The following is a 72,089-nucleotide window of genomic DNA, read 5'->3' as shown; positions in this document are numbered from 1 at the left end:
GAAAGTGGTCGTGGAAGAGGGTCAGGGCAAGACTGAGTGTGTGTGTGTGTGTGTGTGTGTGTGTGTGTGTGTGTGTGTATGTTATGTGTGTGTGTGTGCGCGCACACTTGCAGGCCCATGTCCCCATGCGTGCACTAGGTCTGTACCTCAGCTCTGTGCCACAGAGGCTGGTTCTCTTATTGTCTTGGAACTCCCTGCCACTGGCCTGAGATCTCACTTTGTCAAGTCTGTGGGGCAGCTGGTGAGTAATGACTGCACCAGGTTAGAATAATTCGCACACAGGAATCTTTAACTCTTCAGACTGGAGACATCATTGACCCCAATGGACTTTCAACCTTGTTGTGTACCTGCACAGAAAATCATTGATTTCCTTAAACAGAAACAGAAAATGCTGGAAATGCTCAGCAAATCAGGTCCCATCTGTGGGAAGAGAAGCAGAGTTAACGTTTCAGACTGAAGACCGTCCGACAGAATTCAAAAGGAGACAAAAGAAGCTTGTAAAGCTGCAGGGAGGGTGAGGGAAGAGGATGTCTCTGATAGCATGAATCCAGGGTAACCATGGAGATAAACTGTAAACAGGTTTATCTGGTCAGTGAGTGACAGCAACAACTCCTTCTCAACAACTGCCCTTGCAGGCAATATGTGCCATATGTGCACAGAGTGATAGGCCTTGCATTCAAATAACCATTTAGAACTTATCATTCGATGTAATTTGCCTATTTAATATCTAGAAATAATTGTACTTTGCTAACTCCAAGGCTTTCCTAGTTTCAGGCTGTAGAGCAGAGGCTCCAACCATGAAACAAGGGCACATATATGGTTATTTCCATAGATTAGTGGAGACGGATCTCTAGAAGATTTTCAGGTAATGCCACCATTAGTCATTTTCAGGGTGAAAACCTGGAACAAGCATTGGAAAAGAATGAAGTCCTAATCCTTCAATGTCAAGTATTTCCTGCAATCCAGGAAATCTGATTCTTATTTATTAGATGAGGATCCTTGTATAAAAAAGTATGAATGAAGTAAAGTTATTGTCACCTAGATACGCCCAACAGTGACCCCATGTTTGCCTATGATTGCACAACACACTGATTTTGTTACAAAATCTGACCAGGCACATGAAGAACATAACAATGAGTTTGGTCAAGTAATTTACAGGACTTGACAGATAAAGTGCTCCCAGCTTTTGTGCCATTCATTAACCATAAGACCATAATTCATAGGAGCAGAATTAGGCCATTCAGCCCATCGAGTCTTCTCTGTCATTCGATCATGGCTGATTTATTTTTCTCTCTCAACCCCATTTTTCTGCCTTCTCCCCATAACCTTTGATACCCTTACTAATCAAGAACCTATCAACCTCCGCTTTAAATATACCCAATGACTTGGCCTCCACAGCCACCTGTGGCAATGAATTCCACAGATTCACCACTCTCTGGCTAAAGAAATTCCTCCTCATCTCTGTTCTAAAGGGACGTCCTTCAATTCTGAGGCTGAACCCTCTGGTCCTGGACTCTCCCACTACTGGAAACATCCTCTCCACGTCCATTCTGTCCAGGCCTTTCAATATTCAGTAGGTTTCAATGAGATCCCCCTCATCCTTCTAAACTTCAGCGAGTACAGGCCCAGAGCCATCAAACGCTCCTCATATGTTAACCCCTTCATTCCCAGGATCATTCTTGTAAACCTCTCTGGACACTCTCCAACCCCATCCTTAGATATGGGGCCCAAAACTGCTCACAATACAATAACACAATGACATACAGTACAAATTTCACCTACAAGGTAAATTAGGATATCAGTTTAGGGCCATTAATCCTCCCAGGTTATTATGTTTTCAGTTGTGTGGTAACTGGACCTTATGTCAATTAATTACGAAGTGCAGCCAACACGTATTTTCACTATCCTGTTTCAAATAATGCCTTCTAGTGACTGTTTTTCAGAGTCTGAATTTCTTCATCCAACTGCCAGCCATTGTTTGGATTTGGTGGCTACCTCCAACCATCCATGTGAAATGTTAAATTCCAGACTGGCATGCCACATATTGCTTTGAATCCATGATTCCATGTCAGCTGTTGGGGTCACCTTACTCATCTCACCCCCAACCCTTTCTCCAAAACCTACGCACTCACCAGCACAAACTACCGAAAGGTTAATGACAGGCTGGAAACCCCTTTCCATTTGGCACAAAGGATTCTGAGTTCCACAGATGGTCCAAAGGAAGAGCATCCATTGGATGCACAAGAAATATAACAAAAATGCACTGAAAAGTTCATCACAGCAAAGGTTAATCCTCAGTCCACAGTTCATCCAGGTATCTTTTAAATGTGATGAGATTTTCTGCCTTCACAAACCTTTCTGGCAGTTATACGGTGATTACCCCCCCCCCCCTACAATTAGTTATGTCCTCAACTCCCTTCTAATCCTTTTAGCAATTTAATGTAGTTTTATGCACTCCAGTTATTGTCCTCTCTGCCAAGGGAAATAGATCTTTCCTGTTCACCCTGCTTAAATCCATCATAAGTTTGTGCACCCTATCTTCCTTCAGTCTCCTTTGCATCAAAGAAAATAACCCCAGTTTAAACATTAATTCCTGGCAACATCCTTGTGAACCTTCTTTATATTCTTTCTGGTCCTGTCATATCCTTTCTCTGGTGTGGGACCAAAATTGCACAAGGTACTCTAACTAATCTAGCTAGTGCTTTACACAGGTTTGGCATGACCTCTCTTGTATTCTATGCCACATCCAATAAAGGGAAGTATCCTATTTATCTTCAGATATAAATTGTATACCTCAATACACTGTGCTAATTGAAAAACGGTAAATGAAAGACCTATGTTCTCTGAAATTGTAGGAACCCAGAACCTTCGTAATGAAAGCAGGAATTAATTACACTATTTTTAACCACTTCTCAGGTTATGGAAATCAAAACAAATATGAATAGACAGGGGAAAAAAGAATCAGAGGGAACTGAAATTAGGAAACAATAATGCCACAGAGGATGTTTGAAACCACTGAAACTATGAGAAGTAGCACAATGCAAAAGCTGAACAACGAGAAACGGGAAATAAAAGACAGTCATGCCCGACAATGGACTGACGGGTAACCTTTCATATTCACGTAACTACAAACAGAGCATGATTCAGCTACTTTGTAGATTTGGTTGTACAACAGGAGATACAAATGTGTAGAAACCTATGTAATCCCTACATCTGGAAGGATGAGATCAGTCACTTAAAATGACCTTTTATATATAAACATGTAAGAAAACTGAAATAACCAAACTACACCATTGCCGTTCTCCGATTCAAAGCTAAAAGGTTAATGTGTTTTGTTTGAAACTATGAGTTGTTTGTACTAATTGTGATTAATAAAGAAATGTAATTATTAGACAAAGTCATTGTCTGGCGCAATTTGTCATGTGCTGAATCTAATCGGCAACAGGGGCAATCAGGAAGCATTTCATCAAACAAAAGGGATGTGGCAATTTGGAATTCTTTCCACTTACCCCGGATCAACATACAGATGCTCTCATTCCCATAGCCTTGTTGCAGGAGTTAATCAGGACAGTAATTCCCAAAATCAAAGTGTTTTCAAATGTTTCATCAATCATATTCTGCCCACTAAGTGGCCATTTGCTGAGAATTGACAGCACTCAGTTTCCTTCACAACCTCACAGAAACAGTCTGCACCAACATGCAGGAATATGCGGAAACATCCAGGCTTGGGTTAATATGTGGCAAGTGACGGACTACAATCCAAGAAGACAGGTCATACCACGTTAGACTGTTTAGTTTAATAATATTATGGGAGCTTGTTCATATCTACAGGGTGTCCATTAGTCAGACGTACATGGGCGACTTGTATATGGATTCAAACCCAATCTGGGATTCATAAAATAAAACATTTCACACTCTGCTACCAACAACTGTCTTTAAGAAATTGCAATTGCACAATCTCAATCAGTTTCAGTGATCCATTGTACAAAACCACTGCATTGCTGTTTCTAATAATGTAGTCAGAGTGAATTAATTCTTAAGAAGCTAATAGTTAACATATGTGATTCATGATCTATCCAGGAAGCTGATTTACAAATTAGTCTCTCAGGAAGCAGAGATCAGCAACTCCAGAGCTATCAAGTCAATCAAACAGTAACACCATACTAGTTACAAAATGATAAAACTCTAAAGAAGCAACAAGGAACCAGGAAATAGCTACACAAGTCAAGAGTAGCTACAGAAGTCATTATTCTCTTGAAATAATGTTTACTCTTTGATTAATAACATAACTTTTCAAATTAATTCATTCTTTAAATGCTGACTAAACATTCACTTGGAGGCTTTCTGTTTGCAAATAAAATCCAAAGGTTCCTGGTCTTTACTTCTTTGGTGAAGTTGTCATGCTAATGTTTAACATTAGTTGACGTGAATAAATAGATTTAGAAAATTAACATATTCCCCACTGATACAAGCTTTATTATTTGTGGAGAGAAGAGGTTGCATAGAAACCATTGGTAATAAAAAGTTGTGATGACCAAAGTTCTGGGAATGGGGGAATCCAGCAGTAAAGAAGGAAGCTGTTTGACCTATTGAGGCTGCACCAGCTCATTGTAACACCAGTCTAATTAGTGACATCTTCTGTTTATTCCCATAAGCCCTGCAAAATACCTCTATTTCTAGTGTTTAATCAGTTCCTTTTTGAAAGTTATTACAGAATCTGCTTATGCTGCAAAAACAGAAAATGCTGGAAAAACTCAGTTCTAACAAAGGGTCACAGACCTGAATTGTTGACTGTTTCTCTTTCCACACATGCTGCCTGACCTGCTGAGGTTTTCCAACATGTTTGTTTTTGATTCAGATTTCTGGCATCAGCAGATTTTTTTAATTTTCATCTGTTATGTACTTCATTGGTATGTGTAGCCCTAAATTCTTTCCATAATATCACTGCTGGATCTTTTCCAATCACTTTAAATCCATGTCCTCTGGTTACCAGTCCTTGTATCACTGGAAAGTGTCCTTTGATTTATTCTGCAAGTTTCATGATTTTTCCCCTCTCCATCAAGACTTTTCTTAACTTTCTCTACTTGGAAAAAAATAACCCTAGTTTCTTTAGTAAATTAAGTCTTTCATCACTGGCATCATTCAAATGAATTTCTCTGCATCCTGAGATCTTGACCTCTCCTTTAACTGTTGCCCAGAACTGTACACAATATTCCGGCTAACCCCTGAACACTATTTTATAAGGGATTTGCATTAGTTTTTGTTTTCTACGCTTTGCCTCCATTTGCAAAGCTGGGGGTTTGTGGGATATCTTTCTGGAAACCAAATAAAACTGCAGTTGCTGGAATCTGAAACATAAAAAACAGAAAATGCTGGAAGAACTCAGCCAGTTAAGCGGTATCTGTGGAAAAAGAAACCAGCTTTCTACCTTTCTAACCAATGTATCCTGCCAGCCTCTAAGACTGATGAACATACCCACACCTATCACACTGCCCTGCATACCATTCAAAACTGTTCCAGACAATGACTTTCTCCAACAGGATTGAATCTAACCACTGATCCTGGATGTTCAATAGCATTACTACCATTGTTCCTCACAATGACATCTTGACGGTCGCCACTGACCAGAAACACAATTGGAATAGCCACATCAATACTGTCCAATTGTGATTCTGGTCAGTGACTTCCTGATACCCCAAGCTCTCCACCATCGCTATGGCACTTCCCTGAATTAGTTCAGCTCCAAAACACTCAAGAATCTCAGCACTATCCAGGACAAAGTAGCCCCTTGGTACTTCATCCACAGCCTAAACATTGATTCTATTTACCACTAGCACACAGTAGCTGCAATGTGTACCTTCTACAAAGTGCACTGCAGTTACTCACCAAAGGTACTCTGATGGCATCCCCCAAGCTCACAACCTCCAGCACCAAGCAAGATAAAGGCTTTGCACATATGGAAATGCCATCAGCTGCATGTTGCTCTCCAAGTTTCAGGCCAACTTAAGTTGAACATTTAGTGCCGATGTTTCATCATTTCTGGGTCCAAGTCCTGGAACTCCTTATCCATCAGGTCTGTGGGAGTGCCTTCTGTAGAAGGACTGCAGCCCACTTTCTCAAGGGCAATCAGGGGTCAGCAATAAAGGCTGGCCTCGTCAGAGATGCCAAGATTCCAAAACATGAATAAATTTTTTAAATTACTCTTTTTTATCCAAGTGTCAAATAATTTTATCCCAAATGAATATCCAGTGGCCTAGTTTGTCCCTTTCCTCTACATTCATCATTATTAGTATCCTTATCCAGAATGGCAATCCTGAGGTTAAGTTACTGAAGTGGTGATCCTGAGATTTGGCCTAAAGATCTACAGTGCTCTCGTTTCTCCCTGCATCCCAAAAGATGGGCTGATTGTTAGGTCCTACCACAGCAGCCGAAGAATTTAAATTCACTTTATTTTGCAATCTGGCCATAAAAATGTTGTGATCAGAAATAGTGGCCATGGAATGACAAGATTGTTGTGGTATAGACAGTAGAGCTGGTCACCTCCCAGCTCCAAGGACTCAGGTTCAGTCCCGACCTCCGGTGCTATCTGTATGGAGTTGGCACTTCATGAATTTCATTTGAGTACTCCAGTTTCCTCCCACATCCCAATGACATGTGGGTTACTGGGATAATTGCCTGTTGTGTGTGGATGAGCGGTCGAATCTGAGTGTAGTTGATGGGAAAGTGGGGAGAATAAAATGAGATTAATGCTTGATTAATGTAAATAGGTGCAAGATGATCAGCACAGACTCAAGTGGGCCGAAGGGCTTGTTTCTGGACACTATGACACTAAACCCCACCGAGTTCACTGATGTTTATTAAAAATGTGTTGAATATAATTAACTGCCCTCTCGATTGGTCTAGCAAGGTACTTAGTTGGTAATTGGCTGCCATGGAGCAGATAGAGATTGAAGGGGAAATAGAAAGGACTCCAGATTCACAGAGAGACGTGAAGTACCAGTGAATGAGATACAGTATATGCCAGCGGGTGGGGGGGGGTACATTGTGCTGGGTCACCAGTGCAGTGGCACAGCTGGTAGAGCTGCTGCATGATAGCTCCTGATATCCAATGTTGTCTCTGTGGTGCTTGCACATTCTCCCTTTGACCGCATGGGCTTCCCGAATGCTCTGGTTTCCTCCTACATCCCAAAGGATGTGCTGATTGTTAGGTTGATTGGCCACTCTAAATTGACCCCAGGCTACATGTAAGTGGTAGAATCAGGGGTGACTTGATGCAAATGTCACGAGAATAGGTTACATGGCAAATTAGTTGGGGCAAAAAGCAAACTGGAGGGACTCAACGGGTTGGACAGCATCTGTGGAGGCAGAAGGATGGTCAATGTTTCAAGTCAAGACCCTGCACCAGTACAGAGGGCATCTGGAAATTAGTAAGGAAATGAGGTTCATCTGTAAACCGGCATAGACAAAATGGGCTGAAATTACTACCTTTGATGTCGTAGGGAAATAGAGAAATATGGATGGGGCAAGGAACTCAAGAGACGTTGAAGTACCAGGGAATGAGATATATGCCAGTAAGGAGGGGCATTGTGCAAAATGTACTTTTGCATTAGTCACACAAGAATACCCTGGCAGGAGATCGCAGGGAGCCTCTGTGCCAAGAAGACATGACTTCTGAGGGGAGTTCTTATGTGATGTGAATCCAGTTGATGGTAGCCTGAATGTTGAAGAAGCCAGCGATACGAGCAAATCCCAATGCACATAATTCTACCTCCTCTTCACTGGTTAAGGTATGTGGAGTGGCTCCTCCTTGAGTAAAGAGCTTGGTAAACCTATCTAATGCTACAGTGAGCAGCAAGTTGTGATATGTGATAGAGACCAACAGCAGCCCCCTGGGGTGATCCTGAGGTCAGGAAGTGAAGAGCAACCATGACCTTGACCTCTCAAGTGAGCAGTCCAGTTCTAAGCCTATGTCAGGAGATAGTCCTGAAAAATATATTATTACAACCTTTGAAAACCTGAGGCTTCATGAATGTTGCTTCTCAGAGAGGTCTAGGGTCTTGTTTCTGTGAAAACTCTGTGAGGATGGGGACTTCACACATATGCATTTCAATGCTTCCTGTCCAGGGTCTCCAGTTTCCTCAGAACACCAGCAGCACCTAGCCTGAAGCTTCCAGTAACAAAGTGTGGCCAGCAGTAAGACCATTGAAACTGTTCATTAAAAAAATCCACTGAAGCATCCATTAAAAAAATCTCAGTAGATGAAGCAGTCTAAAAGCACTAGGTACCAGTCTGAGCATAACTTGAACGCCTTGGACAGTGTGTGGGCAGTCTACAGTGTATCTTGATGCTGCCTTTCAAAGTGTCCTGTTGTCAACAGAGTAGCCTTTTAAATGGCATCTGAATGGAGAATGCAGCAGGAGGTGCATCTTACCCTCTTGTGATTGCTGAGTGACAGCCCTTTCCTGGACCTTGGAATTGCAATTTATATCAGGAAGTATCAAAATGGATATTGCATGACAACTGATGTTCATTAGATATGTTTAAGCTCTACCATGGATCCCAAGTGAACCCAGTCCAATATCACAACTGGCACAATTTCAACTGGAATACAAACTTGCGTTGTGCAGTGCTGATAAAACAGTACCAATGAGTTTCTTATATTTTTTCAAACGTTGTTAGTTGTGGCTAAGTATTACAGATATATCCTTGCTTATTCGATAAAGATCCTTTCCATGGTAGCAATTACCAGGATGGGTGCTTAGTGATACAATTTTCTCCAAAAGCTCATTAACCGGCCTGAAATGGATAGATCCATAACAGTCGTAAAACCAATTGCTCTCCCCAGTTTTCGACAAAGGGCTGAAAATAGCTCAGAAAAGAAAAGTGTCCAGGAAAAATGAGACAGCTTATTGCTTCACAGATACAATCAGATAGGATGTCATTTACGACTTGATCACGATCATTTCCGTAACAGTTTCAAATCTGGAGTTGTGGAAAGCAGAGCACATACTTTCAGGAGAGCAACATATGCAAGGACATAAACAGGAAAGGGAGGTTGATGATGAATTGTTAACACACACTGACTCTGGAGCCAAATGTGGGATTTTTTAGCAACAGGTAATGAATCTCGCTCATGAGACTTCTAGTCCTACTGAAAGTAATGAAAGCTGTTCCCTCTATGATTGTGGTTCACACTTTCTCTGTCTCTACCTGATATGGCATATATTAAGGACAATGTATAAGCACAAGGAATGGTCAGTTTTGTTAAAATGATGACTTCAGTTCACCATTGTGCTCTGCCAGTTTTAAAAGCATCTCCTTCATCAATACTATTAAGTAGCAGTGAGGATTAGTTTACTTTGTGATTTAACTAAACTCAGCTAAACAATCATTTTGGCAACACTGATATGTTTAATTTACCACACAGGAATAATGTACATTTCTGTTTTTAAAAAACAAAACATTTTAGAATAAGTGTATTCAAATTTATCCTGTTACATAATAGATATCTTTAGAAGACTGTCAATGAATGTAATGGCCATTTAATTGGTGGTTTGTTCTTGAATCAGTGATATTCTCATTTGAGGAAGATGCCATTGGCTGAATCTTTAATGCAAGACCTGAGCATGTAATCCTGGCTGACACAATTGTATAGTAAGGAGGGAGTACTACATTGTCTGAGGTGGCATCTTTCAAGTGGTGAGATAGGCAGCTGTCCCAGGTGAATATCAAAGGACTCAAAGCTCTTATTTGAGAATAAGCATTTCTCTGAATGCCCTGGACTAGCAGCAAGATTATTTCTCATTTTACTTTCTGGATGTTCATTGTGGACAGAATTTAGCTGCAGCATTTCTGTTCAAAACAACAATAAATGCACATTGAGATAATTGACTGGCTTTAGGATGTCCTAAAGATGCAAGATATATTATAATGAAAGTAAGTTCTTGTACAGACAAATGTTGTCTCTTTCTGCTTTTATTGCACAACACAATTTTACACCGACAGTCTCAGTCCCTGTCTTCCTGCTACTTACTGTTGTGTGGAGTAGCTCAGTCAAAACTTGGATTCTAAAATTCCAGCTCCAAGCTTACGTTTGCTATATACATTGGCACAACTCACTAATGCTTTAACAACATCTTACAAAGTCACCACCTCTGCCTGCCAGAACAATGTCAGCAGACTCAGAGAACCCCATCACCCATGATCCCTTCCAGGACATATTCTGTCCTCTCCTGAGTATATTTTATTGAGTATAAATCCTGAAACAGAGCATTGTGGGATTACCTTCACAACATGCAACAGGTCAAGGAGGCATATCTTTGTCACCTAAGGACAACAAGGGATGGGGATTTAATGTTTGACCTGCCAGAGATAACTAAATCCAGTGAACAACTAGAAAAAAAATAAAATGGCTTGCTAAAGGAAAGAATATTTGTTAAAAAATAGATTCTGGAATCTATGGGCAATATACCAAGATTAGAATAAATATATTTTATCATTTCATGCATGCATTAACTACCCATGTTAAGAGCCAATGCTTCCTTAATTTTTTTAATCTGAAGTTACAAATGTAGAGAAAAAACAGCAGTAAAAGATTCACCAGTAAAATTTCAGGGATCCAGAATGACTATTACATGGAGGGAAGGAAAAGTCATGGACAGGTTTGTTCCTGTGCCACTCTTACACAATTTTAATGGGAATGCATAATCCACTGCACCCCCCCCCCCCCCCCCCCAAATTCTACAGGATTAGATAACTTACTTTTTGTTAAATCAGTTATTCGAACTGCAGGTGTATGCAAAACTTCAGCAAGGCTGAATAGCTTTGGTGCCAGTGACTGAAATGATCGTTACATTTCAACATTGTTTAAATGTGAAGAAAATTTGTAAGATAATATCAGACAGATATTTCTGATCATGTGACAGAAAACCACAAGTAACTTCCTTCCAGCAAACTAACTTCCTTAATGTGGGAAAATCCCTAAATACAGAATTCCAGAAAAGTGTTTGAAATCATTTAAATTTGAAGCCCATATAGACCTGACTGAGACATCAATGCGGCTTTGAAGGTTTTCCCCTAGTTCCCTTTCATGCTTTTCGGTAGATGATGATTCATGCTGACATAGATTGTAAAAGTTACAGTAATTGTAGACCATTCATGCTTACCCTCAACGTTCACATACATATGACACCCACCCTTTATTTCCCTTTCCTATCCTAAGTTGCTCGGGCTTATATACCTGCTATGACCCTAGATTGGTTAGATAGCATAGATCAAAATTGGGCCCTTTTTGTTCTCCATTGATATATACAGAATGGTCATAAAATTTAACTCCAGAACTTGATTTCTCTGCATTACACATGAGAGATCAGTTCTGATGTGATTGCTGATGTACTCGTCACATTTGTGGTTCAAATCACACCGGAAACTATATTGGTGAAGGTGTTAGTTTCCGTGTAGCTAATACATGCCAGAAGTATGCAGTGTAGGAAGAACATGACATCAATCATAACACATTCTTGTTTTTAATAGCAGGAGTGGCCATTCCAATGTTGACAAACACTTACTTGCCCTTTGGGTCAAAAGTAAATTTTGCCTGCCATTTAGCTGATGTTGATACTGAATATATGCAAAGTGGTTATGAGAGTTGTACCCAATGTTTGGATCAAATGCTTGCCATGGTTGAATAGCTGGGAGCATGGGCAAGCTAAGAGATGATAGTCTGAGGTGATACCAGGAGAAATGTGCCTTGCATGTTACAAACCATAAGTGATAAGTTATAATGCATGGTGCAGCTGGCAGGAAGATTGTTCGAAACTTTTTCATGGAAACAATCAGTCAGAATGAAAGCTGGGTCAAAGACACAGGGTGATAAATAACTTGCTTAAATAATAAACAGTGATGTGGAAGGATAAGATGGGGAAGGGTAAACATGTGGGATAAGGGCGATTTAGAGGATATAAGATAGTGAGTTGTTCTCTTCCATTACTGGATGCTGAATAAGAATATTGCCTCCTGTCCTGGTGGCTGAGTTAATTGGTTATGTTCTCTGATCACCAACGCTTTTCACTGCTATCTAGAAGACTAGCTTTTACGTTCAAAGACCAGCAGTATACATGGATGTGTTTACCACAAGGGTTTCTACACCACACTACACTAGCTACTCCAGCAAAGGACTGGCAAATGGAGTCTAATGTGGGGAAGTATGAGGCCATGCACTACGATAAGAGATATCAAAAGACAGATTTTTATCTAAATGGAGAGAGACTGCAACTGAGTGAAGTAAAAAGTAATCTATGTGTTCTACTGCATGAATCACATAAAACGAGCAGACAAGTTCAATAGGTAGCTAAGAAAGCAAACTGCATTTTAGCCTTCATTGCAAATAGAGAGGTTTTATTGCACTTGCACAGGGTGTTGGTGAGGCCTCATCTGGAATACTGTGCACAGTTTTGGTCCCCTCACCTAAAAAAAATTGAGTAATAATGGAGGCAGTACAAAGGAAAGTCACCAGACTAATTCCTGGGATCAGAGGGTTTTCCTACCAAGTGAGACTTAACAGTTTTTCTTAGAGTTTAGAAGAATGAGGAGTGACCTTATTCAAACATAGAAGTTACTAAAGGGGCTTGACAGGGCAGATGTTGGGATGCTCTCACTAGTGGAAGAGTCTGAAACATGGGGACATAACTACAAGATAAGGAGATAGTAATTTAAATTGGAGGTGTGTAGAACATTCTTATCGCAGAGGATGGTAAATCGCCAAAAACCTCTGTCCTGATAGATGGTTGAAGCTGGATTATTAGAAGTATTTACAGTGGAGATGAATAAATATTTGATAGATCGAGGAATACAAGAGTATGAAGAAATGGCACAGAAGAGAAGCTGAGGCCAGCATAGACCAGCCATGATCAGATTAAATTTGAGAGGTGAAGGGCCTGGAAGCCTATTTCTGCTCCTATGTTCTTGTGTTTCACAATAATCTGTCTATATTTCATCAGTGTGTGGCAGACTAGTCAGTTGTTGCAATTTGTGAATACATCCTTTTATTCACAGAAATGAATGTGGAGCATCGAATGCTCCTTGAGCAACTTCCTAATTAGACTGGGTGCAACAGCACACAATCATAACTAATAACTAATAGAATCAAAGCAAAGAGGAGGGTACTCCATCAGATCAGGCTGTGAGGGTGGAGGGGATAACAGAGGCGGTTCCAGATCTGACAAGATATCATTGGACCAGAGGCAGATTTCTCTGTTCTAACATAGAACAGTACAGCACAGAACAAGTCCTTCAGCCCACAATGTTGCGCTGACATAGCTAATCCCTCCTACCTACAGAATGCCTATATCCCTTCATTTTCCTCTCTCACGTGCCCATCCAAGCCCCCAATGAATTTGCCTCCACCACCCTATCAGGCAACACAAACAAACACTAACAAATTGCTCGAGGAACTCCACTAACAACACACACAAAATGCTGCAGAAACTCAGCAGGTCAGGCAGCATCTATAGAGGGAAGTAAACAGTCAATGTTTCAGGTCGAGACCCTTCATCAGGACTCTTAGCACTAAGCACAGGCCAGCAATTCCCTGTGGGCTCAGTCTGCAAATGGAAGGGGAACTACTGACTTACACTTTGCACTGGAAATACCAGTGCAACAACTGACTGGTCTGTCCTACTGTGTTGGGATTTTTGTTGTTTAACTCAAGTCTAACTTGTAAGGCTTGGGGTGCAGGTTTTACTGAACATATTTTTACGCAAACAGATGAATGTGGAAACAGTAGAGGAGTTTCATCACCATGTAACATGGGTCCAGTATGAAGTTCCAACCTTAACAGAACACCAGGTAAGACAAGTCAAAAGTATCACTACACTTTCTCCATGAAAGGAGATCTCTTAGATGGGATATTGGAATGAACATTGAAATTCATCCATGGATTGAAATCCTGTCATATGGCATTGCTGCTCTGTACATGAGAGTTCATTGTGGAGGCCTGTGTTTAAGAAAAGAAACAGAATATACCAGCAATTTTATTGCCAAGGTGATGGGTATTTACATGGTTAAAAATAGAATTAGCTCACATTTGTGTATCCTTTTCTAAAATAATCTTTCAGTTTATATAATTATAGAAAATAAACTACAGGACACTAAGATGGTCATTGAAAATACAGCTATATAAACTCATTTTTACATAATATTAATAAATCAAAATGGCATTTTAACAAAATTATAATAGATTATAGCATTGCAATTGTTTATCTCCCATTTTCTTGTATCTCAGAGAACTTTGACAGCACTACTTCTTAATGATAGTGAAATGGCCATAAAGTTAGATAAGAGACACAAGAGACTGCAGATGCTGGAATCTGGAGCTACAAACAATCTGCTGGAAGACTGATGCAGTGTTTCCACCAGAAACATTGACATTTCCTTTCCTGCAGCAGATGCCATTCGACCTGCTGAGTTCCTCCAGCAGATTGTTGGTTGCATTAAGTTAGATAAATTCTAAATTCATGTTCTTGCAAATACATCATGTATTTAGCTTCTAATCCAGCCCAGGACAGGAAGGTAAGTACATGACCAACCAGTTTAGCAAGAACATGATAAACTGGATTAAACTGAGCTCTTGTTAAATCAAAATGTCAGGCAGTTTGAGGTGGAATATAGCAGCAAAACCTGCAGGAAAAGTGGCTAACTCTACTTATATTAACAAATTTGGCAGGTGTACATGCAGTTGTAGAGTGATCCACAATTCCAGAAATTGAACAAAAATGTAGAATCTCTGCATGGTTGAGAGAACTAAGGCATTTTGAAACACACAGACTGTGAAGTGGTGTAATGGAGAAAGGGGAGGGTATCCTAGAGTTAGCTGTTACATTAGGATTATGGTAATCTCTTGACCTTGGAACCACAAAATAAGGATCTCTGTTTTTTATTGTCATTTATTAGAAGTCCCTAATCACGATTTCTGCACAACCAGCAGTAATTCAATTAATAGCCTGTTACGAACCTAGGTAGGCAGCGGAATCACCAGTCCTATAAATCATCCACATAGTGAAAGTAAACATCATATCCACCATAAAAAAAGAACAGCTTTTAAGCTTCAAACTGAAAAATTCATATTAACCCAAAGGACATTAGACAAGTGACCAAAAGCATCACAAGAGATGAGTTTGAATGTGGGTCCTGCAGGAGGAAAATGAAGGAGAGGCCATTCCAAAACTTACACCAGTAGGTTGGCCATTAATGGTGGTCTGAAGGAATTCCATTAATAAAATGGGAATGTTAGAAACCAGGGGCTTCTGTAATTTATTGCATGTCCAAATATGGTTAGTCCTTAAAGGAAAACATGGAATCCATTATGATTAAATCACTAGAATTTCTGAACCTCATGTCCTGCATTTACCAAATGTGGACCAACTACATGGTCCTGTATTGAAACTTGTCATTCTCTGGTCATTGGGGTGTAAGTAAATAAAGGAAGAGAAAAACATTCATCAGCTGCATCAAAATAAATATTAACAGTAATACAAAAAATAACTTTCTCTTTTATTTGCTTGTTTTTTGAAAATTATAATGAAGTTCTATTTCACACACTTAACAAATGATATTGTATATTTACATGGTTAAAAAACAATTGAATTTTTGTATTGCTTTCTAAATTCATTTTCAGCTTATAAATACATATATATAATACAGGAGGAACAGAACACTAAGATATTCAATGAAAACACACTTTCATTTTGTTTTATATGTTAATAAATCAAATGGCATTTCTAACAAACTATAACCAATTACCATGATTATAATTTATTATTTCATACCTTCTTGTACCTCAGAGAACTTGTACCAAACCATTTCTTAATGGTAATTAATTCAATGGCTCACACATTAAATTATAAAAGTTCCATGTAAAAAAAACTTCTATCTAGCAGGTGTCTAAAATTTTAAATGGTTGTTCCAAATTGCAGATTCACTATTATTTGTATCACAATATGTTGTAACAGATATAAATCATTCTCACTGAAAGGGAAGGTGTACATTCCAATAAAACACAATTTGTAATACTCAGAAGTATATTTTAAAATACATTTTAAAATACAAATGCCATATTGATATTAACACAACAGCAAATACAAAATGGTTCAACAAATCACCATGTGGAATATTCATTACAATCTTAACTCAATATCAGTCTCACTTAATTTAGAGTTTAAAATATATTTAGTTGGGTATTGTAGTCCGATCATGGAAACATTATTTCCAAATAGGTTGTCACCACAAATCTTTATAAAATTCACATTAATTCAAATATAGATATTTCTAAAAGTTAATTGATAATACATCTCCGTTCAAACTCAGAACTAGTGCTCGAGATATTTTAGTACTGCCATGGGTGTCATTTATTTTGGACAAGGTTAAAAATGAGGTTGTCTTTCTGCAAAACAAAAAATATCTTTTTACTTTTCTGCACCAAGCACTGATGTGTTACCACTGGACAATCTAAATGACTCAGATTTATAGTCAGCCTTTGACAAGGATGGACACACTAAAAAAGTAGGAGGTTTGTTTCTTCATAACTGGTATTTAAGGTACAAGCAAACAGCAAAAGGTGAAAACACGCCTCTAATATATTTTTGCAAACAATAAGTCACATACATTTGACATGGATTATAATGAGTTAAATAGCTATATGTAGTTTTATCCACACATATTAAGACTGAAATGCTTGGTTTATTATCAGGAACAGAACAGCAACATTATCAAGAGTCAAACCTATTAGTCTTGCCATCTTTCTTAACTAAACACTGAACTTTCTCTTTGGAAATCTTTAATCAAATTTGAAGTGCTGCATTTATAATCTTGGTCATCTTCCAGAGGAATAACTATCAAGACATCTGTTGATGGTCCGAAGCATTATTTTCCCCATACAAACAGCTTAGAGTAAACTTCATCCTCATTTCACACCAAGATTCTTTGGTTAGCTCAAAGTGGATAGCAAAACTTTCAAAAGTGAGAAATTTCTTTCACGTCCACGTCGATGCTGAAATATAATAAGAAAGTTTCAGTAATGTAACACACACAAAATGCTGGGGGAACTCAGCAGATCAGGCAGCATCTATGGAGGGAAATAAACAGTCAACTTTTCGGGTTGAGACCCCACATCAGGACTGGAAAGGAAGCGGGCAGAAGCCAGAATAAGAAGGTGGGGGAAGGGGAAGGAGCACAGGCTGGCAGGTGATAGGCAAGTCCAGGTGAGGGGGGAAAGTAGGTGGGTGGAGGAGGGGGGAAGAAAGGGAGTGATGTAAGAAGCTGAGAGCTGATAGGTAGAAGAGGCAAAGGGCTGAAGAAGAAGGAATCCAGTTAGAGAGGACTGTAGAACATGGACGAAAGGGAAGGAGGTGGGGAATAGGAGGGAGGTAGTGACAGGTCATGAGGGCAGGTTAGGGGAAAGAGAAGGGGTGAAGGGGCCACAAGAATGAGGGAAAACAAAGGGGGGCAGGGAAAAACAAAAAGGAAGAGGGGAGGGGTTACCAGAAGTTAGAGAAATCAATGTTGAGGCCGTCAGGTTGGAGACCACCAAGGCGGAATATGAGGTGTTGCTCCTCCAACGTGCGTCTGGCCCTAAGGTGGCAGTGGAGGAGGCAGTGGATAGACATGTCAGTATGGGAGTGGGAAGTGGAATTGAAGTGGATGGCCACTGGGAGATCCTGGCTGTTGTGGGGGACAGAGCGAAGGTGCTCGACGAAGGGGTCACCCAATTGGTCAAGACTTGAGAGTCAGAGGGTTCTTTGGACAGGTTGTGATTTGTATATTTAAAGAAAAAGAAAATTAAGGAATACTGTAGAATGTTACATTTCCATATATTATTGCTTTTGATCTCAAACTGATGTCAATTTCAGATATCATTACCTTTGATCATTGCTTCCATGCTAATTAATAAGAGATTTGAACAATGTCACCCATACATCTATGCCACAAAGATCTTAAGGTATCAATGAACAACAAGAAAAGTCTTGTTTTATTTTAGTGCTTCTACTAGTCACTATTAAAGCTTTCCTACCTTCTGGATAATTGGCTTGAATACAGGAACACTTTCTGGTAAGGCGGTTGAAGCGCTGTATAAATGTTAAGCAACATGAACAAAAACAAGACAACTTTAGCAATAATTACATTTAAAAACAAACTTCGACATGCAACTGTACGATAAACCTTGGCAGCTGATGTTCAACTGTTTACCCTTCAGGACAGCTGAAACTATTCTCATTTTTTTTTACATTGACCTTGAGCAAGGCTTCATTTTGTGGCCCTAGCCATGACCTTGACCTAAACATACTGCATTTTCCAAGTCTCACCCCACAAAAATTGATGGCCAGATTAAATCAGAATCCCTGCCTTGCTCAGGTAAATGATAGCTGGGCTGTAGTAATACAAAATGGTTTTATATTTAAAATATTGATGAAAATCTGAAAAGCATCAGGAAGATGTTAGTTTTCCAGGAACTGATTACGAATATACCTTTAACAAACCATAGAAACTATTGTAAATGTCTTACATTGAATATGTACAATGCTTCCACACCTCAGTATTCAGCTCCCCCAGCTCAGAGTGAGTTATCACTAACCAACAGCCACTTTAATTCATACCAAAAGGACGATACTTGCTTGACTGTTCATGGGACATTATATCAGTTTTTGCTTCCAAATGGTATAATTTGAGTACCTGGTATATCAGGCCATCAAGTGAGAGCTAAACAACCAGACTGGTCTCAATGGCTTTTTCTGGGCCTGCTTTGTGCAGTAAAATGATTCTAAGACTTTATGAATGTAACAAGTTTCCATATTGCCAGTTTTACAATATTGCCAAGAGTACCCCCACCACATGCAAACAATAAAATCAATCAACAAGTTAGTTAGGGAACAGCTGTCTCCTGTAATAGGATACTATCAAATGAAGGGCAAAAGGATAGAGCTGACATCTCAATTGATCAACGAGAAGAAAATGTTCAGTTATATTGCTCTGAGGTCCTGTCTATCAAGGGTCTGAGCTCATTACCAGGGAGGATACACACCCTGGACTGGTATCCTGATGCAACTTGCCAGCTGGGGACTGGCCCCCATCAGGCAACTCCACGGTAAGCGTCACCAAAATGTGAGTCCAGTGGGATCGAATGAAGGTATAATTCATGTGGAAGCCACAGGGTCATTCCCACTCCTATATGCTGCACAGAGAGGACTTACCTCTCACCTTTCATGGGCTTTTCCCTCTCTACTACCTTATTTAACTGGGAAGAGAGTGCAAGGTACATATTATAGTCAATTGTCCCTGAAAGTTGTGTGGGACCTTATTATCACCATCTGGGCTTCTGGCTGATTCAGAAGGTTACCCGGGCTGCTCAATAGTTGCCCCAGCAGTGGCAGGGGAGTTGGTCACCGAGTCCAGCATTTTTAACACTGCTGCTCCTCCCACTCCATCAGGTTACCACAAGCCCCATCATTTCCAGGTTGTAACTAAGCTGATAAAAGGTGAAATCTGCTGCACAAAATAGGGAAGAAACTGAGATCTGCTCATGTAGTAAAACTAACACAAGCTGAACAGAATCTGACCACAGCCAGTCCACCCCCAACCTGAGCCTGAGATGCCTGACCCAACTTACAGAGAGGACCTGTTGGAATGGGAACAGGTAATCAACCACTAGAAAGCACTGCCAAAAGGCCACAGATTCCAGGCTTAGTTGAAGTATCTGAGAGGGGGATAAGTACTGAACCGTGAAGCAAAGGTACTAAGGGATTTCAGGTTTAAAGATCGGGAGATTCGAATTTGTAGTAACTTCAATGACCAATCTGTGAATTTCAAAAGAAGCCTTAAAATGACAAATAAACAAAAATCTATGTAATGAGTTACCATGAAAACTGGACACCTCAGAGGGAATAGGCCTGAGATAAATGACACCTGCTAATTATCACCAAACAATATTTTAATCCATGCAAATAGTGACAGTTTATATATAAATAATGTACTATAGCTTTATGCATTTATACTTCCATTAATTTCTAACCTGTGAATAACATGTATCCAGTAAAAATCACCAGGGTCACTGTAATCAATAAAATAGCAGTGATTGCCATTGGCCAGAGAAATTGTGGGGAAGCCTTAGTGTAGTTTTCTTCTGTAAGAGAAAATAAATGAATTTTAGGTAATATTGTATGTAAGAGTGTGTAAAACATATGGGGAGACATACCACACCAATCTCCGTTTTCATTCCTGCATCCCTAACGTGGAGGTAGCATAGGGGAGGGGCAGGTGGCACCTGGAACTCTATTGCCACTTTCCTTCTGGTGCCCCGGCTGCTGTTACTCCCCAGGATCAGCGGTGATCAAGGTGGTCCTGGGCCTGTGGAGGAGACTAAAAAAATCCTCCGTTCCTTCCATTCTAGCTGCATGCATTTTTTTTTAATGTTTGGGTCTCTTCCATGACTTGCTCCTTGTCATAACCAACACAGATCTCACTCTGTCACGACCTACATTAATCTTATTCTCTGCCTCAAACTAGACAGGTCTCATTCTCTGTCAGAACTTATACAAGTTTTGTTACCTGGTGTGACTTTCTTTGGTTTCGATCATTACCAGAACCTGCTTTGATCCCCATCTCCATGAAGACCAGGTGTAGTCCCTGCCTTCTTCATAGATTTTTTGGCTACTTATAAGTCAATCATGGCCTCTTCTGGTGCTGCAGCACTACATCCATGGTCTCATCAGGTCTGCTGGTGGGCAACCTGTTCATTAGCCAATGATCCTTGACCCAAGAAAATGTGTTATGGTTTTAGACCAGGTCCAATCTGACTATAGCTCATTGGATGAAATGTAAATTTAGACTGTATTACTACAGGTAGCTAGGAAAGGTGTATGGAGATTGATAATGTTGTTTATTATTCCATTCTAACATTAAAGAGAGTTTATTGTTATGAATTATAAATTGTTACTAAATCACTTCAATTAGATTTTTCTCACTACATCAGCAATTTAACTCTTTTAAAAAAGGAAAGCCAACTACTTACTGGACAACATGCCGCAGATCTGTATCCGAACTGAATATTCTATATCTGTCCGCCATCCCTGCCATGACAAATTATTTAGATTTGCATTAAAAATGATTAAAAAATTATTACCTTTAAATAAAATTAGGGTAAACTTCTCAGCCCGATGGGCAAGTGTGCCATGTGAAGATTCAGGATTGAATCCTTGACCTACACATAGTGTGCAACTGGCAGTGAGTGGCTTCCTGGAAATTCTGGTTACAGAATGGTTACAGCACAGAGGAACACCATTTGGCCTCTCCTGTCTACACCACCTCTCTACCAGATAAAGTCTTCAGTTCCATACACCATCCTCTTCTCCGCAGCCTTGCAAATCTTTCCTCACTGTGTAATTATCTGATTCCCTCATGAAGGCCACAGTGGGACCTGCCTCCACAATATCTGCAGGTAGTGCATTCCAAATTCCAAAACTCAGGCTACATAGAGTTATTTTCTCATGTCATCCCTTCATCAGCAGTATCCACACCCTATATCATTTTATATAATTCTATCGGATCTCCCCTCCCTTTCTCCAAGGAAAACAGTCCCAGCATCTCCAAACTATCCTTGTAAGTGTCATCCCTCATCCCAGGTACCATTCTTAAAAATCTCTTTTGTACCCTCCCCAGTACCCTACATCTTTCCCCTTCCTATAATGAAGCCAACACAATTGAACAGAATTGAACACAATACTGCAGCTAAGGCTGGACCAATGTTTTATAAAACTTCAACAGGTTTTCCAATTCTCTATTGATCAAGCTCCAAACTGTGTATGCCTTATTAACCACTTTCTTAACCTGCCCTGCCCTGCTACTTTCAATGATTTGTGCACCCACACCCAAGATTCCTCTGCTCCCAAGAAGAAATAAATATCAGTTCCACACCCTCCCTGAAAGTACTTGCAAGGAACAGGTCACATAGTACAATGGTAAAGTTAAGAGGGAGATACAAGAGACTAATCTGATTCACACCGATCAGCCTAGCTTCTCTTATACATGACTAGGGGGATAAAAGATCACAATTATTCCCAACATTTCATTGCACTAAGAATTTCCAGCTCTGGAACAAAACAAAAATGAATGAGAGGAAGGATAAAATGATACAACTTCGCCCTCACATACCTGCACACAAATGTTGCTGTCACGTTCATCATAAGGAAAGTTGAAAACTTCAGAATAGACACCCATCTATAATGAAATAAGCTGTGTTAATATTTATGGCATTGACACAGAAACTAGTACATAAAAGATTTGAGCATTTCTCAAGCTATTTCAAATCTTTCTCTGTACTAATTGATACCCAATGACATCACAAGAGAACAAAATGCAGTGGTCAAGATATTGTGCTTGAGAATCAGGGCCATGGTAATAACTGGTTAGGCACTGCACTTTCTTTTGTCTGCAAATGTGCTGCCCAGGGAATGGAAAAAGGCCTGGTGTTATACCCCTGTTCAGGCTAATGCTTGGCACAGGCCTGGTGATCAGCAAGGTGTTTGTTTGGGTGAAGAGGTGTGTGTGTGTGTGTGTGTGTGTGTGTGTGTGTGTGTGTGTGTGTGTGTGTGTGTGTGTGTGTGTGTGTGTGTGTGTGTGTCCTTCCTCTCTCTCTCTCGCTCTCTCTCTCTCTCACACACACACACACACACACACACACAAAGGTTGGAAGGATGAACGGTGGAGGTTACCTTAATGTTCCAGTAAAGCACTGTGAAGGCCTAGTTATCCCAGCAGTGCCCAGGACAATGTGGCCTAATTTCCAGTGCAATGCTACATCAAATAGAATGACCCAATTTGCTGCAATTCTGATGCAGAAATCATGTCAGTCACAGAAGCACAACGTGTACTGGGGAGGTCTTAGATAAATTTCCAGACTGATGTAAAACAGCCCAGAAATGGTCCTTACTAAAATTCACTTTGGGCTAGCCATTCTCAGATGTGCAGTATTGAAATAATATACAACTTAATTTCTAAGTTGTTTTTATTTTCTGAAAGTGTTCAGTAAATTAGAATGGATATAACTTCCCATCCTACAGTTCTATTGTTGCATTATACTTATGATATCATTCCACAAACTGAACAAACAGGGGAACAGGGGGAGGCCATTCAGTCATTCAAGTCAGATCCTCCGTTCAATGATATCATGTCTGATTTGTGACACAACTTCTTGCCCAAATCCCTGAGTACCCTTGCTGAACAAAAATCACCATCTTAAATCTGAAATTAACATTTGAGCAAGTATGAAGTGTAGTTTGTAGAAAACTACAAACTTCTACCATCGTCTCCACAGTGAAGTGTTTCTAATCTCAGTACTGAGAAGGTAGCTCTAGTTCCAAACTGCCCAACCAATAGAAATTGTTTCTCTTGATCTTAATTTCTTGAATTCCATTTCCAGAGTTGCTTAATCTGTCAAATTCCCTTTGTAATCTCCACAGACAATTACCTTTGACTTTCATACATGATATTCTATCAAGTTATCCCTAGTTTATAAATCTGGTGAATGGTTGCAGGTCTAACACACATCCTGGAGGGCACCAATACCTACCCACTTTCCCATCTCTCCCAATGTCCCTTCTCTCTGCCTCCTGCTGTTTCTAATACAATGCCTTCAGTTCTATGAACTTGAACATCACATGACAGGTATTTTATTATGTGCCTTCTGATAGTGCTTGTAAACAACAACTATTGATATTTGCTTGTCCATTTGTTAATGCTTCAGAAAAAAATTAAAAACAAGTTTGTCAGCCATTGCATGGACACAAGAACACACAAAAAGGAACAGGAGTCATCCACTCTGAACCTCAAATTTGCCTTGCCATTGAAAATAATCATAGTTGATCTGCCCTAGGCCTTGCCTCCTCCTTTGTGCCGCTTCCCCACAGCCCTCATAGTACAATCTTTTAAAAATTTACATTCTTCCACTTTAAATATCTCCAATAATTTAGCCTTGACAACCCTCTGGGATACAGAATTCCAGACATTCATCACCTTCTGTGAGATGAAATTCCTAAATCTCTGTTTTAAACGATCACCCCCTTATCTTATAACTATGTCCCTTTGTTTGAGATTCTACCTTGTTAAACCCCTTTAGGGCCTTATATGTTTCAATAAAATTACCTTAATTTTTTTCCAAAATTTACAAATACATGCAAACTAAAAATTTTCAAGTCAATATGAACTCACTGTTCCTGCAGTAATATACAGCTCCTTTATTGGTTCACACTTGTTGGCTGCAGTCCTATTGCACAGAGCCATCTTGAATTCTGCTTTGTCTTGAGTCACAAAAGTAAGCTGCAGTTTGTTCAGCTGCTCAGTGATACTCATGTTCCAAGCTGTAAATAACCACGGTTATTCATGAGTTACAATTGTGTTAGAGTAGCTCTGAAAATTATATACATGGCTTTCGGCCAGGCTTTACCTCATCTGCGACCAAGGATCTTGCATTCTGAATCAACTCCCCAGTCCTTACTTAAAAGACTTTTTGGTGGATGTTGTGATTGTGGGATAGCATAAGTGCAAAACATCATTCTCGGTGAAGTCAACAAAAATAGAAACATGGAGAGAAGTAAAATTGGCTGAAAGTTCACTGTCACCCAATTACACTCTCACGCAAGGCCAAGTTATATGTCATTTGCACACACTTTAAATGGAACAGGTTTTATCATGCATAACACAGTATGGATGCAATAGAGTGAATTACACTCTTCTGCGTGGAAATGATTCCAAAAGACCTTTGCATCCTTACTGGGAAGCTGTTGCCACTTGCCAGAGCTCCTTGCAAATGAATCATAATCAGATTTATTATCACAGACACATGTCATAAAATTTGTTGTTTTGCGGCAGCAGTACAGTGCAAGACATAAAGACATAAAAATTACTATAAGTTACAAAAATAAATAAATAGTGCAAAAGAGGAATAATGAGGTAGTGTTCATGGGTTCATGGACTATTCAGAAATCTGGTGGCAGAGGGGAAGAAGCTGTTCCTGAAACATTGAGTGTGGGTCTTCAGGCTCCTGTACCTCCTCCTTGATGGCAGTAACATGAAGGTGGTGTGTCCCGGGTGGTGAGGGTCCTTAATGATGGATGCCACCGATGGAGCTGGCTGAGTCTACAACCCTCTGCAGCCTCTTTACATCCTGCACATTGGAGCCTCCATACCAGGCGGTGATACAACCAGTCAGAATGCTCTCCATCATACATCGATAGAAATTTGCAAGTGACTTTGGTGACATACCAAATCTCCTCAAACTCCTAACGAAGTAGAGCCGCTGGCGTGCCTTTTTCGTGATTGCATCAATGTGTTGGGCCCGAGATAGATCCTCTGAGATGTTGACACCCAGGAACTTGAAGCAGCTCACCCTTTCCAATGCTGACCCCTCAATGTGTGTTCTCCCAACTTTCCCTCAGTGCACTGAGGTGCTCCAGTGTGATCAGCAACATTGAAAAATGTTCCAGAAAGAAAGTTACAACCACCAGTTTGCCAACATGATATTCCACCCACCAAATAAGAGGAAAATGAAAGGACCCAATGGTGATCATTAACTCACTGCAGAACAAGTTCTCGTGACTAGACAGCCCTCACATAAACAAGTGTATACCTTTTAGGTTTTTGGTCCATTTCCATTTTATAAATTAATGGACACAGGAGTCATGTGACAGACATGCCCTTTGAACCATCCCATCATTTTCTCACTCAAACCATGTTTACAACACCCACAGTCATCCATTAATGAGCTGCATATTTTGAATAGTGCATCCTGGATATGTTTTCTTTTGTTAATTGTTCTCTTTTTGCACAGCATGGTCTACAACATACAGATGCTTTGTTTGTGGGGAGATTCCCTTGCCTCGGGTCTAAGCAAGAAACTAATTACTGGCAGCTTTCCAATTTGCTAACAAATCTCTGGAATTACCCACCCCAATACAATCTTCACTGCACAACAGCACAAAAAAATTACAGAATTGCCCGCCAATCAGTTCAAAACTGAGAGTTTAACTTGGGTGTCAGGTCAGCAATTTGAATTGTTGTTTTCAATATATTTACTGTTAGAAGGGCATCCATGGTCCCAAATCTCAACAAATGTCAGCAAGCCATTCAACCTTAGAGGGTATACCAGCTAAAGTGAATACTGTCCTTGGCCTATATCCATGTGGAGGGACATCCCACTGATATTTTATTATTTTATATTTCTCAGAATACAGAAAGAGGCCATTTCACTCACCAAGTCTATGCTGGCTCTCAAACTATTTCCTTCTGTCCCATTCCCCTCTTATTTCCCGACAACCTAATTGTATCTCACATGCCTCTCAGTTCCTTGTTGATTCTCCTGCCACCTACCTACACAAGGGGCAATTTTGCAGTAGCCAATTAACCTACCAGCACTTCCCTGGGGAGCGTGAGGAAAATGCAGCACCTGGAGAAAAACAATGAGCACATGAAGAACATGCATACTCCACACAGACAGCACCCCCGGCTCGAAGCTGGGTCGCTGTACGACAGCAGCACTAACTGCTGCACCACTCTACCACCAGATAATGGAGGACAACTCTCGAGAATCACATTTATGGCACAGAAAGAGACCATTCAGCCTATCACATCCATGTTGGCCAAACAGAAACTTTAGATTAACTCCACTTCCCAGCTCTTGTTCCATGGCTCGGTAGGTTATAGCTCTTTAAGTGCTTATCCTTTGTTGAGTGAAAGGTTTTCTATTTCAAGCCCGCTCTTATCCTTTGCAAACTAATTTAAATCTATGCCCCCCTAAGTACTTACCTTTCTGCTAAGGGAAATACGTCCTTTGTTTATCCTGCCTGGACATTTCATAATTTTATAGATCACAATTACATCTCCCCTCTGTCTCCCTCATCTCAAATAATAACAAGTCCACTCATAAATGCAATTCTCCAAACTTTCCATCATCCTGTTCTGCTCCCCCTCTAGTGCCATCACTTCCTTCTGTTAACATATCGATTTCAAATGTATTAAGTTGCCTGTTGTTTTATGTACACATTTCACCTGAATTTGTTATGTGGATTTCTTTCAATAAAGAAAAACGAAAGGAGACCAGAGTGGAGTATAAATACGGCATGGACTAACTTGGCCAAGTTCCTGCTCCATATAATCTTCTTAGATAGTCCATCAGGATTGAGGATGATATCCTTCCATTCCAGTTTTGTGGGTTCTGAGGTGGCTTGTGAGGCCAATCTGGGAACTGCAGACTCTTCTACAGGCAGGGCAGATGGCTGACAGGGCAGGTGAGTGGATAGTTTGTGAGATGGTGCACTCTGTCTGCTGAGCACAGGGTTTCTTTGTGCTCCCAAGGCTTGGATTCAAGGTTCTGTCCCGAATGCTCATTTTTCACTTTGAGCTTTTATGGGCCAGAGATTCACGGGAGTCAGTGGGGATGTTGCATTTATTCATGGAAGCTTTGAACACACCCTTGGCTCTTTTTTTTCTGTCCAACTGATAATCTTTTCTGTGACAGAACTTGGAATAGAATGTCTGTTTTCCATATTGCTCATTTATCCTTCTAATGAATTAGGACAATTTTGTAGACACAGAATTGGTGATATCTTTCCAGTGCCTTATGGTGCAGTCCAAGCCCCAGAAACATAGAGGAGGGCAGGGATCACTATTGTCCATGAGCTCTGCACTAGGTCTGAGGTTCCAAACCTCAAACAACCTTCTCCCCAATTGACCAAGGACTGTGTATTCCATACAATCCCATGTAAACCCAGAATCTGAATTGCAGGTGCCCAACTTGCTATACCTTGGTTGATGCACCAACTTTTATATGGTCAGGTTACTTATAACAGAGCAGATCAGAAATGAAACCAGGGATACTTAGGATCAGCATGGCTCAACCCCACCTTTACATCACATTCTGAGTAAAGTTTTCTTAAAATGTAAATTTACCTGGTAAATATCCATAAGCAAAAGGACATCTGACCCAAGAACCTTTGTCAGTGGTAAACTGGAAAATGTTAAAATATAGTACATATGGGTTAGGGTTACATGCATACATCAAAACAAAAAGATGTCAGATGTCTGTAAAGGGCACATGTTTTTACATTTGTACTGATGAGGCAAAGGAAGCTTAAACCAGCATTCAAGAACAGTGAAGATTCTCTTCCCTTTAAAGGTAGTTAAACGTACAAAGATTTTTCTAATTTCCATCTTTGCCAGTTTATTCTCAATTCTGTAGATGATGAGGAAGCGAAACACACTCAGATAGAACATTCAGTATGTTATAATTCAAAAGACTCCAACTTTAATCCTGACCCTACACTTAGCTCACTGATCTTGAAAATCTGGCGGCAGTAGGTGCAATAATATCCACTTCAGTCTTCTCTGCTTCGATATGATAGAAAGAAAATCAGCTGGTGTTATGAATGGAAATTAAGATGAAAGTTTGGAAAATGCCTTACCTTTATGCAGAGCTTTGGATGTGGATCTATGCGTGAATACGTGACCTATACACCGAAGATATTGAAATAGTCAATATTATTTACAAGAATTAACTTTTGATTGTTTCAAAGAAAATTCAACTCTATACGAGGAAGGTAATACAGCCCATCTTAGTTCTTCCCTCCAGAGTAAACCCAAATTTCCCTAAGTGGAGTATTTAAAGGTTTTCCAGAGAATTCTCAGAATTTTACCACCATCATTCTATCTATCGTTAATTCCATGTATTAGTCCCTTTTTATAGGAGGAATAGTTCCTAATACAAATCTGAAATTGGCCTTTTACTGCTTCAACATCCTGGTCTAATTAACTACTCTTGCCATGTAGTAGGTTTAAGATCTCAGATTGCTGATCAGGTGAAAAGTTCTATTATTGTGTACACAGCATACACAATGTTATAGGCTATTCTACAGATAGTCACAGTGAAAACTAAAACCCTTCCTCTTCCGAATCCCCTCTCTTCCAACTTAGGTGGCATGGTGGCGCAGCTTGTAGAGTTGCTGCCTCATAACTCCAGCAACCTTGATTCAATCTTGACATTGGGTACTGTCTGAGTGGAGTTTGCACGTTCTCCCTAGGGGTTTCCTTCAAGTGCTACATTCCAATGATGTCAGGTCACTAGGTCCATCGGCCACCGTGAATTGTCCCCACTGTGTAGGTGAGTGGTAGAATCTGGGGAGAGTTGACAGTAACATGGAGAGAATAAAATGGGATCAATGTAAATGGGTGCTTGAGGGCTGGTGTGGACTCGGTGGGCCAAAGTGACTGTTTCTGTGCTGCGTGGCTCTGTTTGTGACTCTATGACTATGGTGGAATGTAATTCAGCAGGTCACTGTTGCAAAGGGCTGTGGGGAAGGCAGCAATTTACACAAGATACTCTGAAGTGGAGGAAACATTTTTATGTGATGCCAGTGTGTAAAACCACAACTCTTTGGATCATTTACAATTTTTGTTTGATTAGCTAAAAATTACAATTACTACAGAGGACGATTTCTAAATTGCAAACAAGGATTTTAGGTTTCATTTTACTCACATTGCTTCAAAACCAGAAACCTGGACAGTCATGAGCAAGGGGACATGGTGGTGTTGTAGTTAGTGCTGCTGCCTCACCCCTTCAGGTTCGATCCTGACCATGTTATATTTATCAATTCCCTTTTGAAAGTTGAACAATTCTTCCATTCATTCCTTTGAAATTATTCTCAAATATCTTTCCTCCAGTTACTAACAGATCAACTGGTAAACATAATTTCTCTTCGTCATTTTTTGAAATCACATTGCTTTTAACTTCTAACTTCATTTCTTTACCTTGTGTTGTACTTTGTGGAAGGAGTTCTGTAGATCAATGCAATTCTCATTGCTTTCACTCATCCAACAGAGGTTTACATTAACATCAACAGGGCAGGATGGTTCCCATGACAACTCCTGCAATTTGTGATTGTATGTTAAGCCATTCCATAGTTCCTCTGTATCTGAGGTCAGATATTAGAAATAGGATTGAAAAATGTTTGATACTACTGATTAAGAATTGTTAAAATATTGTGCATACAACCATTCCATCCCCACAATTAAAGTCAAAGTTGAGTTTATTGTCATATGCACAAGGACATGTATGCACAGCTGCAATGGAAAACTTACTTCAGCAGCATCACAGACACATAGCATCATAGAAGCAGCATTAATTATGCACAATATTTTGCAAGAGAGAACACAATTAGAACAAAACAAAAACAAAGTCCATTTAATTGCAAACTGATCGAAGTGGTCAGAGTGTTGTTAAACTGTAGTGATTAGGGTTGTGCCGGTTAAATTCTTTAACATAAACCTTAAAAGATACCACACCCACTGCAACACAATGATTGTATTCATTCCTGATTTGTATCTTTGTCATTTCTTTGGCTTTAATACACAGTATGTGCCAAAATTCCTTTATACACGAGTTAACTGAAGCAATAACTCATTTATCTTTGGAGATTAAAGAATAGAGTTTCCACTCTAGGCACTGTTGGGAAACGGGACCTTGATCCATCATGAATGATCACAGAAAGCACAGACAAAAGTTATTCTGGACATAATCCATCTGTGTTTTAAACTCATTGACCTCTTGAAAAAGATCTAGCATAATTTGCATATCAGGCATGGGCAAAGTTAAAAAATGAGTGCATCACATTAATTTCTAATTGGAACCCATTGATGTAGTCAATCACAATTCCCACCCATGTCCAATTTCACCCCTGCTATGTTTAACTCAAATACACATGAGAACTATATATTTTTTAAAATTCTCTGACTTACAGTTTTTAAATGGACAAAGTTGGATCCTCCTAGCATCAGGAAGTGCTGACCAGCCCTAGAAATATAATAAAGATATATTCCGAGTTCTCAAACAGAAAGAGAATACAAAATAATTTACATTGGAAGCCAAATTTTAGCTGCAATAATATGGGAACCTGAGGAGAATATTATTGAATGGAACTTGCTAGGAAATGTCAGCAGTTCTGCACTAAATTCTTAGCAGTTACACAACAAACATCTGCTGTTTACTTCCCCATCCCCAGGTGTCATCAAGTTCAGGAATCCGTGATTTTTAATAGTTTTTGAATGCTCTCAGGTGTCAGAAACATTCAGAAGCTTTCAAAGTTCTTCAAAGTTTGACAGCCAGCAAGTCTTGTGGGGCATGGCTTTGCCAGCTGACGAAGATTTTTCAGCTATCTTACGGTCAGAGCTTGCTTTGGTTCACCCATATGATGGTATTACAACTCACAAACCTTCACTACAGTGCAGAGCCTTGCTTTTTTCAGATCAGGATGGTACTTATCTAAAGGTCGATACTGGGGGAATGGGAACTGGAAGTGAGGAGAAAATTGTAAGCTTATGGCTTTTCTATATATCCACGGCATGTTTAAGGTACTCGCTGGTGCCTGGAAGTTCTTGTCCAAGAAAATTTAGTTGGCTTACAAATTTTTGTTGCATAATATTGAGGGTTTTAACTAGACCAAATAATGCAGCACAAGATTAAATAAAGTGAAAATGAAAATATATACACTGAACCTTTTCAACATATTCTAATATTGAATCTATTGGAATACTTTTATAGTCTCAGCACATTGTACTTCATTAAATAGCTAATTTAGCACTCTACATTATTTATATTTTTTAAAATAATCTTCAGATAAATGTTGTGAATACACCACAGCAGCAGTCCTACCTCAATGCATAGGCAGGGCAATATCTGAGAGTACGGTAAAGTGACATTTTTGAGGTCTTCTACCTCAATCTGCAAAAGAAAACATATTTTTAGCAATTTCACAATGACCATAAAGTATCAAAATATTTGAAGGAAAAGGGAGTCAAATGGATACCCATGAAATTCACAATGTGGGAAAATTTGGTGCAGAACCTGGATATGTTGAGATTCTCCCAGTTTTCCCCTGGTCCAATGGTCAGTGGGCAGAAATTCTGCCTGCTTCTATCTATGTAAAAAGGACAAGCTGTGGGAAAGAGGGAGCTCTAGGGATTCCCCAAAAAATTTCATCTTTAGTATGCCAGCAAGGTGTCACTGGAACACATAGTTGTTTATCCTGAGATGTTGTGAATTGTTTTTAACCTGTTTAATTTTGTGACTCAGACTGAGCTGTACAATCAATTTTGATCTCATTGAATGGCCAAACAGATTGAGGGGCTTTATGGCCTCTGCCTGCACCTGTTTTTAATGTTCTTTTCTGTTTTACGTGTTAGTGGACTGTGGTATTTGATACTGTAAGGGCTCCATAAGCTAACCTAATGACATCATTGCTACACTGATGCTAAGGCTAGGAGGTCCATGTGACATTACTCCACCTTACAAGAGCTCATCAGTTTTCCATGAAAAAATATGCAAATATTCCCATGGTCTATTGAAAGCAAGTAGCCCAGGTTTGGTGCCAGTTCCACTATGCTTAAACCACCAAAGCAGTCTGCCCATATATTTTGTGGCCTATGTTTACAGGAGAGATGAAATTTATATTGAAGTAAAACAGTGAACAATTACCAATGCACTTGTTCCCAGATCTTCACACGTAAACCATTTGAGGCATAAACGCACATGGTAGGCGTAATCTTCAAGGAAGTCAGAAGCTTGGACTGATAATGTCTTCTGGCTTTTGTCAATATCATAGTCTAATTTACCAACTGAAATAAAGTAAGTCAATTATAATTAAATTGTTATTGAAATCCTAAATGCTGAATTGTCAATAACTTCAGTGTGTCAACAACTCTTTCTAATATCAGAAAAAAAACTCTATATACATAATATCCAGTTTGATAAATATAATTCATACATAATAAAAGCAAACTTTCAGTGATGCACATATTTTCATTTTTTATGTATTATATCATTCTTTGCCACAATGGCAGTGAAAATTTTGTTTTTATCTCTTTGCTGCCTAATTCCCCATACACTTCAATGCTAAGCTTAGACATGCCAATATAACGAAGTACTAAGCCACAACCAAGTACTTCTCGACATGGAGAGCAGGCAAAAACAGAATTAGTCTCCCCAGCAACATTGAATGCTTTAAAAGAGAGAGTAAAGTACATATTCCCTATCAACCCTTAAGAAAATGGTGGTAACACTGAGGGACATCTGGAATTAAACATAAAGAAAGTGACTAAATATCCAAGCTTGATGACATGAATTATATAATATAGTCTAGAATATTACTGTACCTATGCAAGTTGGGATATTTCGTCCAATATCTTTGTCTGTACAATCTAAAATTAGAGAAATGTCAGTTAAATTCTTACTATACCAACATTTTTTGCAAGAATTATGGGTACAGCAATAATATTTTAAATTAATGTTTTTGTTTTGCTTCCACTTTAAATCAGAAAGCTAATTTAAAAAGTTTTACATGCACCAATAAAAGGTTGTAACTTTTTGCTGTCCCAAGGCTAAAGAAGGATTTTAACTCCTAGAACTGATTTAATTTCCAATGCTGATAGCTGTCTGGCAGGGCAAGGATCAAAGGTCAGAAGGCTGCCTGTCAGGACCATGAGCGGAGTCAGCAGCAGGTGCCTGGTTTGAGAGTGCTGGGGGTGATGGTTTCTGGGAATGTTTTAAGGTCCCAGGCTTGAGGGAGGTATGGGTATGATGGGATTGCTGAGAATGATGGAGTGGAGGAGAGCAGTTCGGGGCTGAAGAGGTGTGGAATTTCTCTCAGATTAGAACAAGTAGTACTGCAGGATGGGTGTCTGAACTCTAGCTATTAAAAAAAACTCAAAACAAAATGAGTTTCTTTTTTTGTTTCAATAGGTTGCTTTATAAAATAAAAATTTTTGAAAATTGGAGGTTGAGCAACAGGAGGTCCAGGAACATTACCCATATTGAGGGGAAGACCTTTGGACTAGCCTCTGAATGACTGTTACTAAACTGCCAGAAGCTGTGGAGCTTTCTTCATCAGTGTGAAATTTATGATACTGAAGACAGTTGGCACACAATATACTTACAAGCTGCCTTATGGTCTGCTTCACACATCTAGCAACCTGGATAATATTATTGGTGTTTCAATGAATGGTGATCAACCTGAGTCATCAACTGTTTCTTTCTTCACATATGCTACCTAACCTGCTGAGTATTTCCAGCATTTTCGTTCTGATTTCATGTTTCTACAAGTTGCAGTGTTTGCTTTTCAAACACCATCAGTGTCCTTGTTTATTCAAATTGCAGTTAATTCCCTGAAGTGAAAATAATAGATCCGAAAAGCAAGTTCATTAATTTATATGGCACTGCTTCCCCCATGTTGTCAATAACTCCTGGGATTATGCTTTTCATAATATTCATTGGTAATGTTTCCACAGTCTAATTTTAAAGACATTTTAAATATTCACCTACACAAAATTTCACCCAAAATTCAAAGGCAAGATTCAGTCAAAAGTAGAAATAATTTTAAGTCATAGTTAGTGTTCACAAATTTACACCATTGACACAATCAATAATAACCACATCAGCCTCATTCAGTGCATTATTAAAGGACAGTTTGGTATTAGATAATGCACAAAGTTCATGTATTTTTTACCTTCTACTCGATGCTCTTGTTTTAGAAGGACACCACAATAGTGAGGGATTGTTTTAATTGTTACGGCATTATATTCAGCCATTGAAGTACTGAAGCAATCATATTCAATAAACACCTGCAGTGAAAGAATTACAAACATTACAGGTAATTAACTCAGTTGAATATATCAATGAAAACAAAATTTCATATTCTGTTTGGATTAACTCTGTGTGAAGTAAAAGTTCCAGAGAAGTCTGGAAATTTAGACTCGAAATTCTTTGATCTTAAATATTTGCCAGACTCAAATCAGCTATTCTCAGATACACATCTGAAAGCAACAATGTCAATCAATTATCATAACTGGAAGATAGGAGGAAGAGGAGGAGGAGAAAGCCACACAGCCCTTCGATTTGTCAGCCAGTTACCTAGTTTCTGGTTGATCAACAATTTAACGCCTTTTACTTACCTTGGCAACGCATCACCTAAGACGCTTGCCTAACAAAAAGTGGCCTAGCCAGAGCAGCGTTTTTGGAAACAGGTCCAGATTCTCAGTACCACTTGTGTGAAAAGTGCTTTCTGATGTTAATATTAAATGGTCAAGCTATAAAATTTCGAGGTTATGCCTCATTATTCTGGGTTCCCCATCAATAAGAAATATAGTTACCCACCATGTATCCTATGAAATCCTTTCATCGTCTTTCAATTCCTCAATTAAATTTCCCTTTAATCTTCTGTCCTTAAGTGAAGCCAAGGTTAATCTCTATAATGTGACATAATTCAACCTTTTTATTCTCTATCATCCTTTTCCACATTCCTCTTGACATGAACACAACAGCAAGTCATGAAGGCCAACAAATCTGAAAAACTCAGGGTCCCTCCATCAAATTTATTGACTGCATAAAAATAGAACTTCCTCTCACAAACCTGTCACTTGTAAGGACTTTCTCCCTGTTCCTTTGCCGCATCTGTTCCCATGATGAGGCTTTCCATTCTAGGACATCAGAGATATCCTCCTTTTTCAGTAACCGGGGTTTCCCTTCCACCACCATCAATGCAGCACTCACCCATATCTCCTCCGCTTCACGCACGTCTGCTCTCACCTCCTCTCCCCCCCACATAACAGGGACAGGGTTACCCTTGTCCTCACCTATCACCCCACAAGCCTCCACATCCAACACATCATTCTCCGCAACTTCTGCCACCTCCAACGAGATCCTACCACCAGGCACATCTTCCCCTCACCACCTCTCTCTGCTTTCTGCAGGGACTGCTCTCTCCGTGACTCCCTTGTCCACTCGTCCCTCCCAACTGATAACCCCCCAGCGTTTATGCCTGCAACTGCACTAAGTGCTACACCTGTCCCTACACATCCTCCCTCACCACCATTCAGGACCCTAGACAATCCTTCCAGGTGAGGCAGCGCTTCACCTGTGAGTCCGAGGGTATCATTTATTGCATCCAGTGCTCCCAGTGCCGCCTCCTGTACATCGGTGAGACTTGACGCAGATTGGGTGACCGATTCGTCGAGCACCTCTGCTCCATTCGCCACAACAGCCAGGACATCCCAGTAGCCACCCACTTCAATTCTACATCCCACTCCCATACTGACATGTCTATCCATGGCCTCCTCTACTGACACATTGAGGCCAGATGCAGGTTGGAGGAACAACACCTCATATTCCGCCTTGGGACTCTCCAACCTGATGGCCTCAACATCCATTTCTCTAACTTCCGGTAACCCCACCCCTTCTTTTTCTTGCCCCCCCCCCCCAACTCCTTTGCCTTCCCTTATTCCTGTGGCTCCCTTCCCCCACCCTGATGACCTGCCCATCTCCTCTCCTCCCCTCCTCTGTCCTTTATTCCATGGTCCACTGCCCTCTCCTACCAGATTCTTTCTTCTTCAGCCCTTTGCCTCTTTTTGTACCTATCACCTCTCAGCTTATTACATCATCACCCCCCACCTCCCCCACCCACCTACCTTCCCCCTCTCACCTGGACTCACCTATTACCTATCACCTGCCTGCGTGTGCTCCTCCCCCTCCCCCCACCTTCTTATTCTGGCTTCTGCCCTCTTCCTTTCCAGTCCTGATGAAGGGTCTCGACCCGAAACATCGACTGTTTATTTCCCTCCATGAGGGAAATTATTTATTGCCTGACCTGCTGAGTTCCTCCAGCACTTTTTGTGTATTGCTCCAGATTCCAGCATCTTGAGAATTTCTTGTGTCTCTCAAACTGGTATTTTTTAAAGCCAGCAGAACAAGTAAATAAGAAATGTAAAAATGCATACTAAACTATAGAGAAGGAATAGAGTAAAAAGCAAGATAGCTTTACTCATCTTCAGGTAAAGCATCAAGTTTAATTCTGGACAGCTCAACCAAGATGAAAAAACTTTGGAAAAGGTGCAAAGAAGATTTATTGAAATGAGAATATGGATGAGAGTCTTCAGTTATATGGAGAGACTCAGAAAGATTAAAAGGAGATTTAATAGGAGGTATTCAAAACTATTATTTGATGAACTAAAAAAACTATTATTTCAACTAGTGGTTGGATTAGTAAGCACAATAAAAAAAACATGGCAACTAGCAAAAGATGAGGAAACATGAAGCAGGGTGTCATGGTTTGGAAGGTTCTGCCTGTCAGGGGGTGGATGAAAATCCAATGTAACTTTTGAAGGAAATTGGACATTTTCTTGAAGGTGGAAAATTGTTGTAGCTATGGAGAGAGAATGCAGTAATGAGACTAATTGGAAAGCTCTTTCAATGGCCCAGGAAGAATAGATTGTGTTGACCCTCATTTGCCGGATGATTCTGTGAATTGTAATAGATCATAGAATGATGTACAAACCATTAAATATTAGACCCAGACATCCTGAACCTTTACTGAAGGATGCATTGTACATATTGATGAGGGGAATATATCCATATCGTTCAAACATTATTTTATTTTTCCTATCTGGCACAAATTCCAATATATATTTTCAAATGTCACCATTTCTTTTTGTATTTGCATCATTTGCAAACTTTCTCTTTTATTAAAAAACACCTTTACACCATTACTGTTCATTGATACATCCCCTCTCCCTTCACTCCCTATGACCCAAGATGCTACTCCCCAGCCTACAGCCCAGTTCACCGCAGTCTGCTAACGAAACATTCAGCAAATCCGTAATGATCAAGAATAGAATGAAACAGATGCCGGATCCGGTTATTTTTGAATCTGCAGGTTCTTTCAGGAGTCCAAGAATGAGTTGAAAACAACTTGGTGGTTCACCAAGTTTTATTGGAAAAGTTTAAAACAAAGAAACAGTCACCGAGCACATGGCACTAGTTTTACAACTAGGAGATGAGCCGAGACAAAAGAACTAAAAATGAGTTAGTGGGAGGGGGAAGAGACCAAGAGAGAGATTAACAAAAAAATGACTCCTTTTATACCTGAGATAAGAGATGCTCCTTAGCTAACAATAGTCCAATCAGAAAACCTATTAGATACCTGTGGCAAAACCAACCAATCAGAAAACACGTATTCACCTGATGGACGAACCAATAAGATAAAAAGCGGTTATACCTTGTACAGCCACTTGAGGTGTATTAAACACTATACATGTCAAAAAAAAAACTACTTAAAACAGTCGAATCCAACACAGAGAAATCTTCAAGTGGCAGATCTTTCATTGCAAACACTTAAGGCAATATCACCAAATTCTTGCCAGGATTATTTTAAGGTAAGCACCTTGGGAATACCATCTTTAAAAGAATCCAAGGCGAGAATTTGACCCAACAACATTAAGTAGTGCCAAACTTGACCATTAGGAACTTCCTTATTATTAACAAGTTTTTGGCATGACTAATGAAAGTGCATTGAAAAGACAATATGTCAACACGGATAAAATCACAATGCAACTTGAAAAAAAGTCTGCACGATAAATGTTAAGCTCCCTTTTGTATGGCATTTAACAATGTCTGAAACTGGTGCTGAAATTTGTATTGATTCATTCATCTATAAAACTGCTCCATAAAAGATGAGGTGTGGCTTAACCTTTTGTAATTAGTCCTCTTTCCAAAGCTAAATGTCAATATCTTAGTTTTGGATATTCAATATCCAAACATGTAGTAATTAAGTTTTAGTATCAAAATCAAATCAGGAAGTTCAGGTGAATCTCTGAATTTTACCGTGAGGCATAATGGATCTAAAGCTTTGGTTGGGATCGCAGTAAATATACAAAGTCAGATCCCATCCTATGATTTTTGGAGTAAAGCTTTTATATTGTTTTGTACTGCCCCACCTTTGGTTATGTAATTCAGATGAATTATATGTTGTTAATTGTACTGCCAAATTTTAAATAAATTCAAGAAATTCCAAACAGTGCCAAATTTGGATCCATTCAGCATTACAAAAAAAATTCTCATTTTCCCTGTCCTAGCTTATCTTCGGGTTAATTTCAGTCATCAAGAAGATATTTTCATTTCTTTCTCAAAATATATAGCGCTGACAAGGACTGCATTTATTGTTGAACTCCAGTTGCACCAAGAAGAAAGTATAGGGTCCTGTATCATTGCATGTGTGTCATGTTCAATGAAAACTTCTGATATAACAGAGTTTTTCAGGGTCCTGAGCAAAATCCCTCCCTCAAATAACACCAGCAAAAGCAAATGTCCTGTTACTTATGTAGAAATGGAGGCAATTGTCTACTGAATTTGCCCATAAAACAGTCACTTTATTGCAAGCTACGTGAAGGGTTTTCTGACTTGAGATTCCAAGCTTGAACTAAACCCAGTTCACTCCCCACTGATAACTGACATAGAGGCAGAACACTATGCAGTATCTGGGAATTGCGAGACAGTTGTGAGTTTATCCTGGCTCTGTATTCTCTGATCACTTGCCATTAGTTGCTCTTAGCTCATTCCTGCACAATTATGGTTTATGTTAAGTCGCTTGGCAGTTAAAGACACATTCCTGTTCAGCAAAGTCAAATTATCTCACTAAAATGGCCAGTTAAGGATACTGATAGCCCTGTATACATGTTCCAATAGCTGCTTTCAACATCCATACATGGAAATATCTTATGTGGCTAGGAGGAGCAAAGTCAAAATTTGAAACCTATTTTCACAGAGATATGCACATAAAAATTATTCAGCTACCAATTTACATAGGAATATATGTGCATTGACTGTCTCCTCATTTATACAGGATATGTCTTAATTAACCTTACTCACCTTCTCATTTATGTGATTGTAGTTAGAATTGTTCTTAATTTGTTTTTAAATTAACAACCTCTGATATTACTGACATTTATTCCAAATTCATTTCATGTCAATTTGACCCAATGGCGGACTGAGCAATATCACTATAGTTACTGAAAGTTATCGAGCTGTCATTCTTTCTCCATGAAGCCAACAGCTGTTTTTTGGGTGGTGCATATTCAACATTGGCATCAGCAGCACACCAAGGTCACGTGGCCTCAAGAAATTGCAGATGAGGCCTGCACACAGTGGACTGGGCAGCCAATTCTGACGGGAGTTTGACAGAGCCACTGAACGTTTGATAAGTGGCATCCAATAAGGTATGTACTGGTGAATGCCAGGTTGGACATGGTTCAATAATCAATGGTGACTGTCATAACCTACACCAATCCAAAAAGTAAAGAACTATAAATATCTGCTCTCATCCTTCATATCTCAAACTATTTGAGGAGACTTTAATTTTTTTTTGAGCAGAAAATTCTTTTTTCTTTTTACTTCATAATCTTTCCACCTTTTGTCTTCCCTCTTTCATATCCAATTTGTCTTTTGCCCAGTCTAATTCATCCTCCTTATGATCTAGGATCAAGTGGCCACATACCCTACTCCAGCTCCCATTTATTATGCCCTAGTTCTTCTGTTTATTTCACAATCCTTGGTTAAAAAAAAATATGAAGTCAGATATTGACGACACTAACCCTCACATGAGTTCCTCAGCAGAATGTGGAGAGTCTCTCTTCTTAGAGTATAGCAGTGTGGTCTCCACAGGTGGCAGAGCTTTCAACAGTGCAGTGAAGAAGCCCCACCCCCAATCACCTCCAAAGTATCTCACAGCAAGTACTGCTCCAGCTGTGCCAGCTGTCAAAAGTGTCTCTGGTAATCTCTGACATCCCAAATTATTTAAAATGATTAAAAAATTAAAAAATGAAACACAACTTTTGAAAAATAAAAGCTAAAAACATGCAAATAAAAAAGTTATAACACAAAATAATTTAAGAAAGGAACTCAACTTCCCCTTTACTTTCTTCTCTGCAGTCTTGCAATTCTCATTGAAATCAATGGGGTTACAAATCCCGTTACAGACTATGTCTTACATGGGCCAGGACATGGGAGCTGATTCCTAAGTGGTCTCCAGATGAACTCCAGCAACACAGCATCTTTCCTGATATAGAGGCCTCTCTTGCTAAGTACATTCATGACTTCTCCATTTGACTACACACTTGTTGAAGTCCCAACCTTGTGGGCATTAAAGCAGTTAAGTTTCAAACTTTAACCAGCTATACCTTAGCCACTATGTGTCCCATTATTCACCAAGATTCCTAATGTTCTATTTTTTTTGTTTCCACTTCCAGCCATCAAAAATCCGTCTAATAGCAGGACAAACTAATTGAGCTTTCAATTTTATAGCAGAATACCATATGCAATAATTTTATACCTTGTTTAATCAATTTCAAGAATTTAACACATTCAAACTTACAGGTTGTGCAGCAAGCTCCTTATAATTGTGCTTATTGAATTTCACAGTTAAACATTGGTATTGAAAGGTGCTCATTGAAGAGGAGCATATCTCCACGCCACGAATATGTTCTGGAACATAAGAACAAAGAAATATAAGACACTTTGGTAATGAGAGAGAAGGAAGTAGTATTCTCCTCAAGGTTAGCTTTTGGCTTTGTATAATAGAGGAGCCGATATGTTATGAGATTTAAGATAGCACGTACATTATTTCATTCCAAAAGAGAGAATTTACCTACCCATATTTAGCCAGTCCTCAAACACTTGCTCAGTTCTACAGGGCTATTAATTTGCACTGGAATCAATACCTTGGCTTCAGCAGCTAAGTGCAAGAATCCTCAGTACACAAAGACTTGCTTAAAATTTTACAAAATGAAACATTTCCTCTTTACCCATTTCCCTAATGAACTAGTACCTACTACTGCTGTGTTTGCTTTACAGAAAAGATTATAACAACAAGACTCATACATATCTCTGTACAAACAACAAGTAATACACTTGTCAAAAGCTCCATCCTCACATAACACAATCAGGAGAATAGGACACAAAGTGGAGCTATCCAGCCATGGACTTACTAGATAGTGGAGTAGACAGACCTGAGGGCCACACTTACTGTCACTGCCCTTTTTTCCTTTTCTCCCTATTACTTTCTTCATTTGAGGTACAAATATCTCTCTGAATGCCTTCAATGCTACTCTACAACTGGCTAGAACTATAGAACCATAGAAACATACAGCACAAAATAGGCCCTTCGACCCACCATGTTGTGCCGTCCACCAAACCACCATCACACTATCTAACCCCTTCCTCCTGCATATCCCTCTATCTCACATTCCTCCATATGCCTATCCAACAAACTCTTGAATCTGTCCAATGTATCTGTCTCCACCACCACCCCAGGCAGTGCATTCCATGCACCAACCACTCTCTGGGTGAAAAACCTCCCCCTGACATCTCCCCTCAACCTCCCACCCATAACCTTAAAGCCATGCCCTCTATTCTTGAGCATTGGTGCCCTGGGAAGGAGGTGCTGACTGTCTACTCTATCTATTCCTCTCAATATTTTATATACCTCTATCATGTTTCCTCTCATCCTCCTCCTTTCCGGTAAATAAAGCCCTAGCACCTTAAGCCTCTCCTCATATTCCATACACTCTAATCCAGGCAGCATCCTGGTAAATCTCCTCTGCACCCTCTCCAACGCCTCCACATCCTTCCTATAATGCGGTGACCAGAACTGAACACAGTATTCTAAGTGTGGTCTAACTAGAGTTTTGTAAAGCTGCGTCATCACTTCGCGGCTCTTAAATTCAATCCCACGATTTATGAAAGCTAACATCCCATAGGCCTTCTTAACTGCTCTATCCACCTGTGAGGCAACTTTCACTGAACTGTGAATATGAACCCCCAGATCCCTCTGCTCCTCTACACTGCCAAGTACCTTGCCATTTACCTTGTACTCTGCCCTGGAGTTAGTCCTTCCAAAGTGTACCACTTCACACTTCTTCGGATTGAATTTCATCTGCCACTTGTCAGCCCAGCTCTACATCCTATCAATATCCCTCTGTAAGCTCCAACAGCCCTCCACACTATCCACAACACTGCCGATCTCAGTGTCGTCCGCAAACTTACTAACCCAGCCTTCCACCCCCTCATCTAAGTCATCTATAAATATCACAAAAAGTAGAAGTCCCAGAACCGATCCCTGCGGGACACCACTAGTCACTGCCCTCCAATCCGAGGGCACTCCCTCCACCACAACCTTCTGCTTTCTACAGGCAAGCCAATTCCTAATCCACACAGCCAAGCTTCCCTGGATCCCTTGGCCTCTGACCTTCTGAAGAAGCCTACCATGAGGAACCTTATTAAACGCCTTACTAAAATCCATATGGACCACATCCACTGCACTACCCTCATCAATCTTCCTCGTCACCTCCTCAAAGAACTCTATCAGGCTTGTGAGGCAGGATCTTCCCTTTACAAAGCCATGCTGGCTGTCCCTAATCAGTCCATGATTCTCTAGGTGTTCATAGATCCTATCCCTTAGAATCCTTTCTAACAGCTTACCCACCACAGACGTGAGACTCACCGGTCTGTAATTCCCTGGACTATCCCTACTACCTTTTTTGAACAAGGGGACAATATTCGCCACCCTCCAATCCTCCGGCACCATCTCTGTGGACAACAAGGACTTAAAGATCCTTACCAGCGGTTCAACAATCTCCTCCCTTGCCTCTCGAAGCAGCCTGGGGAATATCCTGTCAGGCCCTGGAGATTTATCTGTCTTGATATTATTTAACAACTTCAACACATCCTCTCTCTTGATATCTACAACCTCGAGAACATTACCCTTAACAGCACTCCCTTCCGGGTCATCAAGACCCCTCTCCTAAAAAAAACTTTTTAGGAAGTACATGGCATTACATGGTGGTTTAGAAGTAAGTACATACAAGCGTAGTGCTTTGGACAGTATTCATTATGCTTCTTTCCTCCTCCTCCCCCCATGGTGTACTGTACTATAGACCACTTCACCTACCAGCAAAACCCAACAACACTGAGGAAGCACAATTCAAACCTGTAATAAATTTATTTGGACTACAGACTTCAGCACTTGAGTAGATTGTCATAATTTATTCATACATAAATATTCTAATTAGATTACCTTTGAATCTTCATCATTAAGGAATTTAAAAATAATTTTCTTGATAGTTTCCACATTAAATTACTTTGGAAACATGCAAAGTATTTCAGAGTATTTACTGGCAACAATGTCAGGCGAAGGGGTGGGGTGGGGCATATGGCTCATTGCAAATAGTTATTTGTGCATCAAAGAAAGTCATTTTCTTTCAAAAACAGAGTCTGTTTAAAAAGTGAAGGGAACAGAAACTACAGCATCTTTTCTCAAGGAAGCCATGTCATGGTAGTGTAGTGGTTAGGGTAATGCTATTACAGTGCCAGTGACCCAGGTTCAATTCTGGCCGCTGTCTGTAAGGAGTTTGTACGTTCTCCCTGTGTCTGCGTGGGTTTCTTCCGGGTGCTCCGGTTTCCTCCCACATTCCAAAGGCGTACAGGTTAGGAAGTTGTGGGCATACTATGTTGGCACTGGAAGCGTGGCAACACTTGCGGGCTGCCCCCAGAACACTCTACGCTAAAGATGCATTTCACTGTGTGTTTCAATGTACATGTGGCTAATAAAGATACCTTAATTTACAAAAATGCAATGAACTATGTACATAAAATCGACCACTGTCACGTGCATCAGCGTAGTCATCAAGCTGGACTGACAAGACAATTGCCCAATCTGCCACTCTGGCTGGCTAAAACGCTGCCAATATATTCTGCCTAGTTACATACATCTGAAGACCAGTTAAACGTCTGTAGGAGTGCATAAGTGGCTAGAAACAGCTGCTAATGCTGCTTTCACAAAAGTTTATACAAAGGTCACTGGGGGGAGGATGGAAAAACCAACAGTTTCTTCAATAATGTGAAATACGATGCATAATTACTTTTCTGTACATGGATGTTCCTTGCAATATTGTGTAATTTTAACACAAATCTTTTTTCAAAGCAATTTTTGATGAAAATATAAAAGTAAATACCATTGAGCAGCAATGTCCCTTTAACATTCAGGAATATGGAACATTGTTTTTCCTTTACACATTTCAACACTGTGAATATTTTGAGGTCCTCTAAGATTTTTGAGGGCATGGATGATGGTTGCTCGAGACAGCTGCTGTACTGATAACCTACAAAATAACAAAATGTACAGTATTGTTAGACATGAAGAAGGGGTTGCCCATTTTAGGCAGAACAAAAGGAGGAATTTATTCTCTTAGAGGATGGCGAATCTGTTCTGAGAATTGGAGAAAGAGTCATTGAATTTATTCAAAAGAGAGATTGACAGAGGGAGTCAAAGGGTACAAAGAGAGAACAGGAAAGTGTTGTTGAGGCCATGAATAGATAAGCCATGATCTCGCTGAGTGGCAAAGCAGACTCAAGCACTACTCCTGTTCCATCTGCTTGTATGTTCTAGCCGTATCACATGTTTGAAGGTACGGTATAGTTTAGTGTTTAGTGCCAAAGTTAATGATGTTCAACATATTCATAATCGACTCCCAAAGTGCCTGACCTCCAACCATACACAGCCTTGCCCTGCTGCACAGTTTTGTGGGAGAGACTACATCTACTACAACTTTTTCATGAAGCTAAGATTGGTCAATAAATTACAACATTTCCCACTCCTCAAAAACAAAGATTTTCAAAGTGTAGAGCATGAAAAGAACTTATGGAAAGATGGTTGTAGGAACACACTTACTTATTGCGAATATTGACAGAACAATGGCACCTCAGTATGAATGTAATCCACTACTAGGCAATGCACACAACACATACATCCTATCTCTTTGCACTGAGGCTTTCAGAGGAGAGCAGTGTACAAACAGGTTTGAAAATAAGGAGCAAATCACTTTAAAGTTATTGTTTGTCACAACAAATAATATAACAACCTAATTTTTGAGGTGCAGATTGGATACTAATTATAATTACTCTAGATCCCCTCACACCCAAGGTGCTTGGTTAATTCCAGTGGGTACTGAATCAAAATGATACATCATTCGGGTAAACAGTCATCATACAAAATCATTAGAAAGCTATTAACTACAAAGGAAGTCATAATTGAGCTGCCTTACCTTTCCCCTGCCCTCGGTTACATTAACACCATGAGCAAATGGTTACCAAGGTAGCTGTTTGCAGTTAATATCAATAGAAGAGCAAATATTTGATATGTCATTAATTCAGGATGTGGCCTCACCGTTAAAGCCCATCTACTTCCCCCAAAACAAAGTGATTTACTTGGTCTTTCTTGAGTCAACCATAACGTGTGTCTGGAGATGGTAAGGCGAGAAGATTTCTTCTCCTAAAAGGCATTAGTGAACTAGATTTTTTTTACAACAGTCCAGTATTGTCACCAAGTCTAGCTTGTTATTTTTAAAAAGTCCATGTTATTAACTGTATTTAAATTTCATAGATGACATGGTGGGATTTGAATTCAGATCTATGGATTGTTAGTTCAGGTCTCTGGATTAGCAATCAGAGTGTATAATCCAGTCCCTAATTCATGACCACCCTGCCACCAGCATAATCCTGAAAACTGTTGGAGTCCGGTGTCCCTGTGTCAAACATGAAAGTGTTTAAAATCAATGAGGCAAATGGTTTACTCACAAATAAATAAACTGAAATTATAATTTTTATTAGGACTGGAATAAATAGTATAAATTCAGTGAAATTAATATTTGATTGTGTAATTGTGCCATAACCAATACTACAGAGCAGGAAATGAACAGAAAAAAAGAAAAATCATTGAACTGAGATTATAAACAATAGGTCCTGGTCTATCAAGACCAAATTCAGTCACTAGCAAAATCTCATTGTTGGTCTGATGAAGGAAATGTATTCCACCTGAAACAGCAGCACTATCTGTGCAACAGCTGGTGACAGGAAACTTGAACCACTTTTGGGTTCAGACCTCAAATGAGCAGCTTCGATTTATTCAGCTCTTCCTAGATTTACTATAAATTAATTTGAAATTTTAAAAATAGTACTTACTTAAAGTCCTATTTTTGCTTTTGCATTGGAGACCCTGAAAAATAAACAATGAATTAGAGAGAGTTTCTACAATATTTGTGTGCGCAGGTATAGTATGTCCACATACAAGGTGTATTTCCCTGCATCAGTTCAAAAGTGTCTATAAATTTACACGTGTGTTCACCATGTATTTGCGTGCATTTCAGTAAAAGAACAAAAGTGAAATAATAGATCAATGGGAATCTTCGGTGCACCGCTCTGAGCAGAGGTCAAATTGGGGGCTCATGCAAGCAGCAAAAAAAATATTGGGAGGGATTCCCCCGGAGTTTGCCCTTCATTATTTTGCACTTATACTTTAAGATGCTGCTGAGGCATGGAATAAGTTTCACCTTGAATTAATCACTATAAGCAAGGTAAAAAGTGAACCATGAGCAAAGGGTCTTTAACTGATCCACTTTGCAACTGGGGTGTAGTGTGCACCTGAAGTCAGTACAAAGTGAATAATTCCGGAAATTGTTGCATGACCTGATTCCTTCTTTATGTCGGAAGCTGCATTCAATGTTAAAATAAACACCAAGAATTTCATATTGCATGGTACAAACTGAAAACTGCAACACACTGCACATACAGTATATCAAACTGTATTTCTGTTTATCTACTTCATTTGCAATGTGAGCTTATACCATCAGATTATCTAGTTTATCATGCAGGGCATCAGACATCAAACACAAATGTCGAATATCAATATTTCACTTTTTTTTTCTCTGTAACACATTGTTATATTTAGATAGATTTAGATGATTTCTAAGGTATCCAGTTCGGTTATCAACTTACCTGCTTGAACCTTCACAGTATCAAATAATCACTTATGAAATAAACCGTAAGATTAAGGTGAACTCCTTCAATTAATGCTGAAATAAATGCTGCAGCTCAGGCTTCATAACAGCATAATGTCCTGAACAAGTCACTTAGAAGTGAAGCTTCCAAAGGAAAACATGACGGAAATACTCAGTATCAAACCTCCACAATTTCTTAACATGTACTCTTGACACATTAAAAAAAACAAGAATATAAAAACATCATTCCATCCCACTGGATTTTGTGATTATGGCAAATGAACAATGCTCACCATTAATTACACTCAAGGTTGACTATAAACATTTTAATGGACTTTTGAGCAGTTATTTATGTCCGCTGAATGTCTTATGTGTGGTATCCTCTACAGCCCATGTAATCATGATCAACAACAATGTCTCTTCAACCAATTAGAATCCACACTGAGATATGCAGAGTCAGAAGTATATATCATTCAATATAAAAATCATCTACATAAAGAAAACTACTAAAGAGAAGGAAAGAAAGAGGAGAAAGATAGAGATAGGAGAAAAAGTAAAGAAAAATAAAAAAAATCTTTTGGACTGGAGTCTATAAATATGAAATTAAATTTTCAATGTTAGGTTGTTTATTGGCAAATAAGTCTTAGTGGTTAGCGTAACACTATTACAGCGCCAGCGACCTGGGTTCAATTCCACTGATGTCTGTAAGGAGTTTGTATGTTCTCCCCGTGACTGCATGGGTTTCCTCCGGGTGCTCTGGTTTCCCCCCACATTCCAAAGACGTACAGGTTAGGAAGCTGTGAGCATGCTATGTTGGCGCCGGAAGCGTGGCGACACTTGCGAGCTGCCCCCAGCACATTCTCAGACTGTGTTGGTTGTTAACACAGCAAGGCTCATTTCACTGTGTGTTTTGATGCACATATGACTAATAAATAAATATATTATTGAATGGATAAACTTAACTTTCATTGCATGCTTATTGGGTATTTAGTGAATGATCAACCTCAAGCCCTTTATGGGTTTGAATGCAGAGCCTCTCAGCAAGGAACCCAGAGAGCACCAGTACAATTCCAATAGTAACTTCCTGTTTGAATAGCAAAAGGTGCTATGCAATTTACTTAACCAGTGCTAATAACCCCATCACTGTTCCTAAGCAAAATACAGGTAAAATATAAAGTGAGGTTTATTTCATCTGGATTTTAAATTATAAAGTGTGAATATGCTTCAGGACCAACAGCATGTATTGAAAGGACTCAGTATAAAAGTGAACACTACTAAATTTAGTTAAAGTATGATTTCCTGCCAACCCATATTGAAGGAAATTCTAGAGCATGACAACATGGTTACCTTCCTAGTCGCTGAAACTAGACAACCAAAAAAGGTGAAAGGAACTGCAAAATGAAAGGAAATATGCATACTGTTAAGATAATGGTCAGATATTATCATGGTTGAGATACATAACTACTCAATACAAACAATTTTCTTATAAATAGGAGACCACAAATACCACAGGAAGAGGTGAAAGTGGCCAATAAAAGTTCAATGCAAAAAAAAATCTGTTAAAAGATCCTGTTTTTTCTTAAAGCAAACTGTTTTATTGACTATAAAAATACCTTGTTTTCAGTTTGAGTGTAGGGTTAAAAGATCCAACTGAAGCTGTATGAATGCTATAATTAAGTCTGTGTATGCCACAAAGGATTATGTATTGCTGCTCTGACACTGCCTCCAACATCTAAAGAAGCTATGGAGTGTGCAGCAGCATACAGTGTGAAGTATGGAGCACACCTTGTCCATTTTTCTCACCTGACTGATGTAAATTGAAAGCTACCACTCAAATAGTCAAGGTATCTAACATGAAAGCTGCTTGACAACAGTTCTGAAGGACAGGTACAGGTTTTGCTGAGGTACTCATTTAGCTCACCCCTTGGGCTCTTCACTGGGATCACCAGCCATGTTTTCCAATGCATCCTCTGTCTCAAGCAGGCAGCCTACCAGTCTGTTCAGATTAAGCTCAGAGAACATGAAGTGCTGTAGGATAAAGGAGTCAAGGCAGCTCCCTCAATATATTGCACATCCCTGGAGAAAGAACTTCTTTATTGCTGTAGCTCACTTCAACATTAATGAACTGGAACCCTTCAAATTAATGAATACTCCTACCTTACCCATAATTACCTTGAGTGCAGTCTGCTACATGTTGTAGCTGTGGGAACCCCGTTATAGCTGCAAATCTTGGAGATCTGATTGACATCATTGATACTGAAGTTTATGTACATCCTGGCCCTTGCATGCAAGGCATCTTTTACCTGCCTGATACATTTATGAGTAGCTAACTGAGAAGTCCGTGAAACAAAGTTGATAAAATTAGCAGTAATCCTCTCAAAACTTTACGGAGTTTGCTATGGGAAGAACCATTTTCTCTGAAGAAAGTTTTTCCAGAGTCATTAGGACAGAAGTGCTGAGGCTTCAGTTTCAATTGTCAGATTAGATTGTCAACTCCTCAGATCCCTGTTTGATACCACTCTGCTCCTGCCACAGTTTCATTGGCAAGTTTCAGAGCTCAGCAAAGGTCTGTACACAGAGTGAACTGCTGTTAAACATTCTTAATAAGCAATGAAGATATTTTAGTTGTCAAGTCTACTTCTCCCAAGCAGGTTTTCCAATTCATGACAGACAATCTGGTTTAAATCAAAAATTGGCAGCTTCCAGTTACTTTCTGACTTTCCAACATGTTTTATGAAGTGCAAAATCCACCCACTCTCCAACTTAAAATTCCACCCCATCCCTTCAATACATCAGCTGTTTATTCTTCTTTTTCTTAGGCACTTCCTTGGGGCCAACAATGAATTGCTTCCACTCCACCTCTGTGGGCTCTGAGGTGGCTGATGAGGCAGTTGCAGGATCTGCAGACTCAGCTGCATATGGGACAAAGAGGTGCTGAACAGTGTGCTTGGGACTCTTTCTTCCTGGTGTTATTAGCTTGCCTCAATAAAACACAGTGCGTGTTGAATATTATCTCTGATTTTTCACTGTCAATGTTCATTCAGAAAGAAAAACAAGCAGATGCAGTGGGATAAAGAAAAAAGCAATCTGAAGTTAGGAGGGGAAATCAGAAAAGAGAACAAAACCCATGGATCCACATGAGAAATAGAGCACAGGAAAATGACAGGCTAGGAGGTAACTGTAGTCTCCAACTTCCCATGTATAATGGGGAGAGATTAATAAGCAATATATTAAATATCAATGGAAATATTTTGTTTTCCTTAATTGTCTGCACCATCCTTGTGTGTCTATTTTATATCACTGAATTGATGTTCATGGGTTCCAAATCCTCAGACCTATACCTGAAGCATCACCAAAGAGTTGCAAGCAAAATTCTGACCCGAATCCCCAGGGCCAAAAGCAGAAAATGTCCTCTGGTTATTGGCATGTTCAAAACTTTTCAGCTTCTCGCTACTGCTAACCATGGTGCAACATTCTAATAGTAGTAACATATCTATCAGTTGTTTCACTCTCGCAGGCAAAACATTAGTCTTATATTTCTACATTCACCATGACTAAGAAATATTTCTGTCATATGTTTTCCAACTTCTATTCGAAGAAAACGGAATGAATCAACAAGAGGTCTTCGGAGCAGATGCTCCCTCCTATCGTGTCTGGATACAATTCAAATTTGGGAAAAGTAGAAAATGCTTTGTTCAGCAACATCCACGCCCTCAAATAAGCTGCAACCGGAGTTGACAAGATTTTATAAAAGGAGAATCACATTTTATGGAGGTTGAACATGGTATAATACATTTACAAACATTTTAACAGTGTAATGAAAACTTTAAACAATATAGCTTATATAAAATTAAATTTTACATTCCTGCAGTAATATATCATTAGATTATAGCTATACCTGAGAGCACCTGAGTCCACATTTAGTGATGTATTCAACAGCTTGAGAGGAAGATATGAGCAATCCCAAAGTAGTTAAGAAACAATTCAGACGATAACTTCTCAAACTGTGCATCTTATCTATCACTTCATTAATCTCCAAATGATACGTCCTGTAAAGCAGAAACTCGGTGAGCCTCGTTATAGTATCAGAAGCGTATCAGCTCAAATGACCAAGGATGCTGTTGTGCAGCTTTTCTTTGCCTCAGTACTGATTCAGCTCCACACACACACACAAGACTAAAAGCCAGTCCAGCCCCGCCCCGGTAGTCCTGGTTCCTATCACCGAGCGCAGCGTAAAAATCCGACTCTGCGAATCAAAGCACATGATTTCTTGGAAAATAAAAGTTGCAACAGTGTATTCTATTGATATTATGAGTGAACATTTGACGCAGGTATTGCCGAAATTAACAGTCTGTCTTGAAATCCGTAACGGCACCATTCAAATGTCAAGTGGGGAGCAACGAGGAAAAAGAGTTATCGAGAATTCATACTGAGTTCTCGCACGTTATCTCTTGATTGTAATGGAATATTTCCAAAGTCCCATGGTTTTATTGTCTTTTACGTGTTATGGTCCAACAACATACAACTAAATATAGTGTTGCTTTACACTGCATATAATTCGTGTCCAGAGAGGAAAATCGCCCCAGAGGACCTTATGGGCTAAAATATTTGATAGAGACAACAAGTGTAGAAGTATGTTTGTGGCCAAGATTCAGCCTTTTAAGTATAAACATCCTAAAAATAGTTTCCTAGTGTTTATTTTTTCCCCACAGACACTTCAGGTATCTTCTATTTAAAAAAATCATTATTTGCAGGATGTTAGTGTTGCTGGAAGACAAGCACTTAATGTCCAGCCCTGCATTGGGGAAGGTATTGCTAAGCAGACAGTCTGTTTGGCGGGAACAGGAGTTACCTGCTCAACCCCCGACCCTGCCCTTCATTCAATGTGATCATGGCTGACCTGCCCCAGAGCTCCTCTTCTGTGCCAGTTTCCCACAGCATTCCATTCCCTGATCTTCAAAACATTTATCTACTTCCTCTTTAATACCCCAAGTGATAAGATAAGAGATAAGAGATATCTTTATTAGTCACATGTACATCGAAACTCACAATGATCTTGTCTCCATCACCTTTCGGGGCAGAAAATTCCAGAGATTCACCACCTTCTGAGAGAAGAAGTCCCTACACGTCTCAGTTTTAAATGACTGGCCCCTAATGTGGTAATTATGTCCCATTTTCAAGACTCCTCCACTAGTGGAAACATCATGACGTCCACCCTGTCATGCCCCTCAGGATCTTATATCTTTCAATAAGATCACCTCTCATTCTTCCAAACTCCAAAGAATATAGATCTGATTTCTTTAGCTACTTGTGATTGGAATGTCCTACTAAATCTCTTTTGGAAAACTTCTCATGCCATTATATCCTTTCTTAATTAAGGGGACAAAAGCTGTGCGCAGTGTCCCAGGCATGGCCTCACCAACACCCCGTACAATTGTAATAATTCTTCCCCTTTTCTAAACCCCAACCCACTTACAATAAAGGCCAATGTGCCATTCACCTTCCTAACCACTTACTGCACCTGCCTGCTAATTTGTTGTGATTCATGAACAAGAACACCTAAACCCCTCTTTACTTTGCTCACTTGCAATCTTTCTCCATTGGATAATAGTCCACCTATTGATCCCCCTTGCTGAAATTCATGACCTCAAGCTTTCCCACATTAAACTCCATTTGTCAAGTTTATGCTGTGCACTCAACCTATCTGTATCCTGTTGCAATGTCCAGATATCTTCATCGTAACATGCCCTCCCACCTATTTTTGTGTCATGGGCAAACTTGGATACCTTACACTCTGCCCCTCCTCTAGATCATTGTATTAATCACAAATAATTGAGAGCCACAAATGTTTCCTTGGGGCACTCCATTAGTTGCATCCTTCCAGCCTTAGAAAGACCCATTTATTCCAACTCTGGATCTTCAACGCAATAACCAATCTTTAATCTATGCTAACACGCTTCCCAATTCTGTGAGCTCTTATCTTGATCACCACCCTGTCATGTGTCACCATGTCAGGTGCTTTCTGAAAATTCAAATACACAACATCTGCAGGTTTCTCTCTATCGACCCTGCTTGTTACATCCTTGAACTCTACCAAATTTGTCAAAGATGATTTACTTTCATAAAACCATGTTGTCTTGGTTTGATTGAATTATCTTTCTCTAAAATGAATAGTTATTTCTTTCTTGATTAAAGACTCCAATATCTTGCCAACAACAGATGTTAAGCGAACAGGCCTACTTTTTGTCTTCCTCCTTTCTTGAACAATGCAGTTATCAAATTCACTGCAGATATTCCCACAAGTTGTTGGTAGGGAATTCAGGATTTAGACCCAAGGAATGGTGATACAGTTCATAATCAACACAGAGTGCAATTTGTTGGCCAAAATGCAGAGTGGGTATTTCCGTTGGCTTGTTGGCCTTCTTCATTTTATAGTAGTGGTTGCAAGTTTAGGAGGTCCTGCCTTAGCCTCAGTAACTGACTGCAGTATCTCTCATAAGTGTGCACACTGCAGCCACAGTGCACTGGAAATGGTGGAAATTATTGTTAAGGTAGTAGATAGGGAGCTAGTCAAGTGGGTTTTATTCAAGTTGGTATTGAGTTACTTGAATATTGGGAAAAGGAAACTCATCCAAGCACATGGAAAATTTGTATTGTAGATGCTGGAAAAGTGTTAATGAACAGAGAGACCTTGAGTACAAGTCCATACATCTCTGAAAGTGGCAGCACAGGTAGTTGAGGTGGTGAAGATGGCATATGAGATGCTTGGTTCCATTAGCAGTGGCACAGAATATAAGAGCTGGGGTGTCATGTTACAGCTTTATGTTAAGCTACAACTGGAGTACTGTGTTACTAGTAGAAAGGATGTGATTGCGTTGGACAGAGTGCAGTGGAGAAGAGGTCTGTTTCAGTGCTATATAACACATATATATGTCAATAATACCATCTGCTTCTCTGCTGATTAATTCAACTAAACTAATTGGCTGGGATTGAACTTGTCCACTTTTGTGACCAAAGCACATCCGAACAAATTTCCACAATGCCAGGCAGGTGCTAATATTGTAACTGCATTGGAATAGCTGGGTGGTGACATGCAGGATGTTTTCTAGTCACAAACTCCTGCTGTGTCCAGTTCTCACAGCCATTTCTTAATATTGTGTAGAGTGGAATTAATCAAAAACTAGCTCTGTGATCGTAGATTCTTAGGAGGAAGCCCAAGTGGATCACGCACTTGGCACTGAACTATACACACCACTGATGATCTAACAATGAACCCACTTTTGTGCTGTGCAAGGGCATTAGTTGAAAAAAAGCTTATGTGCAAATACTAGATACCCACCATTCAGCATCATATATGAAAGATTGCTTAAGACCCATCTCCAGTTATGTTCTTGTACTTCGGCTGAGTTGCTACTTGCAATGAAAAAAGAGGAGAAACACATAAAATTTGTCCAAAATCAGTGCAACAGTTCTCAATATCTTCTCCATCTCTCATACACACAAAGTAAATAATAATTCGATCATGGATATCAGTTTAGGTGTACTTCCAACATGCCTTTATGTAAATTAGATAATATATGTCCAACACTCTAAAAAAATCATCAAATCTAAAACAAACTAAAGAACTATACCTGGTTCTTCAGCTAAATTGAGTATATTTCAAGTTCAAGTTAAATGAATGTTAAGTTATGTAAGTCATAGATTATTCTTCCTTTGCCTTGGCTCATGGTGCATTATTTGCAATTGTTAATGAATTAAATGGATAAGATATCGGCACAACATTGTGGGCCAAAGGGCCTGTACTGTGCTGTAATGTTCTATGTTCTATATTACTGCAGGAAGGTTCAAGCTCATTGAGGAAAGATCCATAATTAATACCAGTTCCAAAGCACTACTGTATTATAATACTCTTTTCCACAAGTGGTTGAATAGAAAGAAGTCAGCAGCCCTGTTGGTCTGTGCTGTTTATTGCCTCGATGATTATGTTGGTTCAAATTTAACCAAAACTATTTAATGCTTTTTTTTACTAAATGCTATGGGCTGTTAAATATTTCTACACATAACATTTAAACTAAGGCTTTGCATGGATGTGATACATTGATTCTGGGAGCATTAACTTTTCTGATAGTGCATTGAATTGTGCAAACCATGAAATCCTCATAGTTAGCAGAAACCACATTTCCTTAATATTTGCAATTGAGAATGCTTGCCATTTATGTTTTTATCCTGTATGGGATTATATTTGTTCATTGCATGCTAAATCTGACAAAGGCTCTCTGATCTGGAATACTAGCCCTGTTTTCCTTTCCACTGACCTGCTGAGTATTTCCAGCATTTCTTGATTTTATTTCAAATTTCCAGCATCTGCAGTTCTTTTGACTTTCATAAGCTGCAATCTTTTTTTCCAAGTGGTATCTTTTTTTGCTGAACCAACTCACATCATGTTGGATGTTTAAGGAGAAAATATACAGTGATTAAACTGTAATAGTTACTTTATCTGATGAGAATTGAACAAGACTTTAAAATGTTACCAGTACGTAGATTGTTGCCAAACAGTAAATGCGATGAGGAAATGACGACAGGGAATGCCCCAGATTATATTAGGAAGGGCGCAGTGCCAAACAATATACCACTATTTTGTTTGACAGCAGTCAATGGAATTGAGTTCTTTGTTCAATTTTACTGAGGAACACACATTCACTTGTGGAGCCTACCAACAATAGAAATGGAAATTGAAGCAGTAAGCTCCTTCAAAAAGATTTTAATCAAAAATCTGATTGGAAACTGCATTGTTCAATAGGACATAATGTTTCTTGCTGCTGTAGAGGAAAAGTGATATTGTCCAATAAATAGTTAAGAGATATTCCAGAGTTTTACTTTATTATCTTCAGAACCAATGACTTTTTATGCAGAACCAGCCTTTAAGATATTAATGGAATCAATGCGTGTGGAAGGTTGGATTGAAGCATCTCCTTTCCGCGTCCCATGCCTTCCAACACACAGAAATTTCCCAGTCAAGTATTCCAAGATGCAGCCGCAACAAATACCAATATTTTTCCCATAGTAAACGTAGACTGTTGCTGCAATGTCACAGACTTTACTCCTGCCTTTGTTCTCTGCATTTGTATCTCTGGAATAAATAATGTCAAAGTTAGAAATTACTTGACAGAAAAACAAGTTTCTACCTTACAAATATTTTAGAAGAAAAGAGTGAAGGAGGTGAATACATCAACTGAGGGTTGAACTGCAACCACTATGATCTCCAACTCATCAGCAGAGAAGGGAAGTGCCCACCCACACCCAGGTCTGTGTCTGCACCCTTCTCACCAGTTCACCTAACAACTTCCAACAGCAGCTGCATTGAAAACTACTACTTTAAGCACGCCAGCCAAGATGGGAGATAAGACAGGTTAGTTTATGCACAACTAAGCAAAAGATCACAGAGCGTGCGGCTTATACATAAGAAACCTTGCTTGTTGTGCAGGGATGGATATCATTCCTCAGTGGCACCAGAACATATTAGCACAAGCGTTCCGCAATTCATTGCTGATGAGTGATAACATCTGCTGAAGTTAAAGAATACTGAGGAAAAAAATGATGGGGGAAAAATTTAATAATATTCACTGTGAAACACCTTGAAATCTTTTCTATATTAAAAGCGCTACATAAATCTGTAACTCATTACCTGCAAGGATGGTAGAACTAGAATCAATCAGAGCTTTCAAAAATCTATTGGATGGACAGTGGAGTGAAAGTAATTTGCAGGGATATGGGGAAAGACCAGGGAATGGGATTAACAGGATTGCTTCACCAGGAACCAACATGAACTCGATGGACTGAATGGCTTCTTTTGCCACCATATGTTGATATTATTGCTGTTGAAGGAGCAGCTTTATTTTACCCATAAGCCAAAATTATAGAAACTTACAGAAGAAAAGGAGGCCTTTCAGGCTGCTGTACACATGCTCACTGTTTGAAAGTTTAAATATGCCAGTCCTTCACTCTGATTTTTATCAATTACCCACATTCCCTGCATTCTGAAATACCTGTCCAAACTTAATGTAAAATTATTTTTAGAGAATGTTTTTCACCAGCTATTCTACAGCTGCCCATCAACTCCTGAGTGAAAGAGTTTATCTCATCACTCCTCTACAACTTTTGCCAGTGACTTTATGAACCTTTCCCTTGATTGTTGACTTACTGATCTAAGGGAGTGGTTCTGTTCCATCAAAATCTCTCATCATAAAATCTAGATTAAATCATTGCTTAATCTCCTCTTTTCTAACCTCCCCTCCTGTTTTAACCCATCTCCACCTCCATCTGTATAATATTACTCCAGGAAACTTCATTAAACTGAAGCCTTTACATTTTTCATGGTGTGACCGCCACTATTGACCACATTACTCCATCTGAGGCCTGACTAGTTAGACCCCAGTCTTGGTGTCATCCACAAATTTGCTGATCCAGTTTACCACATTATCATCCAAATCATTGATACAGATGATAAGCAACAATAGACCCAGCACCTATTCCTGCGGCACACCAATAGTCACAGGCCTCCAGTGAGAGAGACAACTATCTACAACCACTCTCTGGCTTCTCCCACTAAGCCAGTGTTCAATCCAATTAACTACTTCATCCTGAATGCCAAGCAACTTAACCTTCTGGACCATGCAGGACTTTATCAAAGGTCTTGCCAAAGTCCATGTAAACAATGTCCACCGCCTTTCCTTCATCAACCTTCTTGGTAACCTCCTTGAAAAACTCTGTAAGATTTGTTAGACGTGACCGACCACTCATTAAGCCATGTTGACTATCCCTAATCAGGCTCTGTCAATCCAAATACTTATATACCTGTCCCTTAGAATACCTTCATGTGTTTATAAACTCTCTCAATTTCAAACTAAATGTTGCCCATTGATCTTTTCTTCTCAATTCTATTTGCCTCTTTTCCAAATTCCTCCTCTCCTATATGTATTTGTCTTTGTTATTTACTGAATCTTGCTCCTGACATTTGTAATTTTCTTCCTTTTTTAACACTTTAACCTCCAGTTTCCTTTGTCATCCGGTGTACATTAGCTTCAGGTGCTCTACATTTTTCCTTCAAATATATTTTGTTTGTACCAGGACTTTCACTTTAAATATCAGATCATCTGCAGCAAAACATTTATTTTCCCATCCCATTCTTATCCCAAGTGAATCGCAAAGAGAGAATGTTTTGTTGAAGAAAACTCCCTTGACCTGGAACTTAATGCTATTTCTGTCTTGTTGCTGGCAAGTTAAACCATGATAAAACAGGTTTTCCAGCATCTAAAAGATATGTGGATTCTGTTATCACATTGCTGTCTGTAAACTTCAGGTCAGGCTTCAACTGGTCATCTCAAACCTGGCAGTGCCACCAACTGACCACAGCAAGTACTACATAAAAAGTAAACCAGCTCATTCTTGTGCTGCCACTGGCCTGAAGTTACTTGACATCACTTTTTCCTTTTCATAGTGTTTGCCACAGTTCCATAAACATCAGTATGTTTTTTTCCAAAAGTTGTGCAACTTATATGTTTCAACAGTGTCAATGCTTTCAAAGCTATATCTCAAAGTGTATTACCTCAAGAGCGGAGCATTTCAGGGGCGTCCCAGCAAAAGCATACTGCAGGTAAACTACGGATGCTGGATTAACTTTAGTGTAGAAAATTAGGATATCATTTGCTTTACTATTAATGCACAAAATGAAATCATTTACATCTATGATCAGGAGCCAGTGGCTTTAAAAGAGCCTTTAAAAGAGCAAAATTAAGTAAGACATTAAATAAAAATAAATGTGTTGAAGGAAGTTAACTGAGCAACACCTCAGTAGAAGATAAAATAATCTTTTATAAAAGATTTGTTTTCAGCATGAAGAACATACCAAAGATCAATTAATTCAAGCTAAAGAGACATGGTCTTGAATGGATTAACAAAGTATAATGAATTGAATTGTTTATCACACATGACCACAATATTTCAATGAATTTTGTACTGTAATTCCAAGCGATTCAAAATCCACTTTAGCTCAGCACAAGAGATCTTGCACCTATGTAAATCGAACCAAAAAAGCTATATTTCCTTAACAAAATAGATCTAAAACTCTTCATAAGTAGTGCAGAATATAATCTAGGAAGTGGTTAAAATAATAATTTTAATAATAATTCAGGTACAGAAAACATAACAAACGAAAAGAAAGATTGAGTTTTGAAAGTGCAAGAAAGTAACGAGCAAGAAAGAGACACAAAAAGTTCTGCAGATGCTGGAATCTGGAGCCATACACAAAGAGTGCTGGAGGAACTCAGCAGGTCAGGCAGCATCCACGGAGGGAAATAAAAGTGAGCGAGCAAGAAAACTCCTGTTACTTTCAACGTCGACTAAAACCTGAAGACACAAAGTAATCAGAATGAACTTGTAAAACTTAATTTTCTGTCTCTGCAAGGCAGTTGGCCAACAATTCAGACTTCATCAAAAATCCACTTGCTGTAAAATGAGCTTTCTCAATTCTATGATTATCCAATGGATGAGCACAGCACCTTCTTACATTCCAATTCTGAAGCTCTGGGAGGGATACCAAAATAACAAAGCTTTTAGAAGGGCTGGGAAACTCAGACACCAATTTTTCCATTTCCTCACTCAGCTACATATTTTCAAAGCTGTCAGGTGTTGCCTGATCTGCTTTTAATGATAGTGAATGGCAGTAGACACATGGTTACTTCCATGAAATTCAGCAACTAAAAGGAAAACAATGAGGAAAAGTGGCCTGTTATAGGGAGAAATGAAAGGTGCACATTAAGATAAATTTATTGCAAGATCAAAGTGATAGTGTAGGCAAAGGCAAAGGAATGCTTAGAAAACATAGTCTTTAATAATGGTCATTAAACTGAAATGTTAATTCAGTTTCTCTTTCCACGGATGCTACATGACCCATTGAGTATTTCTAGCAATTTTTGTCTTTTATTTCAGATTTATTTTCAGCCAGTATTTTACTTTTGAAACATTCTGAGCTATTATTTATTCCAAGCATAGATGAGGGATGAACCAAATAGTGTGCCTCCTGCATAAAAATGTGCAGCATAAAATCTGGAGCCTTGACATAATTGATTATTGAAAGGTGTTAAATCCAATTAATCCCCCAACCAAGCATTTAGATGATAAACTAGTTAATATACTCACAATCCAAAACATTAATCAGAATATATATCCAGACATATGGTTTAATAGTCAATCGATATCAGCTGTGGAAGGAAATCAAAGGGTCCAGGCATTCAAGCTAGAACTTCATTTTCAGCAGAAGATCTGCAGCTGAATATACTTTTAGATTGTAACTAGTTTCAGTGGACAGACTTAAGATAAGATAAATCACAGAAACCCCCACTGCAATGCAAACCTGAGCTGTATTATCGAAATGAAAGGTTTGCCACCTTGAACTAGGCTTTTGCTTAATGCCCACGTAGCAAGGTTAATAGGTTAATTGAAAGAGTTTTTAATTAGACATGCTACTTTTCGGAGTGAGATAATACTTGGGCTTTAATTGTAACCACATAGACTGGGATGATTCCTTCCAGTAACTAAGAATGATAGTTGCCATTTCCAAATTTCTCAGAGACACAGAAAGTCAAGACATGTGATTACATTTGCTGATTGTATCAAACTCAGGGGCATAATAACTCTAAATATAATACATTCACAAACTCTGAAAAGCAAGGTACCTATAAGGTAAATTAATTAGTTTCTGATGAAGCTCAACAAGCTTGCTTAGAACTTCTACAGCAGGACTGTATGGCAAATGAGTATTACACAGAGCATTTCAGTTTGATGTAGACTTCAAATGCAACTGATCAGAAGTGGTTAGTGAACTTTTCTTCAGTAGCACAAAGTCCTTGCAAGGTGTTTCTCAAACTACCTTGTAAACTGAAGGTGCTTAGTAAGAATCATTCATGTCGATACAGGATTGGGACAGAACCAATCCTGACATCATTGTCTCAGGGAGAACATGAGCTGGTCATCTAACCAGCACTTTGTTGCTCTTCATTTGCACTCTGATCTTAACTTAATGTTTCTCCTCAAAGAAAATTTTATTCTTATGTCAGTTTCTTGTGGAAACAGAAAAGTAATTATGTGACAATGGAATCGACAACTTGGGGCATAGTAACATTAGTGGACTGGTTTCCAGAGGCCCTGAGTGACACAAGTTTGAACCCATCATAGCAAATGGAAAATTTAAATTGAATAAGTAGGAATCTAAAAACTGGGTAGCAGCAATGGGCTTGTGAAACTACTGAACTGTCAGAAAAACTCATTTGGCCCACTAATGCCCTTCAGGGAAGGAAATCAGCCATCCTTACCAAGTCCAGACCCAGTTCCAAATCCACAGCAACATGGTTGACTCTTAACTGCCCATTGAAGTGGCTCAGTAAGAAAACTCAGTTCAGAGATAAGTAGGAATGGGCATTAATCCTGACATAATGCACACCTTGTGATGAATAAAAAGATAATGGACAATGTGGCATGATGGTGCATGCTAAGGGCAGGAATAATAAGGAAATTGTATAGACATGTTTGTATAGGTACGTTTGAATGTGGTGTATTTTCCTCGTTGAGTATCTTATTACATTGGCTTGATTGTTTAAGAAATCACCCGACTGAGATTAGTTAGGGTTTCAGGTTGCAGGGTGAAGCAGTTTCTTGCCTACCATGAAAAATATTTAGTAAAATGCCACCAAGATGCTGAGCCATAACATTTGTGCAAGAGCATTCTATGACAATTTTAAAAGCCTTTGCAAAATTATGCATTATGCAAATCAAGCAGAGTTCTGTGCTTGCTTCCCCAACCCAGGCTTAACAAATTTGGAAAATTAACCCTTGTATATCATTTATATTGATTGTCAGTTAGGAAAATCAAGACAAAATGTGCATAATGGATTGTAACATACAGTACATTGTTAAAAGATACTCTCCACAGTGAATGTATTTTGCGTGGCTGATAAATAGCTGTTGTGGAATCTTCCTGTACAGAACTTGGCTGCCATGTTTCCTTATATTGTAACAGCTACTATATTTCACAAATTAGTTCATTGGCTCTGAGATGCTTTGCAAAGTCTTAATTATTGATAACTGCAATTTCATCCATTCATTCTTTCATAACTGCAGCACTTTTTTCTCATTCAAATAGAAAACAGTTTCTTAATAAACTGATTTCTTAAAAGAATGCACCAAATCTATTGTTGCTTAGTCAAACAAAAGTCACTATCTGGTCACTTTGGTTAATTGGAGTCCAACAAGTAAGTCTGCTTGAAAAGTGTAGATTTTTTACATGCTTCTAGTGTGTCACTGGAATACATTATGGACATAAACATTCCCCCTATATAAGTCAATCACCTGACATCCATTGGCTCAATCAGTGTGTCACCCAGTACAATATCTAGCCAGGCAATCTAGACAAACATACACATTAGTTTTCTGCTCTATATCGATATAAGTTAAGCAATAAAAGTGCATTGAAAAAAGAAATTGCTGAATGAACTCAGTGGGTCAGGCAACATCTCTAGAGGCAAAGGAATAGTCAATGTTTTGAGTTGAGACCTGTATCAGGACCGGTCCTGATGCAGAATCCAGATGCAGTCTTGACCTTAAACATTGACTATCACTTTGCCTCCACAAATGCTGCCTGACCCACTGGGTTCCTCCAGCAATTTGTTTTTTGCTCCAGATTCCAGCATCTGTAGCATCTTGGGTTTCCAGTAAAGGGGTTTAATTGATCCAAGAATCCAAGGAATGGGTATGCAAAATGGTCCATTCTTGGTCACATTCAAATGATCTCTGTCAGAAAAGACAAATGAACAGCTGTTGAGATCAAGACTAGAATAGTTATGATAGCCCTCATCTCAACTTGGCCTCCTCGCTGGTTCAATGGGGCATATCTTCTGCTAGGATCTGCCTGCAGACATGCCCACAACAGGGTTATTGCCAAATGTCAGCTGTGGGATATCTGTGCCATACTTGTGGACTCATCATGGAATTACCTTTTTTCTTGTTTTTAAGGGAATGTTTTTGTTTTATAATAAAAACAGAATAATACTGGAAACTCTCCTCAGCTCGGGCAGCATCTGTGGAAAGAGGAACAAAGTTAACGTTTCAGGTACGAGGCTGTTTGTTAGAGTTTTAATGAAGGGTCTCCGATCTGAAACGTTAACTCTGTTGTCTCAGAGATACTGCCTGATCTGCTAAGGTCAGCACAACATGGTGGGCCGAAGGGCCTGTATTGTGCTGTATTGTTCTATGGTTGTTCTATTTCCTGCACTTTCTGTTTTTATTTCAGAGTTCCAACATTTGCAGTTCTTTTTGAATTTTCACGTGTGTGTTTTAAGTATTTTACTGTTATTTTTATATTTTAAATAGGTTACAGGTGATCTTGAATATTTGCAATTGTCAGAAACACTCACAAGAATTCAATCTAATGGTCAGCCCAGCCAGGTGGTGATCCTGGGGACGGGACTCTGGAAGGAACAGAGTGATCCTGGGAATAGGCCACCAGTGATCTCAGAGAAGCATCGTTCATCGAGGGCATGTGGATGAACCTGGAAAGGTCAGCACTTATTGCCATCACTGAGTATCTCTGAGCTGCCACCTTAAACCATTGCAGTCCTTCTGATGAAGGTATTCCTGCAGTGCACAGAGCAGGGAGTCCAGGATTTAGACCCAGTGAAGATAAAGAAATGGTAATATATTTCCAAGCAAGGATGGTATGTGACTTAGAGGAAACTGGTGCAGGCATCTTGACCCTTTACCTGGTAGAAGTTGCAGTACTGTCAAAGCAGATCACTAAATAGATTTATGCTTAAAGAATGAGAAATTATCTGAATTATTAGAAGGCAATTTTTTTTCTATTTATTCAATTTCTCAGGATCTGCGTGTCACTGACAAGGCCTGTATTTATTAGCCATCCCTAAATGCCCTCAAACTGATTGGCTTGCCAGAATGTTTAACCACATTGGGCAACTTCAGCCACATGTCAAACATACCAAGTAATGATGTCATGCTTTTGCTGAAGGACACTGGTAAAGCCAATAATTTATGACACTCTGGTATTATAACAAATAACTAACATTATTTTTAAGTGGCACGTTCTTAATTGAATTTAAATTCTTTGGTGAGATGTGAACTCAGTTCCCTGGAATGCTAATACTAATCTCTGACTTCCTAGTCTGGTAACTTTGCCTTTGCCCCTCCACTACGCTCCTGATATTACTGAAGCTTGTATGACTCAGTGGGAAAAAAGATAATTCATGAGCATCTCATTCTGTGAGTTACATCAGATATGTCAGATATTTTCTGAGTCATTGTTTCCTTCGTTTGCACAATGTTACCTTCCTCCTTTTGCTAATTATTCATAGGTTTTGATAATCACTCCTTTCTTATTCTGTTCTTCACAAAATTTTGTTTAACTGATTTCGTCTGAGTTATACTTGTCCACAATTGGCCTTGAAAAAATACAACCTATGGGTTGCCTAAAAAAACAATGGAATAAGGAGGAGACACTCAATGTAATGAAATGGATGCAATTTAGGATTAGCAGTAAGAAGTGGTAAAACATAGAATTGTAGAGAGGTACAGCACGGAAACAGGTCCTTCAACCCACCAAGTCCACGCCAGCAATCAAACACCTTTTTTTTATTCTATTCCAACCCCAGCCCATTTTAATCCCCCCACATTCATTCCATTCTTGGCTCCTCTGAGCCTCCTGCTGTGGTTCTTGAAACTGAAACCTGCTTTCAAGCATCTAAGCCTGGTGAATTCAGAAAAAAATACTCAAAGACACTGGAACATGAATAGAAGTAAAAACTAACATATCCTACCAGATAGTAGTGAATTCACTTGAAATGTTCAAATGCTATTGTTGTATCAAAGCTTTGAAGTCAGTAGCACACAAAGCCATCAACAACACAGGTATCTAAATATGCTAAATGATCCTGTAAAACACAAATGCCTAGTTCAAAACCTTGCATCAAATTGCAGTTTCGATTGTATTCCATGTAACATTTCATTGCTTTGCAGAGAAACATCATAAAAACAGGGAAAGAAATTTGTTTCCCTTCAAGTGTATTCCCTCAAGGGGATGAAGCAATATTGGGCCAGAATCCCAGAACACTAAGAGGCAGTCTTCTTTCTAGGTTCTGCAGAATATAGTTTAGACCTAAACTTCTGTCTGTTCCCCAGCATCACAGGAGGCATGGCTGAGAGAACTTTTTTTTCAGAGTCAGGATCAGATTCATTTTCACTGACTTATATGACTTAAAATTTGTTTTGCAGCAGCAGTACAGTGCAAAGACATAAAATTACTATAACTTACAAAATAAGTAGATAGTGCAAAAAAAGGGAATAACAAGATAGTATTCGTGGGGAAGAAGCTGTTCCTAAATCACTGAATGTGGGTGTTCAGGCTCCTGTACCTCCTCCCCTATGACGAGAAGAGGGCATGTCCTGGATGGTGAGGGTCCTTAATGATGGATGCCGCCTTACTGAGGCACCGCCTCTTGAAGGTGTCCTCGATGGTGAGGAGAGTTGTGTCCATGATGGAGCTGGCTGAGTCTACAACCCTCTGCAGCCTCTTGTGCTTATTATTAAAATTAGCTGCCCAGAAATAATGAGTGAGTTTCATTCAAAAGCAAAATATGGCAGATTTGGATATCTGAAATGAAACAAAACATTCTGGAAATATTCAGATCGTCAGGCTGCATCAATGGGGATAAAAACAGATTTAATATTTCAGATTGGTGACCTTTGCTGTTCCCAAACTCCCACTACCTAATCTGGCATTAATGCATGCACGTTTTCAAACTAGTGGGCTCAACCCCTCAAATGATGCAGAGTTAAGTTAGGAGAAGGGTGGGGTGCAATCATAAAAGCATTCTAATTTATTTGATGTATGTAACCAGAAGAGATACTGGTGGCTTGAAAGGAACCTAACACAACACCCTCTGAAATGCAGCATGCCCAAAACGTCCAAGAATCTCTTGAGTAAGTGGACATTCTTTCAGCGTTGAGAGAGGGCAGCACTGTCAGTGGTGCCAGTTAACAGATGTGACACTCAGGTAAAACGGTGTCTGCACTCTCAAGCAGATGTAAAAAATTCTATTCAGTGATAGGTCTCATGGTGTTCTTACTTATTATTCAACTCTCAACAATAAAAGATTGACCATCTAATGATTTATCTCATTGTTGTTTACAGCTACACTAAATTTTTTTACCAAAATACCTAAGGAATTTGATGTATTTCTTCCTTAAAAAAAGAAGTATATCAACTGTTGGCTTTATTGTCCCATTTCTTTAAAGATCAGAGAATAGCTGACGTCTCAGTGCTGGATTGCACTGCAGGAAATGTCATCTTCTCGATGACATGTTGGACTGAAACTGGTCTTTCCTCATTATGGAGATCCTGTGAAACTATTTCAAGACTAGCAGGAAGTTCCCCTGACAAACATTTATCCTTCACCCAACACCACCAGAAACTCGCTAGCTTGTCACTTTCCTCAGAGTCACATATCTTAATGATCTCCGCGAGACAAATTGGCTCTTTTCCTGCAAAGCAGAGTGAGTACTTTCAAAAACACTTTCAAGTTTTGTTTCATCAACAGGAGTGCCAGCAACCAAAAGAGAAGGAAATTTGAATGAAAATATGAACACAAAAATCAATCAAAAGGTTGGATCATGCTTGATCTGACCCCTGTCCACACTCAGTCCTTGCTTTAGTCCTGAGGCTGTTGCTGAATCCACTGTATCAGAGGCCTCCACTCTTCCACATGACAGATTGGGCCACAAGTGGTGTCAGCCTTAGGCAATAGAACACAAGGTGCCACCCCTACCATTACACTGACGACCTTTGATAGTTCATCGCACTCAAAATTTTCACTGTTGTTAAATGTGTCAGCTATTCAGAGACATTCATGTAGTATTGAGGGATCTCTGCACTGTCAAAGATGCCATCCATCAGATGAAATATGAACTTAAAATATTGTCTGTCTTGTTTTTAAATACCTTTGATAGTTAGATTTAGATAAATGGATTCATATAATCAAATAAAAAAACAAATATTAAAATTAATAATTTTGCTGATAAGTTTGAAATATCTGTAAAGTGAAATAAGGAAAAGTAAGCAAAAGACTTAACCTAAACTTATTTACCGCTGTAGTGAGGGTCAGTAATCCTATTCAAGTGAGTCAGTTGTTGCATGTATGCCAGTTGTGGCTGGAGTAGAGTGAGTGGAGCTGGATGCAATGTACATCTGGTCCCTCAGCTCAGTATGATCTAGACCCACCATTGAACACACTAGTGAGTCCAAAGGCAGTGCAGGAAGTCAGATGTGCCGATATTTCCTTCCAGTGCATTTCCAACTTCTTCTGACAAGGAAGTTGAAGACATGCTGAGGGGTGATGAGCAGCAATTCCTGCCACCCACATCAGAGTTCAAACTGTCCCAACTTCTTGTGACACAGAATCCACAACAAAAACCACAGTCCCAAATTTAAGCCAGTAAACTTGCAGGAAGTTACAGTAAGTCCGAAGGAAATGCAAAGAACTACAGTGGAACTAATTTCACAACTGAAACAAACTGTCAAACTGGATTAATTTTGTCCTTCTTAGACAATCCATTGAGGCAATATGGGTAGAGCTCAAAAATAGGAAAGGTGCGGTCACTCTGATGGGATTATACTGTAGGCCTCCCAATAGCCAGCAGGAGACAGAGGAACAGATATATAGGCAGATAATGGAAAGATTTAAAAGCCACAAGGTTGTTGTAGTGGGTGATATTAACTTCCTGAATATTGACTGTGGCTTCCTCAGAGCAACAGATTTAGGTGGGACAGAATTTGTTAGGTGCATCCAAGAGGGTTTCTTAAAACAGGTATGTTGATAGTCCAACTGGCAGAGGAGCCATAATAGACCTTGTAATGGGAATCAAAATGATGCAGGGTTTTGACCTGAAATGTCAACAATTTCCTTCCTCCCACAGATGCTGCGTGACCCGCTGAATTCCTCCAGCACGTTGTTTGTTGCTCCAGATTCCAGCATCTGCAGTCTCTTGTGTCTCCTCTTGCATGTGGGAGTCACATATAGACCAGCTGACCAGAGTTCAGGACGACAATGGTAAGGTAAGGGTACCTTGGATGATGGAAGAAGTTGTAAATTTAGTCAAAAAGGAAAAGGAAGCATATGTAAGGTTTAGGAAGCTAAAACTGGACAAGGCCTTTGAGGAATACAAAGGAAGCCGGAAAGAACTCAAGCAAGGAATTAGGATGGCCAAAAGAAGACAGGAATTGCCCTTAGCAAGTAGGGTTAAAGAGAATCCTAAGGCATTCCTTATGCACATTAAAAACAAGAGTGTAACTAGGAAGAGGATATAACCGCTCAAAGATAAAGGAGTAAATTTATGCTTGGAGTCAAAGGATGTTGGTGGAGTACTAAATGAGTACTTTGCATCGGTGTTTACTAAGGAGAAGGGCATAGAGGATAGTGAGATCAGTGTCTGGTTTTCTATATGCTAGTGCATTTTAAGATCAGGAAGGAAATGGTGCATTAAAGTTCGTAAGTCCCCAGGCCTGATGGGATCTATACCAGTTTATTAAGAAAGGCAAGAGAGGAGATTGCTGGGGCTTTGACAAAGATTTTTGTATCGTCTCTAGCCACAGGCAAGGTCCCGGAGAAATGGAGAGTAGAAAATGTGGTTCCTTTGTTTAAGAAAGGAAATTGGGATAATCCAGGAAATTATAGAACAGTGAGCCTTACATCAGTGGTAGGAAAGCTAATGGAGAGGATTCTTAGGGATAGAATTTACTCACTTGGGCTAATTAGGGACAGTCAACTGACTTTGTGTAGGGCAGGTAATGTCTTACAATCTTGACTGAGTTTTTTAAGGAGGTGACCAAGGTGATTAATGAAGATAGGGCAGTGGATGTTGCTTATGTGGACTTTAGTAAGGCATTTGAAAAGGTTCCTCTTGGTAGGTTGATCAGGAAGATTAAAATGCATGGGATCCATGGTGAATTGCTAAATTGGATTCAGAATTGGCTTGCCCATAAAAGACAGAGGGTAGTGTTGGAAGGGTGTTATTCCGGCTGGAGGTCTGTGACCAGTGGTGTTGCACACGGATCAGTGCTGGGACCTCTGCTGTCTGTGATATATGTAAATGACTTGGATGAAAATGTAAATGGGTTGGTTGATAAGTTTGCAGATGATACAAAAATTGGTTAAGTTACTAAAAGTGAAGAAGTGTCATCAAAGGATACAGTAGGATATTTATCAGTTACAGTTACGGGCAGGGAAATGGCAGATCAAATTTAATGTGAACAAGTGTGAGGTGTTGCACATTGGGAGATAAAATGTATACAGTTAATGACAGGACCCTTAACAGCATTTAAGAATGGTTTAACAAGTCCATACCTCCCTGAAAGTGGCAACACAAGCAGATAGAGTGATAAAGGCGGCAAATGGCATGCTTGCCTCCATCGCTAGGGGCATTGAGTATAAGAGTCAGGAAATCACGTTGCAGTTGCATAAAACTTTGTTTAAGCTGCACATGGAGTATTGTGTGCATTTTTGGTTGCCCCATTACAGGAAGGATATGGAGGCTTTGGAGAGGGTTCAGAAGAGAGGGTTTACCAGGATGCTGCCTGAATTAGAGGGTATCAGCTAGTTGGACAAACTTGGATTGTTTTCTCTGGAGCATCAGCGTCTGAGGGAAGACCTGATAGGCATTGATAAATTTATGAGAGGCGTAAATATGGTAGACAGCCAGAATCTTTTTCCCAGAGTAGAAATGTCGAGTACTAGAGGGCATAGCTTTAAGGTGGGAGGTGGAAAGTTTAAAGGGGATGTGTGGGGCAAGTTTTTTACAGAGAGAGTGCTAGGTGTCTGGAACTTGCTGCCAGAGGTGGTAGTGGAAGCAGATATGATAGCGGCATTCAAGAAGCTTTTAGGTAGGAACATGGATATGCAGAGATTAGAGGGATATGGATCATGTGCAGGCAGAAGGGATGAGTTTAATTTGGCATCATGCTCAGCACAGACATTGTGGGCTGAAGGGCTTGTTCCTATGCTGCACTGTTCTATGTTCTATGTTCAATGTTTTTTGCTGGTTTCAGTATCTATCACACAGAATTAGATTATAAAGCAGTTATATAATAAAAAATAGAATCAGTCTTCAGAATTGGTCTGTTTACAGAATAACATGGCCTATCTAATATTTTGACCTAGTTTTGTTAGCTGTTTGTGATACTTGGAAAGACAATACATTCAAACAGAAGAATTAACTCTTCTGACAGGAGCTGAAAAGTGAACTTAGTAATTAATTGTAAGCAACCAATGCAGTATTGCGTTGTATAATTCATATGGTTTATATGATTTTCTCTTTTAAAGAAATAATATTGAAGAAAATGATGTCACTGACATAGTCATCATTTATTGCTCATCCCTAGTTGTTCTTTAGAAGATGATGAAACATTCAGTTCAATTCAACAATCTTTGTGGCATTGGCACTCCACAGATTTCCAGGATTTTGACCACCTGAGTTACTTATGGTGTAATTTCTCTTGTGAAATGTATTTAGTCTGTCTGTGTTTCATTCAGCTATTCCAGTGTTTACTTCAATTACTGGCATTTTGTTCATTTGCTGAACTTTCAGTGAAATTCCATGTGGACTTACCAGTTTATCTTGTGGTATTCTATCTTTTGTTGTGGCTTTATCTGGGTCATTTCAATTGTGCCCAAACAGTCCTCACATGTGGTATGAAAGCCTTCTTCCTCATGAATGGCTTACATCTCCATTTGGCCATCAATGCGTGATGGCAAAATCACGATGGCAAAATCTGAGGCATAGCAAACACATAAACAAATTAACAGACTTTGCAATCACACAGTAAACCTCAGATTTGCTAAAGTAAATATTCTTTTCATGGAAATTGAAAAGTGAGGTGGACATAAAAGTCATGCTGTGTGAAAGGATTGCTCAGGCATTGATTCAATGCTTTACTGGCTTATCCAGATGAGAATCACAAAATTGTTTCAGTAGAGATGGAGGCCATTGAGCCCATTGATTCTGTGCTAGTCCTTATAGATCCAATCACATCATTTCTATTACCCTGCTCTTTCCCCATGGACTTGAAGATGTCTCAAGTGCATATCCGATCCTTTTTGAAGACACTGTTCATTGCTGCTTCATCCGCCCTTAAATGCACTGAACTACAGATCATAATAACTATCCGTGTCAAAAAAGTTTTCATTCACAATCCATTGTACATTTTGCTCAAAATTTCAGAAACTAGCCGAACTCTT

The 72,089-nt window shown here is 39.4% G+C and overlaps 1 protein-coding gene across 1 annotated transcript; it reads right to left on the bottom strand.

Moving 5' to 3' along the window:
* Positions 1-15,565: 15,565 nt before the first annotated feature.
* LOC127580463 (putative interleukin-17 receptor E-like) lies at positions 15,566-51,867 on the bottom strand. Its single transcript, XM_052033969.1, has 18 exons — positions 51,638-51,867; positions 46,925-46,958; positions 44,920-45,066; positions 41,283-41,392; positions 34,590-34,704; positions 33,241-33,285; positions 32,564-32,703; positions 31,742-31,810; positions 30,829-30,883; positions 29,842-30,005; positions 28,500-28,544; positions 27,988-28,045; positions 24,253-24,401; positions 22,198-22,263; positions 21,059-21,116; positions 20,060-20,170; positions 18,065-18,119; positions 15,566-17,044 (listed from the first exon to the last, which is right to left on the bottom strand). The coding sequence occupies exons 1-18, from the start codon at positions 51,749-51,751 to the stop codon at positions 17,008-17,010; spliced, it is 1,572 nt and encodes a 523-aa protein (XP_051889929.1). The 5' UTR covers positions 51,752-51,867; the 3' UTR covers positions 15,566-17,007.
* Positions 51,868-72,089: the final 20,222 nt, after the last annotated feature.

Source organism: Pristis pectinata, chromosome 19 (assembly GCF_009764475.1).
Source record: "Pristis pectinata isolate sPriPec2 chromosome 19, sPriPec2.1.pri, whole genome shotgun sequence".
NCBI classification, from domain to species: Eukaryota; Metazoa; Chordata; class Chondrichthyes; order Rhinopristiformes; family Pristidae; genus Pristis; species Pristis pectinata.
Note: the sequence above shows the minus strand (reverse complement) of the source record. Positions and strands in the feature narration are given on the sequence as shown.

What these genes read in the sequence shown, in the direction of transcription:
- LOC127580463 (XM_052033969.1), bottom strand. Translation starts at nt 51,751, where the DNA reads ATGCACAGTTTGAGAAGTTATCGTCTGAATTGTTTCTTAACTACTTTG. An exon ending in AGGAGCTTGCTGCACAACCT is followed by an intron (nt 34,705 to 41,282) that starts GTAAGTTTGAAT and finishes CTTTCACTGCAG; the next exon opens with GTGTTTATTGAATATGATTG. An exon ending in TGCTTATGGATATTTACCAG is followed by an intron (nt 24,402 to 27,987) that starts GTAAATTTACAT and finishes GGTTATTTACAG; the next exon opens with CTTGGAACATGAGTATCACT.